Source organism: Hyla sarda, chromosome 7 (genome assembly GCF_029499605.1).
Source record: "Hyla sarda isolate aHylSar1 chromosome 7, aHylSar1.hap1, whole genome shotgun sequence".
NCBI lineage: Eukaryota > Metazoa > Chordata > Amphibia > Anura > Hylidae > Hyla > Hyla sarda.
Window position 1 is genome coordinate 103004517 of NC_079195.1, and position 72089 is coordinate 103076605.

General features: G+C 43.0%; 1 protein-coding gene and 2 long non-coding RNA genes across 3 annotated transcripts; 2 read left to right on the forward strand and 1 right to left on the reverse strand.

The window, feature by feature from the left end:
- Positions 1–14242: 14242 nt before the first annotated feature.
- On the reverse strand, positions 14243–38744 carry LOC130282225 (uncharacterized). Its single transcript, XR_008846289.1, has 3 exons — positions 38639–38744; positions 35091–35233; positions 14243–14370 (listed from the first exon to the last, which is right to left on the reverse strand). It is a non-coding gene; the product is annotated as an uncharacterized LOC130282225 (long non-coding RNA).
- On the forward strand, positions 38656–41918 carry LRRTM3 (leucine rich repeat transmembrane neuronal 3). The gene is made up of 2 exons (XM_056530246.1): positions 38656–39145; positions 39726–41918. Exons 1-2 carry the CDS (start codon positions 39142–39144, stop codon positions 41261–41263), a joined length of 1542 nt encoding a protein of 513 aa, XP_056386221.1. The 5' UTR covers positions 38656–39141; the 3' UTR covers positions 41264–41918.
- Positions 41919–51583: 9665 nt separating this feature from the next.
- LOC130282226 (uncharacterized) lies at positions 51584–58380 on the forward strand. Its single transcript, XR_008846290.1, has 3 exons — positions 51584–51603; positions 55442–55583; positions 58246–58380. It is a non-coding gene; the product is annotated as an uncharacterized LOC130282226 (long non-coding RNA).
- Positions 58381–72089: the final 13709 nt, after the last annotated feature.

Genomic DNA, 72089 nt, shown 5'->3' on the forward strand with positions numbered 1-72089 from the left:
AAGAACTCTCTGAGGATCTGGGGGGAAAAAAGAAATATTGTTCTACATAAAGATGGCCTAGGCTATAAAAAGATTGCCAAGCGGGCCCGGACTGGGTATAACAACCAGCCCTGGAAATTATTGCATACCAGCCCCTTAAATAAGGCAACATACACGACGGAAGCCTGACTGCAGGCTGCACATAGTTCTTTGACAGAACCCTGGAAAATCAAATACCAGGCTGGCAGATACTGGTTTCAGGTCGAATTCTACAAGTTTACTACCTGGTCCAGAAATGCTTGGCGTCGGATGGCCAAAGCTTAGGTGTGGGCGGCGGCAGGGTTGGATGTACATCTCAGAGACCTGTAAGCATAAAAAATTGAAGCGCCACGCACTAATAATGCAAGTGTAGAAGGAGGAATATTACCATACCTATTACTATCATACTGTTAGTGACCAAATCCAGTATACTGAGATCAATATTACCAATAATACCAGTATACAAGGAGGAATATTATGACCAAACATATCACCATCATACTGTTACTGACCAAATCCTGTATGTTGACCAATATTACCAATAATATCAGTGTAAAAGAAGGGAATATTATCACCAAACATATTACCATAATACTGTTATTGACCAAATCCTTTATACTGAGACCAATATTACAAATTATACCAGTATACTCCAAAAAACATCCTGCAGGGGCCACCCACTGCAAGGTAAGTGTACATAGAGTAGTGTCTCAACTAATAATGCTACACCAAAAGTAAGACACTAGCCAAAACCGTGTTACAAAAATATATCTTTATTAAGGAATGAACAAAAAATAAAATAAAACATAAATAAAATAAAATGGCACAGTGAGAAAATATCTATGGTAAGCACATACCAGGGAAGGATGTAAATAAATATACAACTGATAAGTATAAGCCACACTCATGCAAAGCCAATAGTATAAACAATATAGTAATGTAAGGTAATCAAGCAGAGTTGGGTAAAAAGCAGTATAACCAGTACCAAATGGAATAATGGAATATGTCGCGCTCCATCGAGCTTCCTCAGGGGGTGTGATTACCTTACCTTACTATATTGCTTATACTATTGGCTTTGCATGAGTGTGGCTTATACTTATCAGTTGTATATTTATTTACAGCCTTCCCTGGTATGTTTAGTAAAACAGAAAAAGATGCAGTCCTACTAGGAATAGGAGAAACAGGAAAAAATAGAAGGAATAAATAGAAGTGTCTAAAACATAAATAAATAAATTGTATTTATTGAATCATAGTCTCAATGATGTTCTAAAGTCTGGGCAGGGCCCTTGCCACAGACTGAACAAAATATATTAAAAGAATATTAAGACATATATTGTACATAACATATACATAAAATTTGCACTGTTGCGGGAAATAGATTGTTAAAATGTCTTGAGAATAAAATATATTCGGGCTAGTGGGTTAACAAGGTCAAATAGCAGTTTTGGGAGCGCTGGAGGCTCCTAAGTAAATGCCCACTGTAACAGTTTGCGCGCATATTGGCGCTGATGCAAGAAGAACAATAATCCTCTATCTCCGACAGCACGGAGACCGGGTAAATGAGGAACAAAGTTAGAAGATCAGGCACTTAGTGCCTCTTACCGGCTCCTGGCGGAGGATGATTGCTGACATACGACAGCGTTTGCAGAAGTATTTGTGGTACGTCCTCTTTGACCCGACGGCACGGGAAGATATAAGAGAGACGCACGGAGTCCGGTGGTGGTGATGTCCTGGATGCCTCTCAGTCCCGGTAGCACGGGAGCAGATGAGAGAGGGGTCCGGTGTTGAAAATGAGTTTAACAGTGTGTGGCAATGCTGTGAAGTGCCTCTCTGCCCCAACGGCACGGGGGTCAGATGTAGAGGTGAGGATAGCCCAATAGGTGTCCCGATCAAAGTGCAGATTATAGCAGTCTAAACTAGATGCGTTTCGGGGAGCTTGATCCCATTTTTCAATGGTAACAATGCAAAAGACTGAAGTCGTCTCTGAGTCGTTAACTTTTCCTTCTCTTTGCCATCCGGCCTGGGACATCTTAAAGACTTCTTAAGGCCCCGCCTTGTCTCCCCCGATTCTGCCAGACAAATATTTTAGACTCCTTTCTTCAGTACAGTACTAACCCCTAAACAAACTTCAAATGTATATTGCTACATACAGTAATAATGCCCACTTTGTGCCCCCATATAGTAGTTAGTGTTACGCCGAGCGCTCCGGGTTCCCGCTCCTCCCCGGAGCGCTCGCTTCTCCCCCTCCGCTGCAGCGCTCCGGTCACGTCCTCTGACCCGGGGCGCTGCGATCCTGCTGCCAGCCGGGATGCGATTCGCGATGCGGGTAGCGCCCGCTCGCGATGCGCACCCCGGCTCCCCTACCTGACTCGCTCCCCGTCTGTTCTGTCCCGGCGCGCGCGGCCCCGCTCCCTAGGGCGCGCGCGCGCCGGGTCTCTGCGATTTAAAGGGCCACTGCGCCGCTGATTGGCGCAGTGGTTCCAATTAGGATTATCACCTGTGCACTTCCCTATATTACCTCACTTCCCTTGCACTCCCTTGCCGGATCTTGTTGCCTTAGTGCCAGTGAAAGCGTTCCTTGTGTGTTCTTTGCCAGTGTTTCCAGACCTTCTGCCGTTGCCCCTGACTACGATCCTTGCTGCCTGCCCCGACCTTCTGCTACGTCCGACCTTGCTTCTGCCTACTCCCTTGTACCGCGCCTATCTTCAGCAGCCAGAGAGGTGAGCCGTTGCTAGTGGATACGACCTGGTCACTACCGCCGCAGCAAGACCATCCCGCTTTGCGGCGGGCTCTGGTGAAAACCAGTAGTGGCTTAGAACCGGTCCACTAGCACGGTCCACGCCATCCCTCTCTGGCACAGAGGGTCCACTACCTGCCAGCCGGCATCGTGACAGTAGATCCGGCCATGGATCCCGCTGAAGTTCCTCTGCCAGTTGTCGCTGACCTCACCACGGTGGTCGCCCAGCAGTCACAACAGATTGCGCAACAAGGCCAACAGCTGTCTCAACTGACCGTTATGCTACAACAGTTGCTACCACAGCTTCAGCAGTCATCTCCTCCGCCAGCTCCTGCACCTCCTCCGCAGCGAGTGGCCGCTCCTGGGATACGTTTATCCTTGCCGGATAAATTTGATGGGGACTCTAAGTTTTGCCGTGGCTTTCTTTCCCAATGTTCCCTGCATCTGGAGATGATGTCGGACCTGTTTCCCACTGAAAGGTCTAAGGTGGCTTTCGTAGTCAGTCTTCTGTCCGGAAAAGCCCTGTCATGGGCCACACCGCTCTGGGACCGCAATGACCCCGTCACTGCCTCTGTACACTCCTTCTTCTCGGAAATCCGAAGTGTCTTTGAGGAACCTGCCCGAGCCTCTTCTGCTGAGACTGCCCTGTTGAACCTGGTCCAGGGTAATTCTTCCGTTGGCGAGTATGCCGTACAATTCCGTACACTTGCTTCAGAACTGTCCTGGAATAATGAGGCCCTCTGCGCGACCTTCAAAAAAGGCCTATCCAGCAACATTAAAGATGTTCTGGCCGCACGAGAAATTCCTGCTAATCTACATGAACTTATTCACCTAGCCACTCGCATTGACATGCGTTTTTCTGAAAGGCGTCAGGAACTCCGCCAAGATATGGACTCTGTTCGCACGAGGCGTTTCGTCTCCTCGGCTCCTCTCTCCTCTGGTCCCCTGCAATCTGTTCCTGTGCCTCCCGCCGTGGAGGCTATGCAGGTCGACCGGTCTCGCCTGACACCTCAAGAGAGGACACGACGCCGTATGGAGAACCTCTGCCTGTACTGTGCTAGTACCGAACACTTCCTGAGGGATTGTCCTATCCGTCCTCCTCGCCTGGAAAGACGTACGCTGACTCCGCACAAAGGTGAGACAGTCCTTGATGTCTACTCTGCTTCTCCACGTCTTACTGTGCCTGTGCGGATGTCTGCCTCTGCCTTCTCCTTCTCTACAGTGGCCTTCTTGGACTCTGGATCTGCAGGAAATTTTATTTTGGCCTCTCTCGTCAACAGGTTCAACATCCCAGTGACCAGTCTCGCCAGACCCCTCTACATCAATTGTGTAAATAATGAAAGATTGGACTGTACCATACGTTTCCGTACGGAGCCCCTTCTTATGAGCATCGGATCTCATCATGAGAGGATTGAACTTTTGGTCCTCCCCAATTGCACCTCGGAGATTCTCCTTGGACTACCCTGGCTTCAACTTCATTCCCCAACCCTGGATTGGTCCACTGGGGAGATCAAGAGTTGGGGGTCCTCTTGTTCCAAGAACTGTCTAAAACCGGTTCCCAGTAACCCTTGCCGTAACTCTGTGGTTCCTCCAGTAACCGGTCTCCCTAAGGCCTATATGGACTTCGCGGATGTTTTCTGCAAAAAGCAAGCTGAGACTCTACCTCCCCACAGGCCTTATGATTGCCCTATCGACCTCCTCCCGGGTACTACTCCACCCCGGGGCAGAATTTATCCTCTCTCTGCCCCAGAGACTCTTGCCATGTCCGAATACGTCCAGGAGAATCTAAAAAAGGGCTTTATCCGTAAATCTTCCTCTCCTGCCGGAGCCGGATTTTTCTTCGTGTCCAAAAAAGATGGCTCCCTACGTCCTTGCATTGACTACCGCGGTCTTAATAAAATCACGGTTAAGAACCGCTACCCCTTACCCCTCATCTCTGAACTCTTTGATCGCCTCCAAGGTGCCCACATCTTCACTAAATTGGACTTAAGAGGCGCCTATAACCTCATCCGCATCAGAGAGGGGGACGAGTGGAAAACGGCATTTAACACCAGAGATGGACACTTTGAATATCTGGTCATGCCCTTTGGACTGTGCAATGCCCCTGCCGTCTTCCAAGACTTTGTCAATGAAATTTTTCGTGATCTGTTATACTCCTGTGTTGTGGTATATCTGGACGATATCCTAATTTTTTCTGCCAATCTAGAAGAACACCGCCAGCATGTCCGTATGGTTCTTCAGAGACTTCGTGACAACCAACTCTATGCCAAAATTGAGAAATGTCTGTTCGAATGCCAATCTCTTCCTTTTCTAGGATATTTGGTCTCTGGCCAGGGACTACAGATGGATCCTGACAAACTCTCTGCCGTCTTAAATTGGCCACGCCCCTCCGGACTCCGTGCTATCCAACGCTTTTTGGGGTTCGCCAATTATTACAGGCAATTTATTCCACATTTTTCTACCATTGTGGCTCCTATCGTGGCTTTAACCAAAAAAAATGCTGATCCCAAGTCCTGGCCTCCTCAAGCAGAAGACTCCTTTAAACGACTCAAGTCTGCCTTTTCTTCGGCTCCCGTGCTCTCCAGACCTGACCCTTCCAAACCCTTCCTATTGGAGGTTGATGCCTCCTCAGTAGGAGCTGGAGCTGTTCTTCTACAAAAAAATTCTTCCGGGCATGCTGTCACTTGTGGTTTTTTCTCTAGGACCTTCTCTCCAGCGGAGAGGAACTACTCCATCGGGGATCGAGAGCTTCTAGCCATTAAATTAGCACTTGAGGAATGGAGGCATCTGCTGGAGGGATCAAGATTTCCTGTTATCATCTACACCGACCACAAGAACCTCTCCTACCTCCAGTCGGCCCAACGGCTGAATCCTCGCCAGGCCCGGTGGTCTCTGTTCTTTGCCCGATTTAATTTTGAGATTCACTTTCGTCCTGCCGATAAGAACATTAGGGCCGATGCTCTCTCTCGTTCCTCGGATGCCTCAGAAGTTGATCTCCCTCCGCAACACATCATTCCACCTGACTGCCTGATCTCCACTTCTCCTGCCTCCATCAGGCAGACTCCTCCAGGAAAGACCTTTGTTTCTCCACGCCAACGCCTCGGAATCCTCAAATGGGGTCACTCCTCCCATCTCGCAGGTCATGCGGGCATCAAGAAATCTGTGCAACTCATCTCCCGCTTCTATTGGTGGCCGACTCTGGAGACGGATGTTGGGGACTTTGTGCGAGCCTGCACTATCTGTGCCCGGGATAAGACTCCCCGCCAGAAGCCCGCTGGTCTTCTTCATCCTCTGCCTGTCCCCGAACAGCCTTGGTCTCTGATTGGTATGGATTTTATTACTGATTTACCCCCTTCCCGTGGCAACACCGTTATTTGGGTGGTCGTTGATCGATTCTCCAAAATGGCACATTTCATCCCTCTTCCTGGTCTTCCTTCTGCGCCTCAGTTGGCTAAACAATTTTTTGTACACATTTTTCGTCTTCACGGGTTGCCTACGCAGATTGTCTCGGATAGAGGGGTCCAATTCGTGTCTAAATTCTGGAGAGCTCTCTGTAAACAACTCAAGATTAAATTAAATTTTTCCTCTGCATATCATCCCCAGTCCAATGGACAAGTAGAAAGAATTAACCAGATCCTGGGTGATTATTTGCGACATTTTGTTTCCTCCCGCCAGGATGACTGGGCAGATCTCCTTCCATGGGCCGAATTCTCGTATAACTTCAGGGTCTCTGAATCTTCCTCCAAATCCCCATTTTTCGTGGTGTACGGCCGTCACCCTCTTCCCCCCCTCCCTACCCCCTTGCCCTCTGGTCTGCCCGCTGTGGATGAAATTTCTCGTGACCTTTCCATTATATGGAGAGAGACCCAAAATTCTCTCTTACAGGCTTCTTCACGCATGAAGAGATTCGCGGATAAGAAAAGAAGAGCTCCCCCCGTTTTTTCCCCTGGAGACAAGGTATGGCTCTCCGCTAAATATGTCCGCTTCCGTGTCCCTAGCTACAAGTTGGGACCACGCTATCTTGGTCCTTTCAAAATTTTGTGTCAAATTAATCCTGTCTCTTATAAACTTCTTCTTCCTCCTTCTCTTCGTATCCCTAATGCCTTTCACGTCTCTCTTCTCAAACCACTCATCCTCAACCGTTTTTCTCCCAAATCTGTTCCTCCCACTCCTGTTTCCGGCTCCTCGGACGTCTTCTCGGTCAAGGAGATTTTGGCTGCCAAAAAGGTCAGAGGAAAAAATTTTTTTTTGGTAGACTGGGAGGGTTGTGGTCCTGAAGAGAGATCCTGGGAACCTGAGGACAACATCCTTGACAAAAGTCTGCTCCTCAGGTTCTCAGGCTCCAAGAAGAGGGGGAGACCCAAGGGGGGGGGTACTGTTACGCCGAGCGCTCCGGGTTCCCGCTCCTCCCCGGAGCGCTCGCTTCTCCCCCTCCGCTGCAGCGCTCCGGTCACGTCCTCTGACCCGGGGCGCTGCGATCCTGCTGCCAGCCGGGATGCGATTCGCGATGCGGGTAGCGCCCGCTCGCGATGCGCACCCCGGCTCCCCTACCTGACTCGCTCCCCGTCTGTTCTGTCCCGGCGCGCGCGGCCCCGCTCCCTAGGGCGCGCGCGCGCCGGGTCTCTGCGATTTAAAGGGCCACTGCGCCGCTGATTGGCGCAGTGGTTCCAATTAGGATTATCACCTGTGCACTTCCCTATATTACCTCACTTCCCTTGCACTCCCTTGCCGGATCTTGTTGCCTTAGTGCCAGTGAAAGCGTTCCTTGTGTGTTCTTTGCCAGTGTTTCCAGACCTTCTGCCGTTGCCCCTGACTACGATCCTTGCTGCCTGCCCCGACCTTCTGCTACGTCCGACCTTGCTTCTGCCTACTCCCTTGTACCGCGCCTATCTTCAGCAGCCAGAGAGGTGAGCCGTTGCTAGTGGATACGACCTGGTCACTACCGCCGCAGCAAGACCATCCCGCTTTGCGGCGGGCTCTGGTGAAAACCAGTAGTGGCTTAGAACCGGTCCACTAGCACGGTCCACGCCATCCCTCTCTGGCACAGAGGGTCCACTACCTGCCAGCCGGCATCGTGACAGTTAGGCCCAACTCTGTACCCTTATATAGCAGTTAGGACCCCTCTGAATACCCTACATAGTATAAGGGCCACCTCTGTGCCTCCATATAGTAGCTAGTCACACCTCTGTACCCCTGATATAATAGAAAAGTAAAAGTTATTAGGCCATATCTGTATCCCGATATAGTTCATATGCCCACCTATCTGCCCTCATACAGTTAATAGTTCCCCACTGTGCTCCCACATAGTTAATAGGCCCTTATTTGTGTCCCCATACACTTAATAGGCCTGCACCTGTGTCCTCATATAGTAAATAGAACAACCTTTGCCCCATATAGTTCATAGACCCATCTGTGTCCCCAGATAGTTAATAGGCCCACCTGTGTCCCCATATAGTTTGTAGGCCCACGTCTGTTTCCTATATAGTTAATATGGCCCACCTGTGTCCCCATATAGTTAATACTTTTATGGGGACATAGACGTGAGCCTATTAACTATATAGAGACACAGACGTGGGCCTATTTACTATATGGGGACCCAGATGTGGGCCTAATAACTATAAAGGTACATAGATGTGGGCCTATTAATTATATGGGGGCATAGAGGTGGGCCAATTAACTATATGGGGTCACAGATATGGGCCTCTTACCTTAAAAAGCCAACATCTCTGTCCCCATAAAGTTAATATGGCCCACCTGTGTCCCCATACAGTTAATACTTTTTACTATATGGGGACATAGACGTGAGCCTATTAACTATATGGGGACATAGATGTGGACTTATAAACTATATGCCCACTTGTGTCCCAATACAGTTAATAGCCCTCCTGTGCTCTCATATAGTTAATATACACCTATGCACAAATAGTTAATATGGACTCACTATAATAACTTTGCCCCCACTTGTAGTGAATGAAAGTGATATAAATGTAAGCAAATCTCCAGGGCCAGATGGATTGCACCCAAGAGTTCTTAGAGAGGTAAGTTCAGTAATATCTGTACCCCTGTTCATGATATTTAGAGATTCTCTGGTGTCTGGTATTGTGCCAAGGGACTGGTGCAAGGCGAATGTGGTGCCAATCTTCAAAAAGGGCTCTAGGTCTTCGCCAGGCAATTATAGACCGGTAAGTCTAACGTGCATTGTGGGTAAATTGTTTGAAGGACTTATAAGGGATTACATACAGGAATACATAGGGGATAATTGTATTATAAGTGATAGCCAGCATGGGTTTACTAAGGATAGAAGTTGTCAAACCAATCTAATTTGCTTTTATGAAGAGGTGAGTAGAAGCCTTGACAGAGGAATGGCTGTGGATATAGTGTTTCTGAATTTTGCTAACTGTCCCTCATAGACGTCTGACAGGTAAGTTAAGGTCTTTGGGTTTGGAAACTTCAGTTTGTAACTGGATTGAACACTGGCTCATGGATCGTACCCAGAGAGTGGTGGTCAATGATTCGTACTCTGATTGGTCCCCGGTTATTAGTGGTGTACCCCAAGGTTCAGTACTGGGCCCGCTGCTGTTTAATTTATTTATCAATGATATAGAGGATGGCATTAACAGCTCTGTTTCTATCTTTGCAGATGACACCAAGCTTTGTAGCACAGTACAGTCTATAGAGGATGTGTATAGGTTACAAGATGACTTGGATAGACTAAGTGTCTGGGCATCCACTTGGCAAATGAGGTTCAATGTAGATAAATGTAAAGTGGGTAAATGTAAAGATAAATGTTGGTACTAATAACCTGCATGCATCGCATGTCTTAGGGGGGATTAAAATGTCAGAGTCAATGGTAGAGAAGGATCTGGGTGTACTTGTAGATCACAGACTACAGAATAGCATGCAATGTCAGGCTGATGCTTCCAAAGCCGGCAGGATATTGTCATGTATCAAAAGAGGCATGGACTCAAGGGACAGGGACATAATACTCCCCCTTTATAAAGCATTGGTACGGCCTCACCTGGAATATGCTGTTCAGTTTTGGGCACCTGTCCATAAAAGGGACACTGCGGAGTTGGAAAGGGTGCAGAGACGCGCGACTAAACTAATATGGGGCATGGATCATCTTAGCTATGAGGAGCGATTAAAGGAGTTACAATTGTTTAGTCTTGAGAAGAGACGTTTAAGGGGGGATATGATAAACGTATATAAGTATATTAATGGCCCATACAAAAAATATGGAGAAAAACTGTTCCAGGTTAAACCCCCCCAAAGGACGAGGGGGCACTCCCTCCGTCTGGAGAAGAAAAAGTTTAGTCTCAAGGGGCGACACACCTTCTCTACCGTGAGGACTGTGAATTTATGGAACGGTCTACCTCAGGAACTGGTCACAGCAGGAACAATTAACAGCTTTAAAACAGGATTAGATACATTCCTGGAACAAAATAACATTAATGCTTATGAAGAAATATAAAATCCCATCCCTTCCCCAATATCGCGCCACACCCCTACCCCTTAATTCCCTGGTTGAACTTGATGGACATATGTCTTTTTTCGACCTTACTAACTATGTAACTATATGTAACTATGTAACTATGTAAAATTAACAACAAAACAAAAAGGCTTATACAAATTCCTCCAGTGTCTTCTCTGATGCCTTCACACAGCACCAGCTGGTCTATTTCGGAGGCCTATTTTACAGCGGGAGTGCGGCTGATTATGTCAGAGGTCAAAGGGCGCAATGAACTGCGTGCATCACGTCGCCTGTGCTGGATATCTGAAGTCATCAGCAGCGCTCCCGCCTTCCAATAGGCCTCCAGCATAGACCAGCCTATGCTGTAACATACACAGGCCGTAGCCTCCAACTCTATCTGCGTCCTAAGGACACGCAGCTGCTGTCGGGGGCCACGGCCCAGACAGCAGCCTTCAAGGTGGACGGCCTACTGGGAAATTTTCTGGTCAGTCCGGCCCTGTTGCCAAGACCCTGAAACTGAGTGGCAGCACAATTCGCAAGACTATACAGAGACTTTATAGGACAGGTTCCACTCAAAACAGGCCTCACCATGGTAGACAAAGAAGTGAAGACATGTCTATTCTGTATGTGCACGCTGGAAATGTTGCTGTTTGCGCAGTGAAGCAGAATCCCATTGAAATGCAATGTAATTTCTGAGCGGCAAAATCCTGCAGAAATTTCCATTCAGAAATTCCGCCTTGTGAACATAACCTAAGGAATATGTGTTTATGAGCATAGTTTACACGGGTGAGTTTAGGTGACAGATGCTCTGTAAGTAATCTAGGCAGAGAATTAAACATAGTACAGACAGCTGCGTCCTAAAGACACGCAGTTGCTGTCGGGGGCCACGGCCCAGACAGCAGCCTTTAAGGTGGACGGCCTACCGGGAAATTTACTGGTATCCCAGAAGGCCAGTCCGGCCCTGTTGCCAGGACCCTGAAACTGAGTGGCAGCACAATTCGCAAGAGTATACAGAGATTTTATAGGACAGGTTCCACTCAGAACAGGCCTCGCCATGGTCGACAAAGAAGTGAAGACATGTCTATTCTGTCTGTGAATGCTGGAAATGTTGCTGTTTGCACAGTGAAGCAGAATCCCATTGAAATGCAATGTAATTTCTGAGCGGAATATTCCTGCAGAAATTTCCGTTCAGAAATTCCGCCTTGTGAACATAGCCTAAGGAATATGTGTTTATGAGCATAGTTTACACGGGTGAGTTTAGGTGACAGATGCTCTGTAAGTAATCTAGGCAGAGAATTAAACATAGTACAGACAGAATTACAATCAAGTACAAAGCAAAGACACTGATAACATCACTTTACAAACAATAAAAGCAGCACAAGGCTGGAAGAATAACAAGAGCATACATGCCATTCTCTCCAAATGAGTCTCTAGTCTGCACTAGTGTTTCTAGGATAAGTAGAACTTTATTTGTTTTGCTTTTTTGCCTTATTATTTAGAAAACAGAAAACCAAACAATAAAAGCAATAGAGTGGATAGAGTTCTGTACAAAAATGGATGGAAAAACAGGTAAAATGGGGCAGAGGGACCACACACTGTGAGAAGTAGTCTGTTTCACCTTGTCTGTTAAAGGGGTACTCCGCCCCTAGACATCCTATCCCCTATCCAAAGGATAGGGGATAAGATGTCAGATCGCCGGGGTCCCGCTGCTTGGGACCCCAGGGATCTCGGCTGCGGCACCCCGCTATCATTACTGCACTGTGTGTAATGACAGGCTTTGGATAGGGGATAAGATGCTAGGGGCGGAGTACCCCTTTAACCTAGTAGTTCTTGTAAAGGTTCATAATACCTAGTAACAAATGTTTTTTGTTTTTTTTATAGGTATCTATGGAAGCATGTGGCCATGCATAAAACCAATCAGTGCGAGAATCTAGTAAATGCAATATTAGAAGGCAGCATTCCAATGTATTGTGTTAATGATTCATTTTATTAAGGCGTCATGTTCACCGGCATGACTTAGGTCCAGGATAAAAGAATGCTCTATAATGGCAACCTAGTAGTTTTTTTATTTTGTCTCCATGGTATGTACTCTCAAGCTTGTACTGACTAAGCCACTGTAGGCATGACTTCCTGTGCTAATGAACATGTCTGATCCAGAAATGTGCATTTAACCCATACACACACTGAACTTGGCTGAATTGAATATGTGGTTCCATAGAATGGACATCCTGCCACCATAATAGATTTTATTAATAGGCCCTATTGGAAGTAGAATATAATTCTGATGTCACATTCTGCATCAGATCCATATGTACAAGGCATAGCCAGATGTGCACTGTATTCAGCAATGGATAAAGTAGAAAAAAAAAAAAAGATCTCTCAATGGCACCTCACCTGCAGTAGATAGGCCATGTTCACATCATGATGGTACATATAAAGTTTCTGAAACTCGGATTGTGGTGGTCCCGTGTGGAACACACCTGTCTTCCTGACCTGTCAGGTGGATGTCACCAAGCGCGTCTGCTCCAGGCCCACTACTCAGATTTAAATGCATTATTAATTGCACTGTAATATATTGTCAATGCACTTTCATGCTATTGTGTCCTTAAGGTGTGGTGTCCAGCACCAATATCTGTCCTGTGGCTTTGGACTGCTTTGGGAAGCTTGGGCCCACCAGGAAACTGTTATTATATTAATAATGTTCCCATTCTATTGCCAAATGATATATTTTTCTAAATTGATTATATTAATGTCATATGTATATCTGTTATTCTGTGTTACTGTACCCTTAGGAGACAGCAGTGAACCCCAAGTGACCCTGCCTGCCAATGGGAACCCCTACATTCTCACCCTTATAGTGCAGTGGGGGAGGAGTTGCCCCAGTTTCACAGTAGTGTGGCTCCTGAGCAACAGTTTGATTCAGTTGTGCTGTGTGTGGAAGCCTCAAGAGAAGGCCCAGATCAAATTTATTCAAGCTGGTCATTCTGCAAGGATTACTAGCGTGGTGGAAGTTCATGCCCCAGCAGAGAAGGCTTCAGTATCTTGAGAGAACCCTACCTACCAGGATTCATCTACCAATCTTACATCTTCTACATCTTACATCTTACATCTACATCTACATCTTACAAGTCAGTATCAATCTGTTTGGTGAAAGCTCCATAAGTCCCAGCAAGGCAACAGGGCTCCCAAGGGGTTACGCGGCACTCTCTCATCTAAAACCTGCTGCATGTGTGATACTATCTGCACACAGCTCAGTAAAGACAGTTATCCGTAACCTGACATTGGGGTGTTCATTCACTCCCCGTGTCTGGTCCAGGAGAAACTGTCTCCAACCTCGGACCATTTATAGGATAACGGTACCCTGGCGTCACAAAGTGATTAGGTATTTCCACTAACACCACCCCGTGGCACCACAAAGAGGTCAACTTGTCTGTGCAGGAGGATGGTAATAGGATCACATGCTTGCTTCAGCCAATCAGGGAAGTGGCCCTGCTAGACTGGGAGGAGTTAGGATATGTTCACATTGAGTAATGTGAATGGAATCTCCGCTCGCAGAATTCTGTAAGCAGAGATTCCATCTAGTGCCCGCTGCCAAAGTACTTTGGCTGTAGGACCACACGGCCCTGTGTGATCACCAATCATGGCAATACAGGGCTCATGGACATCCATGCAAAGAATGAACATGTTCTTTCTTTGCATGGGTCAATTTCAGAGGTGAACTTGTCTGCTGCTGAAATTCCCCAGTGTGAACGGGTTTGTGGAAGACCCATTCACACAAATGTTCACATGTTTAAATGTTTACAGCACAAATTTTCATCGCGCAATTCCGCGCGGGGAATTTCTGCTCAGATAACCCATTGTAATAATACCCTTAGTTAGTTGTGTGAAGAGCTGTGTGGAGATCACCTCTAGACCTCTGCTGTGGAACTGTACCTCATCACCTGAGGACGGGTCTAAAAAAATCCAGTTGCAGCACTAATCCAGTCCAGAGACACCCTTCACAGGATCCTGATGACCAGACATTGTCCTGTCCAATTCACGTTCAAGCAAGTCAAGTTCCGAAAAGGATAGCAGTAGATAGAAAGTCTCGGGCAACTCCAGTCCCAATAGGTCCAGTCTGGCGGTAAGCCCTGATTCTGGATTCCTATGTGGAGAGCAGAGACATTGTTTATTAGCTCCTAAGTCTTATACAAGCTATACAATCAAATTCAAATCCGTCTAAACCTAAGACAGAAAGCAAGCAGCTAGTCAGTCAGTGATGACTACAAGTCTCAAAGGGCCCTGAAGCAAACTCCAGTGAACTTTGCACTAACTGTTGAACTATTCCTATGTACCTGAAAAATGTAGTAGTTTATGTAACCCGGCATCTATGGTTGTTATCACCCCAGCGCTTGGTCCAGGAAGCTATAACTCTTTGAGCATGGTGGTTAACCCTACCCTAGTGTCACAAACCTTTTTCCAGACACATCACCCCAGTTAGCCACCACAGGATCAGCTGTAATCTTATCTGTGCACAGACAGGCACTGACGCTATTCACTCCTATGGCCCGCATGAACCCCATCTTAGTCAGCTATGACTATGATTGGGTCATTTTCAAACATATCAAACTTTAAATGTGTACTGTAAAATGCGGCAGATCACAATTTTCCGGCCAAATCAGAAATCATATCTGTGCCATGGTCGCATAAATCATGATGTGAACGCAGCGTAAACTGGCCAAATAGAACAGAGGTTACTACTGTATATGACGGACTATACGTTTTTCCAGCTCTTTTTAGCGATTAAATCCAAAATAGCTATATACTTGTGTGTGTGTCTTATGACAATAAGAAAAGTAAGTACACAGAACAAATAAACACTTTCATCAGGTCTATTGGAAAGAAAACAGAAAACACTAAAATATCAGTATTAATGCCTACCACAATACTATAATTTACTGTATTGAGTACTAGAATATATAAAAAAGACTGATGCTTTGTCTATAATGAATAAAAAGTCACTGTTGGATAAATAAAGTGACTGTAAAAATCAATGTAGAAACACGGAAAGTCAAAATTAATGTATCAGCTAGAAATCACTAGGGATCCATTGCATGGATCACCCAAGCTGACAATATTGTCATTGCCAAAGTGTTCATCATTGATATAGAGCAAACAAAATGGGAGATTTTCCTTGGTCCTAATAAAAGCTCCCTATTCTCAGATACCCCTTGAATTGTCTAATAACAAGACCGTCACAAGAACAAATATATGAAAGCAAGTATCAATGCAAGCAGGTAGAAAATAACAAGAACAGGGACACATCAATAGATGACAGAATCGGAATGATAATGGAAAGAGATGATGGCACAAATGAATGATAATGACGGCAGTCAGGAATTTAAGCCGATGAACAGAAACAAACTACAAAAACTAACCCTAGCTAGCTTTTTCTAAAAAAAATTCTCTAAATCTATACCTGAACATTTAACACCAGACACTACTGCCCCTTACTGTACCCTAATAAAATAAAATAAAAATAAAAAAAATTGTCTTTAAAGGAAAAACTTAAACAGTAAGATTATAGTACCCAGGGACAAAAAAAAAGTGCAAAACTTTTAACCCCTTAATGACGCAGGACGTAAATTTACGTCCTGCGCCGGCTCCCGCGATATGAAGCGGGATCGCGCCGCGATCCCACATCATATCGCGTCGGTCCCGGCGCTAATCAACAGCCGGGACCCGCGGCTAATACCACACATCGCCGATCGCGGCGATGTGCGGTATTAACCCTTTAGAAGCGGCGGTCAAAGCTGACCGCCGCTTCTAAAGTGAAAGTGAAAGTGACCCGGCTGCTCAGTCGGGCTGTTCGGGACCGCCGCGGTGAAATCGCGGCGTCCCGAACAGCTGATCGGACACCGGGAGGGCTCTTACCTGCCTCCCTGGTGTCCGATCGACGAATGACTGCTCCGTGCCTGAGATCCAGGCAGGAGCAGTCAAGCGCCGATAATGCTGATCACAGGCGTGTTAATGCACGCCAGTGATCAGCATAGGAGATCAGTGTGTGCAGTGTTATAGGTCCCTATGGGACCTATAACACTGCAAAAAAAATGTTAAAAAAAAGTGTTAATAAAGGTCATTTAACCCCTTCCCTAATAAAAGTTTGAATCACCCCCCTTTTCCCATAAAAAAAATAAAACTGTGTAAAAAAAATAAAAAATAAACATATGTGGTATCGCCGCGTGCGTAAATGTCCGAACTATAAAAATAAATAATTAATTAAGCCGTACGGTCAATGGCGTACGCGCAAAAAAATTCCAAAGTCCAAAAAAGCGTATTTTGGTCACTTTTTATACCATTAAAAATGAATAAAAAGTGATCAAAAAGTCAGATCAAAACAAAAATCATACCGATAAAAACTTCAGATCACGGTGCAAAAAATGAGTCCTCATACCATCCATACGTGGAAAAATAAAAACGTTATAGGGGTCAGAAGATGACATTTTTAAACGTATAAATTTTCCTGCATGTAGTTATGATTTTTTCCAGAAGTGCGACAAAATCTAACCTATATAAGTAGGGTATCATTTTAACCGTATGGACCTACAGAACAATGATAAGGGGTAAATTTTACCGAAATATGCACTGCGTAGAAACGAAAGCCCCCAAAAGTTACAAAATGGCGTTTTTTTTTTCGATTTTGTCGCACAATGATTTTTTTTTCCGTTTCACCGTGCATTTTTGGGTAAAATGACTAATGTCACTGCAAATTAGAATTGGCGATGCAAAAAATAAGCCATAATATGGATTTTTAGGTGGAAAATTGAAAGGGTTATGATTTTTAAAAGGTAAGGAGGAAAAAACGAAAGTGCAAAAACGGAAAAACCCTGAGTCCTTAAGGGGTTAAAATATGAAAATTAAAAAGAAAAAAAAAACACATTTGGCATCAACGCATGTGAAATTGTCCAAACTATTATGTTATCACAATGCTTATCCTGCATGGTCAACAGTGTAAATGCACAAAAATGTCCACAATTGCTGATTTTTGGTCACATCACATCCCAGTAAAACAAAATGAATTAAAAGTGATCACAAAGAATGAGCGCCACATAGCCACATGAACTGAAAAATAAAAAGGCATAGGGGTCAGGTGTCAATTGTAAGCATTTTTAAAACAGTAAAAGAAAAAGAAAAAGCTAAATAAATTTGGTAATTGTACTGATCCACAGAACGAACATGGCAATTTTATGTAAAGTGCAATATGTTAAAACCCCCAAAAGTAGCAAAATTGCATTTTGTTATGCTTTTTTTTTTTAAATTCACCCACAAGGCCTGATCTGAGCACCATGGTAAGCTGATCCATCAGCAGTGAGGCAGTTGGATTGCAATGGCTCAGAACATAGTAATAGACAGATGAAGACGAAATAGCAGGAAGATCCCTGCTAGCCATAACATTAGGTGAAGATGTTAACCTCCTTCAATAGGGTTTGTTCGAATTTTGGTATTTTAAAAAATTTGGGCATTGGGGCATGCAGAAATGTATGAAATTTTACAAAATTTGAGTTGTGTCTTGTGTTTATTTACCTTTGGACACCATGTGCATATTGACTGTGTCTCCATAAAAAGATGAGTAGTTTTCCGCTAAAAATATTTTGCTCTGATCATCTATTATAATGTAGAGGTGCATTCATAACTCTACAGGCCTTACAGCTAAAATTTTCTATGCTGTTTTGAAGTCTGCGCAGAGTTGGGAGCCTTTCAGACCCCATCTTTCCCCTCCAGACTACTCTGTTTTCCATTAAGAACCCTCTGTCCTCCAAACTCCTCTATACCCTCCAGATCCTTCTGTCTCCTCCAGACCCTTCTGTTTCCCATTCAGACCCATCTATCCCCCATTCACACCCTTCTGTTCCACATTAAGACCCCTCTGTTTATTCCAGACAACTCTGCCCCCATTCAGACCCCTCTGCCCTCAGACCTCTCTGTTCCCTAGACCCATCTGTCCCCTCCAGACCCCTTTTCCCAAAACCCCTTTGTCTTCCAGACCCCTCTGTCTCCCAGTCTCGTCTGTCCCCCAGACCACTCTCCCAAACTCCTTTTGCCCTCCAAAGCACTGTGACCCCCGTAACCCTCTGTCCCCCAGACCACTCTGTCCTCCAGACCACACTATTCCACATATCCATCTGTCCTACAGACCACTCTGTTTCCCAGACCACTTTGTTTCCAACTGAGATCCAAGTATAATAACTCACTGCTCCCGTAATCGACAGCCGGAAGGATTTCGATATGCTGGTGCTGCCTGTCTCACTGATGCACATGTACCCCTCTGACAATGTAAACTTTCCGCATTTTTTACAGAATTTATGTGATCTCTGAAATGCACATTCATAGCTCTAGTAGTACATCCTACATAAAATCGTTTACACTCACAGATTATAGCATAGACCACATGTTTTCTCCTGCAACACATGCTATCTCTAAAGAATACTGTCTCACCCCCCCCAAGTTTAACCCTTTTATCTGTACAGATATAAGGGCACCAGTTGCAGGTTCCACACCTGTGATTACCTGGGCTCAAAGGTTAATTTGATCACATTTCTTTACGATTATCTGTTTCAAACTTGTTTTGTACTAGCACATCTTTAATATTTTTGCATTTTTAAAAGTTATTATGGGGTTACTATCAGCCATTATCGTTTTGTATTAGGAACAAGCTCTTTTGTATTGATTCATTTTATACTTTCTGCCATTGGGCTATATCTAAATGAAAAGCAAAATGGGAACTATATTTTTGCGCAGCACTATCTTTTTGCATGGCACTAGATATATTTCAATCTCTCATCTGCTTATTCGTTTTTTTCTTCTGTGTGGTTCCTCGCAACAGATCACTAGGCTAGGTTTCTCTTTTTTCATTGCCTCTTCTAACACTTTTAAGGGATAGCCTCTTGCTAATAAACATTGCTTCAATGCTTCTGCTTGTAGATGATAATCCCTTTCCCTACTATTGATTCTTTTTAACCTCAAGAACTGCCCCTAGAGGACAGTGGTTTTAATATGCTCAGGGTGATAACTTGTAAAGTGCAACAGTGCACTACAGGCTGTGGACTTTCAGAAGCCCTGACTCACAAGCGTCTCCCCATCAAGTAACACCACGACGTCCAAAAACTTCAAGCTTTTTTGGCCTACTTTCCAAGTGAATTTCAGGTTGATATTATTAGCAAAGTTCAAATGGGACACAAATTCAATGAAGGCTTTTTCCATGTCTGTCCACACTATAAAGAAGATATCTTCTACAAATTGACGATCGCAGTCAATATGCTTAAAAAAAATGTGTTTTCATGGATAAATATAAACCTTTTTTCAAGTGTGGCAGCATATAAGTTGGCAAGGGTGCACGCCACCGGTGTGCCCATTACCACCCCGTCTGTTTGAACAAACCAATCGTTCCTGTCACGATGCCGGCTGGCAGGAGGTGGATCCTCTGTGCCAGAGAGGGATAGCGAGGACCGTGCTAGTGGACCGGTTCTAAGACACTACTGGTTTTCACCAGAGCCCGCCGCAAAGCGGGATGGTCTTGCTGCGGCGGTAGTGACCAGGTCGTATCCACTAGCAACGGCTCACCTCTCTGGCTGCTGAAGATAGGCGAGGTACAAGGGAGTAGGCAGAAGCAAAGTCGGATGTAGCAGAAGGTCGGGGGCAGGCGGCAAGGTTCGTAGTCAGGGGAGATAGCAGAAGTTCTGGTACACAGGCTTTAAACACACAAAACGCTTTCACTAGGCACAAGGGCAACAAGATCCGGCAAGGAAGTGCATGGGAGGAGGATAGATATAGTCAGGGACCAGGTGGAAGCCAATTAAGCTAATTGGGCCAGGCACCAATCATTGGTGCACTGGCCCTTTAAGTCTCAGGGAGCTGGCGCGCGCGCGCCCTAGAGAGCGGAGCCGCGCGCGCCAGCACATGACAGCAGGGGACGGGAACGGGTAAGTGACCTGGGATGCGATTCGCGAGCGGGCGCGTCCCGCTGTGCGAATCGCATCCCCAACGGCCATGACAGAGCAGCGCTCCCGGTCAGCGGGACTGACCGGGGAGCTGCAGGGAGAAAGACGCCGTGAGCGCTCCGGGGAGGAGCGGGGACCCGGAGCGCTAGGCGTAACAGTTCCCAAACTTGAAGCAATTACCTGTCAAAATTTACTCCAAAGAATTTCAGATAAAACTAATAAACCCTTCACTCTTATATGACTTATGCAAGAAGTCCCTGATTACCTCCACACTCCCAGCTTGCGAGACACTCGTATAGAGGCTTTCTATGTCTATGGACACGACAATACAATCTTTCGGCCAGTTCAATCCTTCTAGTATCAGGAGAAACTTGTCCATGTCCTTAACTAACGAATGAATGAATGTATCCCTTCAAGCAGGGAGTGCAAAAGCCAATCAATACATTTTGATAGTGGCTCCACTAGTGTCCCCACTCTGGAGGCAAAAGGTCTCCCAGGTGAGGCCACCTATGTTTTATGAATCTTTGGTAAAAAATACCAGTGTGCTTCTCGCGGACTAGGGGGAAAATATTTTCTGTGATTCTTTTTGATAAGATGCCATTTTCAACGTTGTGTCTTAACAGGGTTTGTAATTTAGCTGTTAATTTGGGTAGGGGATTACATTTTAATTTCTGATAAGCACTGGTGTCTCCTAGCTGCCGATATGCTTCAGCCATGTAATAATCCTTTTTGGGTGACGAAAAGTAGATTTTACACCCCTGTAAATTCATGGACACACAAAGTATTTGAGGCATATGTAGGATAATTTCCCACTAACAAGTCCACCATGTCTTCGAGGCAATCTAATTCAGATTGTGAGGCTTCATTCATTACAGAAAAACCTAATGGTCCAATATTAACCGGGATCTCTCCTTCAGTTCTTATATGGAGGCTAGATTTATTGTGGAAAAATGTACACAAACTTAATTTTCGAAGGGCTTTGAAAAGAAACTTCATTAAAGTCTTCTGGTATACAGAAGTTTAGCCCTTTTTTAGGACAGAGATCGTATTATCGTCCAGGACCAAGTCTGTCAAATTGATTACAGCAAGAGTTTCCAAAAGAGGAAAAAAGCATGTCTGCACTCACCATGCAAGACGTAATAAATTCGGACTTTATTGAAGCATTGTCCATATACAAAGCATATTCGGACAAATATGAAGCAATGTCCATAAATAGAACAAGTTCACCCAGGTGCAGGGAGGGAAGGCAGCTTCCAGCCGGTAGCCGAAGTGTATCAGAAGGATGACAGCGCGGAACTGGATGATGCGTCACTGGCGCGAAACAGCGCTGTTCTTCTGATACGCTCCGGCTATCAGCTGGTAGCTGCCTTCCCTCCCTGCACCCGGCTGAACTTGTTCTGTTTATGGACATTGCTTCATATTTGTCCGAATATGCTTTGTATATGGACAATTATTAGATGAAAGAAGGTTGTCCAGCACTCGGGATATGCAGGTAAAATTCATTGCTTGCTTAATTGAAAATCTTTGGACAGGGATCAAAACAGAAATAACGTCTGACGCGTTTCTCACCTAGGTGCTTAATCGTAGACTAACAAATGTTACAGACCATACATGTTAAAGGGGTATTCCAGGAAAAAACTTTTTTTATATATATCAACTGGCTCCAGAAAGTTAAACAGATTTGTAAATTACTTGTTTTAAAAAATCTTAATCCTTTCAGTACTTGTGAGCTTCTGAAGTCAAGGTTGTTCTTTTCTGTCTAAGTGCTCTCTGATGACACGTGTCTCGGGAAGCGCCCAGTTTAGAAGCAAATCCCCATAGCAAACCTCTTCTAAACTGGGCGGTTCCCGAGACACGTGGCATCAGGGAGCACTTAGACAGAAAAGAACAACTTTAACTTCAGAAGCTCATAAGTACTGAAAGGATTAAGATTTTTTAATAGAAGTCATTTACAAATCTGTTTAACTTTCTGGAGCCAGTTGATATATAAAAAAAATTTTTTTTCCTTGATAACCCCTTTAAAATACTCAAAAAAATTATCACATGACCCATAACATAATTGATTGAAAAGCACATACACATGAGACAGATGTATAAAACCTAGGATGGATGTGTCCGTTGCAGGCTTGTGGGGGGCAACCTCAGGGTTCCACTCCTCTGTGAAAGAAACGTTATCATATATATTAAAGAAAAAAAAAACACAACCAGGGGTGCCTCCAGCTGTTGCAAACAAAAAGCCAAGTATAAGCGTGCAAAAACAAGTAAATCCTACTACGATAACAAATATCAAATCAAAACTAATCGAATGCTGGGTTAATGTTACATTTTTTTGCTTCATTGTTTCCATCTTTATATCAACACAGGTGGCCACATACACTACGAATCTAGTGTTGCAATTAATATAATCTCGTATATTGTGTGAGTTACCTGTGCAGCATGACCTGACTTCTTTTGAAACATCCATATAGTTACACGTGAGGCATCTAGTGTGTCCACATTTCAAGTTACCTGGGTTATCCAGCCAGGTGCGGCTTTTATCATTATTCACATTCTTTTTACTTTAAAAGAGACTGGGGGATACTATGGATCCTATGGATGGACCCCGTTTGGATATGGTCACTATACCTTCTGTTACTATTTCCTTCAGTATAGGATCCGTTTCCAATACTGGGGTGTATTTTTTTTTTTATAATTTGTTTGATTTAGTTTAATTGTGTACTGTACGGGGTAGTGAAAAAGAGTTTTCTATAGATTTTTCTATTGCTGTTATTCTTTGCTATTCTGTTAGTTTGCATTTGTATATTATTTCTATGTCTCCTAGAATATGACATGAGTTCTGTTCTGTCTATTTTCTCCACCTTTCTGGATGCCGTCATCAAGGTTTCTTGTGTGAACCCCCTATTTTTAAACCTTATAAAAAGATCGCTGTTTACTTTTTTCAAATTTTCGGGATCAGTGCAATTTCTTTTCAGATGGCACATTTCAACAAAAAGGGATATCATTAACCCCTTAAGGACCAGGCCAATTTTATTTTTGCGTTTTCGTTTTTTCCTCCTCGCCTTCTAAAATCCATAACTCCTTTATATTTCCATCTACAGACCCATATAAGGGCTTGTTTCTTGCATGACCAATTGTAATTTGTAATGAAACCTCTCATTTTACCATAAAATGTAAGGCGAATCCCCAAAAAAAATTTTGGGAGGAAATTTAAATGAAAACCACAATTTTGGAGGGTTTTGTTTTCTCACCGTACACTTATGGTAAAAAATGACATGTGTTCTTTATTCTGTGGGTCAATACGATTAAAATGATACCATGGCTAGATACTTTTATATTTTTGTACCGCTTAAAAAAAAATCTAAAACTTTTTGTACAAAATCAGTAATCTAAAATCGCCCTATTTTGACAACCTAAACTTTTTCATTTTTCCATATAAAAAAAAATGTAAAAAAATGTAAAAGTAAAAAAAAAGTGAAAAATCCCCTCCCCCAATAAAAAAGTAAAACGTCAGTTTTTTCCTATTTTACCCCCAAAAAGCGTAAAAAATAAATTTAATAGACATATTTGGTATCGCCGCGTGCGTAAATGTCCGAACTATTAAAATAAAATGTTAATGATCCCGTACGGGGAACGGCGTGAACGTAAAAAAAAGAAAAAGTCCAAAATTGCTACTTTTTTAATACTTTTTATTAAAAAAAATGTATAAAAATGTATTAAAAGTTTTTTATATGCAAATGTGGTATCAAAAAAAAGTAAAGATCATGGCGCAAAAAATGAGCCCTCATACCGCCGCTTATACGGAAAAATAAAAAAGTTAGAGGTCATCAAAATAAAGGGATTATAGACGTACTAATTTGGTTAAAAAGTTTGTGATTTTTTTTAAGCGCAACAATAATATAAAAGTATGTAATAATGGGTATCATTTTAATCGTATTGACCCTCAGAATAAAGAACACACGTCATTTTTACAGTAAATTGTACGGCGTGAAAACGAAACCTTCCAAAATTAGCAAAATTGCGTTTTTCTTTTTAATTTCCACACAAAAATAGTGTTTTTTGGTTGCGCCATACATTTGATGATATAATGAGTTATGTCATTACAAAGGACAACTGGTCGCGCAAAAAACAAGCCCACATACTAGTCTGTGGATGAAAATATAAAAGAGTTATGATTTTTAGAAGGCGAGGAGGAAAAAATGAAAACGTAAAAATTTAATTGTCTGAGTCCTTAAGGCCAAAATGGGCTGAGTCCTTAAGGGGTTAAGGAGTAGTCCAGATTAATTTTAGACCAGTCTGCGATAAACTCAGGGTCATCTGTATACTGTGATGGTTCCTCATAATTTCTTAGTCCTCACGGAACACGACCACAATGTGCATAAGATTTGAAGGATTTCAGAGTCCAGAAGAGTCTGGTTTCCTTTTCGGCAAGGTTCTGTACTTTAAACTCCAGATTTTTTTGCGCTCATCACTTGATATGCGTCTTTTACATTGCATGCTGCAAAAAACTGGTCTGCGTTCTGGCATCCTGCTGTGAAAGCGCTCTCTACCTCTTCCACCATATTACTGACCTAGTTGTCCAACTCCATTGCTGGCTTGTTGCTGCTGCTCCTTTTATTGTAGTTCACTGCACCATTCGCTCTGCCGTGCTCTGACTGAAAAGAAGCAACCCTGTATAACAACACATGGAAGGTATAGATGCCCACACTGGCAGGCTAGCCTGAATGGCAACATCCATGTCCTTCTATATGGTGGACATCAGGTAACTCTCCCCAGAGGAAAACTAGTGGTGCTTTTCCCATGTGATAATTGCAAGTTCATACACAGAAGAAATAAAGAAAAGACGGGGGCACTCACTCACATAAGTGTTCCTTCCATTGGGACTTTATTCAGTGCATAACACTCGGTGGAGTGCCAGGTAGGGATGTTATTCAGCTGAGACGCCGGAACAGCGCATGCCAGGAGCCATGATGGTAAGCCATGAGACGCTTCTCCAGACCACACCTCCTTGGTGATGCAGGCCAGGTAAAATACCTGCTGACCAGGTATGTCACGAAGTGAGGTAATTATTATACAAATGGTGCAAAAGCAAACATAGCAGGCACAACCTGGTAAAACAGCACACATAAGCATATTTCTTATACAATACATGGAGAACGTTAGTACAGTGTATACCCTACACAAACGCACTCATGTCTAAACGGTCATTCAGATTGAAACTATCTTGTGCTCTTGTCTTCATAATCGACTTGCCTTCTCGTTGCAATAATGCTTTTTTCTATCTATACCTCTTCTGGACCCTATTTTTTCTAGTCCTAGAAAGGACATAGCCTTAACATTCCCATTGTGCTCTTCTTTTATGTGGGTGATCAGCCTTGGAGAACCCTTTTCTGTTTTTACAGAATTAAGGTGTTAGAAAACACCCTTAAAGGTGTTAGAAAAAGCTATTAAAAAAGCAGAGAAACCTAGCCGTAGTGATCTGCTGTGAGGAACCAAAAAGAAGAAAAAACTAATAAGCAGGTGAGAGGTCTAAATATATCTAGTGCCATGCAAAAAGATAGTGCCATGCAAAAAATGTTTTCCCGTTTTTGCTTTTCCTTTAAATATAGTCCAATGGCAGAAAGTATAAAGGAATCAATAAAAAAGAGCTTGTTCCTAATACAAAACGATACAAAACTTAAGAGAATACACTGTTCGTAACCCCATGATGACTTTTAAAAAATGCAAAAATATTAAAGACGTGCTAGTACAAAGCAAGTTTAAAACAGAAACAATGTGCGTTTCAGAGAACACGTAAATTAAGTAGAAAATGGAAAATAGTACTACAAGGCTGATCACCCACATAGAGGTATAGATAGAAAAAAAGTATTATTGCAATGAGAAGGCAAGTGGATTATAAAGACAAGAGCGCAAGGTAGTTTCGGTCGGAATGACCGTTTAGACATGAGTGCGTTTGTGTAGGGTATACACTGTACTAATGTTCTCCATGTATTGTATATGAAATATGCTTATGTGTGCTGTTTTACCAGGTTGTGCCTATTATGTTTGCTTTTGCACCATTTGTATAATGAATACCTTTGTGACGTACCTGGTCAGCAGGTATTTTATCTGGTCTTAGTCACCAAGGAGGTGTGGTCTGGAGAAGCGCTGGGAGCGGTGCAAAATAGCTATTACCATCATGTCTCCTGGCATGCGCTGTTCCGGCGTCTCAGCTGAATGACATCTCTACCTGGCATCCCAGCGAGTGTTATGCACTGAATAAAGTCCCAATGGAAGAAACACTTATGTGAGTGCCCCTTCTTTTCTTTATTTCTTCTATGCACGAATAAATAAATATATAGCCTCATTTATATTCCTCATAGAAGCTCCTGTCAAATTTAGTACCGTTAGACATGGGTGGGGGGGGGGATGTTCATTCTGTATTCATCTTGGTATTATATTCTCTGTGAATTCTGTGATGTCATAGATTTGATTTGCTGACAGTGTGGTGACTGATGTGTGTACAACACAGTTACTTGTAGCTATTGTGATTCTGTAGCCTCTATATATCTGCATAAGCTTAGCATGCTTCTATATATGTTCTATACATTTCTTATTTTACACGCTTCATATATGTAATCATTGCACTTATATATTAAATAACCCTTAAATAATGTTCTATATGTGTCATATTGATTTAAGATACAGATATGTATAACCTTTGTCTTTATATACTCATTTTGTTTATTACTCATAACCAAGTTAATAATACCTGTGTGTTATTTCATGATATTGCAAAACATACCGCCATAGTGTAAATCAATGAGCTTTTAAATGTTCTGGGTAAATAATCAGGCCCAGACCCATGAATTGCATGGTTCACATATATTAAATTCCTGGTGACTGTAGGTCATAATGTCAGAATGAGATAATGACCGCCCACCATAGCGGGATAGACACAACATTCATATGGGAGTCATCTTGTGGGGGGAACTAATCCTATATTCAGGGAGTTTCCCACAGGGATGACTTACATATAAATAGTGGTCTCACTGTGCATAATCTCCTCCCACAAATTTAAGGAGGTCCGCACATGGGTCACCTTGTGTTATCAATAATACTGACATATTTGGTAGGTCCTACCGAGATCAGATAAGACTGGCATTATTTGGTAGGTCCCACCGTAGATCAGATCAATAATACTGACAGTCTGTACTTCTCCACACTTTGCTCCTGCAGAGTGATGGTTAATTCACCATGGGGGACATGTATCATTGCCTTTAGCATTGTCTTGACTATCTGTTGGTCTTCCTCCGGTTGGTGTTCTATAGGTACTGGTGGATCCCAGTGTTCTCGATGAGCGTAGCTTGCTGGGGACTGACTGGTGTTTACATTGTCTGTTCGACTCTCCGGCTCTGCTGTGGGTGACTGTATACCATGAGTCACCGAGTAAGTAGCCACACTCACTGATTCTTTTGGCTTCACTGGAGCTGGGTATGTCTTCTTTTGAGGCAACAAATCCTGGCCTGACTTGGTAATATCACGTCTTGCTTGGTGGTGTTCCAAACCGGGATGGATAGTTTGGAAAACTGTCCCCTTTTTAGTGACACTAACGTCTCCCCGTCCTCCTGGCATATAATGAGCCTCATCAGGGGTAAACAAGACCGTCTGATCTTGCAAGGTCGATTTGGCATGAGCCCTACATTTGATACACGTCACAGTGTTTTCTGGAATTCTTTAGCTCTTGGTACCAGTCTTTAGTGCAGAACCACCAGTTTCTCTCAGGCTGGCTTGTAGTTGACTCACCAGGACTTCTGCTTTGGGGGATGGCAATCCCAAGAAGGCTCCTAGTAAGTCCACGAACCATGTAATGGTTCTCCTTTCCTTGACAGCTGTCTCCATGAAGAGTTATTTTATGACATTATACCCGATGATTGGTTTCTCTCCGACTTTCTCATCTGCCGATACCACAAGTGGCACTACCAGCTGTTTGGTGTTACTTCCTGCTGTTAGTTGAAAAAATCCCTCAATCCCTCAAAATACCTCAATCCAAAATGGAATTTCAGTTGCATTGGCTGCCTTCCCAATGAGGGTTCCTGGCCCCAGCAATCCTTCAAAAGATCTGAGCACTGTATATGGCAGAAACCGCTGTCTTCAACTTTCATTGATGATGCTCACTTGAGAGCCCGTATCCAATAAGGCTTGGACAGGAGTATTATCTATTTCACAGTCCACAAAACACATTTTCCCAACAAGACTCAGTAACTTGCTATTTTGTCTCATGGCAACATCGTCCACATGAGTTAGTACTTGCTCCTCCATCTGGAGAGATCTTTGGTTATTACAGTTGAGCACTTCTTGAAAGGGGTGTGGGTTCACCCTGCCAGCTGTGGCACTGACGGTATTTTTGGAACTTGCTGATTTGCTGTTGACAAGAGTTTCTCTTCGGGACACAGAGTTGGTCCTAGGACAGGTTACTGTTGATCCCTTGACAGCAACCCTTTCCCGTTTAACTGATTTGGTCTGGGTGTTTGGCAATACCTTGCTTTATGTCCAGATCCACAGTTGAAGCAATGATCACAGGAACTTTTCTGACTGGTCCTTATACAGGATTGACAACATCCATTGCTTGTACCCACTGTTACCTGGGACCCTCGGAATTCACAGTCTCGTCAAGATCTCAAATCGTTGAGAAGTGTCTTCATCTCTATCCTCTCTTTTTGCATCTGTAGTATCAGCTTTTCCAGTTCAGAGTTGCTCTTAGACAGCTGTTGCATTGTTGGGCTACTTGCCTGTGGTGGGGATCAAGGGGTTGTGTCGGCAGTCGTTGCCAGGACCCTTGGTTCTTGAGGACATTGTAAGGTGTTAAACTGACATTCTTTCCCTTTTGTTGAACTGCTGTGCTGAGATTTCTTTTGCTTCTGTTCCCTTTCCATCTCCATATTAGCGTCTTTATTCGTTTTCTCTGTAAGCACCTCATCTGGAATGGAAGGGTTGTCTAAATACTGCTTCAATTGGAATTTGATGTGGTCAATGATAGTCCAATGATCTTAGGAATTTTTTCAGTAACAGCTTAGTCCCGAAATGTTCATCTGAGCCTTCCCCTTGGGAGACAAATAGCAACGGATCTTTCAACTCAATCGCTCTGAACAGGAAACTGTGGAGTTTCATTGCTCTTCTGGGAAATGTTTAGGAGTTTTTGGTACAGTTCGGAGGTGTTCTCCTCCTTGTATTGACTTTTTAAACCCTTAAGGATTGAGCCCTTTTATACCTTAAGGACTGAGCCCTTTTTTGCAATTCTGACAACTGTCACTTTATGCATTAGTAACTCTAGGATGCTTTTACTGATTATTCTGAATCCGAGACAGTTTTTTCATGACATATTCTACTTTAACAAAGTGGTATATTTTCTTTGTTACTTGCATCCTTTCTTGGTGAAAAATCCCAAAATGTCATGAACATTGAAAATTTAGCATTTTTCTAACTTTGAAACTCTCTGCTTGTAAGGCAAATGGATATTCCAAATAAATGATATATTGATTCATATATACAATATGTCTACTTTATGTGGGCATCATAAAGTTGACATGTTTTTACTTTTGGAAGACATTAGAGGGCTTCAAAATTCAGCAACAATTTTCTAATTTTTCACAAACATTTCTAAATCTGAATTTTTCAGGGACCAGTTCAGATTTGAAGTGGATTTGAGGGGCTTTCATGTTAGAAATACACCATAAATTACCCCATTATAAAAACTGCACCCCTCAAAGTATTCAAAATGACATTCTGAGAGTTTGTTAACCCTTTAGGTGTTTCACAGGAATAGTAGCAAAGTGAAGGAGAAAATTCACATGTTTTTGCAGCGCCATTTTTTAAATTTTTACAAGGGGTAAAAGGAGAGAAATACCCACAAAATTTGTAACCCCATTTCTCTCAAGTAAGGAAATACCTCATACATGGATGTAAAGTGCTCCGTGGGTGCACTAAAGGGCTCAGAAAGGAAGGAGCGAAAATGGGATTTTGGAGACTGAATTTTGCTGAAATGGTTTTGGGGGGGCGTGTCACATTTAGGAAGCTCCTATGGTGTCAGAACAGCAATAAAAGCCCCACATGGTGCATCATTTTGGAAATTACACCTCTCAAGGAAAGTAACAAGGGGTACAGTGAGCCTTAACACCCCACAGGTGTTTGACAACTTTTCGTTAAAGTCAGATGTGTAAATGAAAACATTTTTTTTCACTAAAATGCATCCCCCCCCCCCCCCCCCAAATTTCACATTTTTACATTGGGTAATAGGAGAAAATGCCCCCGAAAATTTGTAACCCCATTTCTTCTGACTATGGAAATACCCCATGTGTGGACATCAAGTGCTCTGCTGGCGCACTGCAATGCTCAGAAGAGTTACATTTTGGCTTTTGGAAAGCAAATTTTGCTGAAATGGTTTTTGGGGGGCATGTTGCATTTAGGAAGCCCCTATGGTGCCAGAACAGAAAAAAACCCACATGGAACACTATTTTGGAAACTACACCCCTCGAGGAATGTAACAAGGGGTACACTGAGCCTTAACACCCCACAGGTGTTTGACGACTTTACATTAAATTCGAATGTGTAAATGAAAAAAAAATGTCACTAAAATGCAGGTTTTATATTTTTACAAGGGGTAATAGGAGAAAATGCCCCCCAAAATTTGTAACTCCATTTCTTCTGAGTATGGAAATACCCCATGTGTGTACGTCAAGTGCTCTGCTGCCGCACTACAATGCTCAGAAGAGAAGGAGTGCCATTGGGCTTTCGGAGAAAGAATTTGTTTGGAATGGATGTCGGGGGCCATGAGCATTTACACCCCACTGGCGTTTGACAGATATTTGGAACAGTGGGCTGAGAAAATAAAAATTTACATTTTTCATTTTCACAGACCACTGTTCCAAACATCTGTCAGACACCTGTGGGGCGTAAATGCTCACTGCACCCCTTTTTAAATTCTGTGAGGGGCGTAGTTTCCAAAATGGGGTCACATGTGGGGGGGGGGGGTCCATTGTTCTGGCACTATGGGGGCTTTGTAAACACTCTCTCTAAAAGCCCAATGGCGCTCCTTCTGTTCTGAGCATTGTAGTTCGCCCACAGAGCACTTTACATCCACATATGGGGTATGTTCTTACTCAGAAGAAATGGGGTTATAAATTTTGTGGGGCTTTTTTTTCCCTATTTTCCCTTGTGAAAATAAAAAATTTATGGTAACACCAGCATTTTAGTTAAAAACATTTTTTTTTCATTTTCCTATCCAACTTTAATGAAAATTCTTCAAACACCTGTGGTGTGTTAAGGCTCACTATACCCCTTTTTACGTTACGTGAGGGGTATAGTTTAAAAAATGGGGTCACACATGGGTATTTATTTTTCCCTTTTATTCAGAACCGCTGTAAAATCAGCCACCCCTGTGCAAATCACCAATTTAGGCCTCAAATATACATGGTGCACGCTCACTCCTGAGCCTTGTTGTGCGTCCGCAGAGCATTTTACACCCACATATGGGGTATTTCCATACTTAGGAGAAATTTTGTTGGAAATTTGTAACTCAATTGCTCCTGAGTACGGAAATACCCCATATGTGGCCCTAAACTGTTTCCTTGAAATACGACAGGGCTCTGAAGTGAGAGAGCGCCATGCACATTTGAGGACTTAATTAGCGGTTGCATAGTGGTGGATATTGGGGTTTTCTACGCCAGTGAGTCCCAAACAGGGTGCCTCCAGTTGTTGCTAAACTCCCAGCATGCCTGGACAGTCAGTGTTTGTCCGGAAATGCTGGGAGTCGTTGTTTTGCAACAGCTGGAGGCTCTGTTTTGGAAACACTGCCGTACGATACATTTTTCATTTTTATTGGGGGGGGCCATGTAAGGGGGTGCATATGTTGTGTTTTACCCTTTATTATGTGTTAGTATAGTGAAGTGTAGTGTTTTTATGGTACATTCACACTGGCGGGGGTTACGGTGAGTTTCCCACTAGGAAATGTGTCACAGCTCAAACTTGAAGCAGGAAACTCACTGTAAACCTGCCCGTGTTGCAAAACTACAAATCCCAGCATGCCCAAACAGCAAACAGCTGTCTGGGCATGCTGGGAGTTGTAGTTTTGCAACATCTGGAGGGCTACAGTTTAGAGACCACTCATCGACTTTCGTAGTCTGCAGCACGCCTCACCAGGGAGCCAGCCGCACGTCATGCCCTCCTGCTGCTGCCGCCAATCGCCGGTTGCCGCCGCCGATGGTAAGTGGACCTCCGGTGCCGGTCACCCTCGGTTCACCCATTCTGCCTGGACTACTTCAACCCCCCCCATCCCCAATCTGCTTCTGACCGACCAATAGCAGGGATAGTAAGGGTGGACCCTTCAGGGGGACCGGGGTTGTCTTGGACACCCCCTATCCCCCTTATTTTATGGGTCACTGGGTCACCGGAGACCTATATGACCTGGAATTGAGACATGGGGGGGTCTCAGGACCCCCCTGGGCGATGTGCCAGGATGCCTGCTGAATGATTTCAGCAGGCATCCCAGTCCGATCCCCGACCGGCTAGCGGCGGGGACTGAAATTCCCACAGGTGTTCCCATACGCCCTCAGTCCTTAAGGACTTTAAAACGGTGGCACATGGCCTTAAGGGGTTAAGATTCGTCTAAGTTGCACTAGAGTCAGTCCATTTTTCATCTCCAACATACCTCTGAAGCTTAGACCAGGGCGAATAGCTTTGACCACTGATTCGATGATTTAATTCTTAGGATACCCTTTCTGTAGTCCCAGGTTGATTTGGTGCATCAGATTGGTGTAGGAGAGCTTATCCTTCTGTTCTTTCTCTCCAATCTGGCCTGTGAGCTTGAAGTCTATTCTGATTGTCACCTCTGGCAAGCTACCATGGTGTAGTCTCTGAGTAAGCAGAGCTGGCTCTGGTTTTGGCTGACTGTCACTCGAGTCTTTACTTTTGGTATTCCGTTCTTTAATCTGTTCCTCAATTATTCTGGCCATTTCCTGGAATTTCTCCTGCATAGTGTGATACTGTTGTTTCAAGTTGGCCTATTGCAGTTCTTGTTGGGGGTCTTTCTCCCTGAAGCTTGGGACCTCCGCATTGTCCCTCCTCTTGAATTTTTTTGTAGCTTGGAGATAGGGTACCACCGTCTCCTCACTTTCAGCTTCGACCAGTTCATCTATCACCTCATTAATGATCTGCATAAAATTGCGCCAGCTTTTTTCTTTCACCATGCTGGCATCGGGGGTTTTGATGAATTGGCAAATCTCAATGAGATCACCCGCTGACAAGTGGATCAGGTGTCCACTGATGTCATCCAGCAGCCTCTCTAAATCTATCTGCGTTCGCTTGTCGTGCTGCAAGGGTTAAGATCTTAGTCTCCTATGAATTTTGCGTAACCATTCTCCTTAATTCCAGGACCACGTCTTCTCCACCCGCTCCCAATACGGGCCAACAATTTTGTTGCACATATGCTGAAAGTATGGTCAATAATTCCAACGTGCAAAGGGAGCAGGCTGGGTGAAACCAGAAGGATCTTTATTGCAATAACAAATCATAGCCTTTCAGTTTGATGGACAGGATAGTAACAGCATATTTTGTCCGGCCAGGAACTAAAGGTTCATTATTTCAGTTCCCCCCTGCTATTTGCAGTACTATGTCATTCAGGCTTCAAACACTCTGCTGCCATCTACTGGCAATTTAGTAGAATTGTAATGGATTTAACTATCCTATTATGATAGCTATACTAGAAAGCTGGACATGTAATAAATATGCATTAGTTTATTTTTAGGGGGTGCCTATTTTTGACATACCTTACACAGGGAATTGTAGTTTCAAGCACAGTATGCATGGAAGTCTACCTGTGCTGCAATGGGTGGGGTGGCTGATGTGTGGGCGGGAGATAAGTTACCTCACACGTAGAAACAAGGGATCCTGGATATTGTATTTGGAGGGAGGCCACAGAAACAGAAAATAGCCAGTTCACACAAACGAAGCAGCAGCGTTGTGGGGGACTCAAGACACAGCCGGTTACTATGAACACAAGCACGAATCCTTGGTAAGCATGTCCATTACTGTCTGGCAGGTAAGTACTAAAGTCCCCTTATGTTGGATATCTACTTTAATCTTGGTTTATTCTTGACCTTTTTTTTTTGTTTCATCTCTGGCATTATTCCGCAGTTTCTATTGTCCTCTACTCTGGATTACTGACTTCATTTTCTCACATCTCTGTTTCTACTTCATTTGTCTGACGTCTCTGTTGTTGCACACTGATGCCAATCTGAAACTATACCAGGGTTTGCAAATCCCAGTATGGAATTTAATAGTCAATAGGGGACCTTTAGTATCTGCACTGTGGTTAGGGCAGAGTTAAGTGAACTGCAGTTTAGTGACTTCATTCCATTTTGATACTTGTCACCCACATGAAGAAGCTGGATTCACTCTGTATAACAGCCTCCTCCTCTGTGTTGTTGTGCTGTGTCCAGCCTATCCATACGTCTAACATCTAACTGGAACTAGGAGAGTACAGTACCTTTTGTAACATTGCAGATACATGATCAAGTCCAGCACCCAGGCCCCACAAAGGAGGAAGATAAAGCCCTTAGCAACATGTGCTGTATATAAATGACACTGCTGATCAGATGTGCAGTGATATCCATCTCATCCACTTATATCCTTTGATACTGCTTTAAATAGTGACCATGGCATTTAAGCAGCTGGGCAGGGAGCAGGGGCTCCATCTGTGCCTCATTTCCTCTCTCTTAAAGCAATTGTGTGTTGCCAAAAGGAAGTCATAACAGCTGGGGGCCTACTATCCTATCTTTGCCAAACTGATACAGAAGTATTGCAGTGTATTATACCAGTAATAATAACCTCCTATATATTACATGGTAGTACTCACCTGGGTATGCCTGATGAAGCAGTCTTACTGTGAAATGCGTTGCATCATGGCTGGATAAACTGGATCCTTTCCTTATACTGTGTGTCCAGCGCCCTTTTACTCGTGTTGCTGGTTTGTAATAAGTAATAAGATAATCGCAGTTCCTTAGATGGGTTAAGAAAGTTTAATAAAATGTTAAGAAATAAAGAAAAGAAAAAAAAATATTTGTTATTTAAACAAAAACAATAAGAAAAAAGGAGGCATATTATAATTAATATTGACTAACAAATTGAACTATAAAACTAGAACATTATTTAGCAAGTGTATTGAATTCCACACAAAAAAAAAAACTTAAAGGGGTACTCCGCCCCTAGACATTTTATCCCCTATCCTTTGGATGTCTGATCCCGGGGGTCACGCCCCTTCCCATAGACTTGCATTGAGGGGGCAAGGCATCACATCACAAGGGGGCAGAGCTGTGATGTCATGATCACTCTGTCCCCTGTATCGCCCGTCATCAGCCACATAGCAATCCTCGCACTGTGCAGCTGGGAAACAGAGGTGCTGCAGGAGAGATCGCAGAGGTCCCCAGCGACGGGACCCCCACGATCAGACATCTTATCCCCTATCCTTTGGATAGGGGATAAGATGTCGAGGGGCAGAGTACCACTTTAAGATATAATGCTATAATTGTTTATTGGTTTCCTAAAAAATTTAACAAAAAGCGAACACAAACACACATGCACCCCAAAATAGTACTAATAAGAATGTCAACTCCAAAAAAAAAAAAGTTACGGCTCTTAGAATGTAGTGACACAACAGTAAATATATAATTGTACACAGTTTTATTGGGCAAAAGTTGCTGCCACATTAGGGCCAAACATGTTCAACATTAAATATCACTGAAGGGCTGTTCAGTACAAGGACCTGCAGCAACTGGATGTGAAAAGGTCCTGGCAAGGAAAAGTAATACTAGAATCTAAATTTATTTTGGCTTCTCGTCTGAATCTGAAGTTATTTAGGAGTCTGATGTGATTTAATTTTGGGGTAAGGGAATAATTAATAGTGTTGCTCGCGAATATTCGCAATGCGAATTTTATTCGTGAAAATAGCACTATATATTCGTAATTATGAATATTGTTTTTTTTTCTGTTTTTTTTTTCACAGTGATCACCCCTCTCTGCTTCCAGCTTGTGTGGTGTAAAAAAGCTTATGCTAATTTTGGTTTATGCTAATTTTCGCATATGCGTAAATAAAACGCGAATATTACGAATATGCAAATTTAGCGGCCTATGCCGCTCAACACTAATAATTAATTTTGGGATCATTCTGGGACTGCATTAATTTTGAAGTCTGGACTTGAGGGTTGTTCAGGTTCATGATGGTGTGGAATAATAGCAAATGTGCACATACAATACAAGGCAGCAATCAAAACCTTTACTGTACAGCCAGAGAGTAAAGACATATTTGCAGAGTCCTCAGGAGGACATAGAGTCCCAACAAGTCAACCCGCAGGCGGTGATGATGAGTGATGCCTGCATGGGGCAGATCTCAAAATAAATTAAGCCAGACAATACATTCAGAGCCAGAACAGACCCCAAAATAAATACAGACTCAAGCCCCTTAATAATTTCAGACCCCAGTTGCCACCCCAAAATTTATGTAGATCCCATACCTGTTAAAGGGGTACTCCACTGGAAAAAAAAAATTTAATCAACTGGTGCCAGAAAGTTAAACATATTTGTAAATTACTTCTGTTTAAAAATTGTAATCCTTCCAGTACTTATCAGCTGCTGTATACTACAGAGGAAGTTCTTTTCTTTTTGAACTTTCTTTCTGTCTGTTCACAAGTGCGCTCTGCTGACACCTCTGTCCATGTCAGGAACTGTCCAGAGTAGGAGCAAATCCCCATAGAAAACCTCTTCTGCTCTGGAAAGTTCCTGACATGGACAGAGGTGTCAGCAGAGAGCACTATGGTCAGGCAGAAAGGAAGTTCATCAGGGGAGTGGGGGGGGCGTTTGGTCAAACAAATTCTGCGCATAGTGCCATGTAACCTGTTACCAGCCCTTTACTCTATAAATATAAATTATATGGCTGCGGTAAACCTTTAAAGGAGTAATATAATCCAAAGGATAAGGGATAAGTGTCTGCTCATGGGGGTTCAATCGCTATGACCCCATGATCTCCGCTCCATGCAAGGAGTCATGGGGAGAGTAGGGCACCTGGCAGGAGATCGCAGGATGTCCCAGTGGTCGGATATCCCTCCACCCACAATCAGACACTTATCCCTTTCCTTTGGATAGGGGAAAAATTGTTTAGTACCACAATACTTCTTTAAAGGTGTACTGCAGCCATAGAACACTTATCCCCTATCCGCAGAATCGCGGGGGCCCAACTTCAATCTACTGTACGGGGCTCCGCCTTGTCGCGGCTCTTCCCATGCAAGAGGCGTGTCAGCCGCAGCATGACGCTGTGGCCGCACACCCACTCCATATATCTCTATGGGATAAATGGAGATGCAGCGTTCATGCTTCCCTGCCTCTCCCATAGAGCTGAATGGAGGGGGTGTGTCTGTCAAGGTCGACCACACGGGCATTAGCCGCACAGAGCCACAGCAATGCCAGTCCCTGTACAGGAGGCCGGGGGGGGCTGGTCCTAGTGGTTGGACCCCCCACGATGAGACACTTACCCCCTATTCTAGGGGATAAGTGTTAAATGGTTGCAGTACTCCTTTAATGCAGCATCCCTTCACTCTGCATGATCTAATCCAGTGTTTTCTCAAAGGTGTGTGTGTGTGTGTGGGGGGGGGGGGTATTTGGCATTGCCTTCCTGATATTTTTTAGCTATAATTTCTATTTTAAAATGCTAAGCAATTTTAAAATATACAACTTTGCCAAAAGTGGCGAGAATTGCATTCAAAAAGTGACATCCTACACCAAGTTCTGAGGGGATTTGTCGTTTGTGCAAAATTTATCAAAGTCTGTGCACTGTTTTTTGAAAATTTGGCACACAGAAGCCAAAAACACAGCAGGAAAAAAAAACATTGAAATGGCTGCACACAAAGACATATTGATAATTCTTCTCTTGTGTCTCCAGATGTTGCAAAACTACAACTCCCGGCATAACCGTACAGCCTTTGGCTGTCTGGGCATGCTGGGAGTTGTAGTTTTGCGACAGCTGGAGACACAAGCGTTGGAAAACATGGAAAACACCGCCCTAGTCCATAAAACATGAAGTGCAAATCATCACCATAAATAACTAGGAATTCGCCATGTGTCTAAAATAAAAGCTCCCCATTTACATGAACACTGCTTCCTCATTTAGGCTGGAAGGTAAAGTTTATTCATGAAACTCTGGCGCCTTGTCGTTTGCTTTTGCTTAACATACATTAAATTGAATCCAAGGCAGGCAATAATAATATGCAGCACACGAAGAAGCAAAGCAGCATCCCAGCCATGCATGGAGATAGGGAATAATGCTCAGATTATCCAGGAGGGGGCACTGTGCTATGGAGGAGAATGCACGCAGAACACAATCTCAATGTAATAGGCTAATCAGCTCATACTTACAGAGAGCGCAGTTTTCACATCCTACATGCTTCTTACCCTGTGAGCTGCTCCGACAAACAATGCTGTGTGCACTGCTGCTGCTGCTGGACATGCTGGGGAGCTCCTGGGATACAATATAGAAGCCTGATCGGATGCAAAACTATATCTATTTCCTATTCAGAAAGAGAGAGAGTTCACTGGCATTGGGAATCCTTTAATCTTCATGGCGTTTTGATGCAAAATAGGTCTGTGCCAGGAGATCATGATCCAGAGGAGAGAGAGAGGGTGAACTGACCCCTTATCCCCAAAATATCTGGTGCTGGTGCTGTACACAAGTGTTGGAGAAGATCAGGGAGAAACCACATAATGATGGTGCAAAGTGCTCTTCTCTCCCAGGGAGCAAAGTCAGTGGATGTCTGGAAGCAGCCCTGAGTCACCACCACAATGCAGCTGGCAGAGGCTAAGTGCCCCTGGCCCCATAGGCAATAACTACACCTGAGGAACAGCTCTCACATGAATGAAGAATGGGTACGTGTACTGCTGGGACACACATTGCACGCACACACAGGCACCTGCATGTATGCACATGTGCAAATGTACATATACAACACTCACATAGACTTCTACGAACCCACAGACTCCTATATATAAGCTATATGTCCATATCAACAGGATTAGTCTATATCAACAGGATTAGAATATTGCTTCTTATGTTTTCTCCGTTCTATGATAGTGATCACATTTTCACTGTATTGGAATATTTATAGATATTAATCTATAATTTGTTATATTTTGAAATCGTTATTTATAAACATAGACACTCAGACTTGCAGATGATATTGTTGTCTGTTTATGTCATGATGGTCTTGAGTATTATTCTTACTCTCCTGATGGTATTGAATAACTATAGCACGTAGAATGAAATATTTGGAGATGCATGCTTTATTTATGATTGAATGCCTTCATTGCTCCATGTCTCCAATGAGCATTATATTTTGTCATAAATCACGTAAGAAAAAGAAAAAAAAAACTGTTCTGCTCTTACATGCTATGCCTGTAATCTAAACATTGTAAATCAGAAAAATCACTTCCAGGCTTTTGCTTGTAGGTTTCAACCCTTATCGGTTATTAAGAGGATCAGCTGTATTCCTGCTTCTAGCCCTGCTGGTTTTCATGGCTATGCTCTCCTCTGCTGAACGTGGGTGCCCTACAGGATGTAGGTGTGATGGAAAAATGTTTTATTGCGAGTCTCAGAAGCTGCAGGAAATCCCGTCATCAATATCGCCTGGATGTGTTGGGTTATCTCTTCGCTATAACAGCCTGTATGTCCTGAAATATAATCAATTCAAAGGTCTTAATCAGCTCACTTGGCTGTACGTGGACCATAACCATATTAGCAGCATTGATGAGAATGCATTCAATGGGATCCGCCGGTTAAAGGAGCTTGTTCTGAGTTCTAACAGGATTTCTCATCTCCTAAATAACACCTTCAGACCTGTCACTAACCTGAGAAACCTAGATCTGTCCTACAATACCCTACAAAAACTTGGACCAGGCCAGTTTAAAGGCTTGAGGAAACTGCAGAGCTTACACCTGAGGTCGAATTTATTAAGAACCATTCCCGTTCGAATATTTCAAGATTGTAGAAATCTAGAACTTCTGGATCTAGGTTATAACAGAATCCGGAGTTTAGCCAGAAATGTTTTCACAGGTATGATCAGACTAAAGGAGCTGCATTTAGAGCACAACCACTTCTCCAAACTCAACCTGGCTCTTTTTCCAAGGTTGGTTAGTCTACAGAACCTTTACCTACAGTGGAACAGGATCAGTCTCATAGGACAAACCATGTCTTGGACTTGGACCTCATTACAACGACTTGACTTATCTGGCAATGAGATTGAGGCGTTCAGCGGCCCAGGTGTATTTCAGTGTGTCCCAAACCTTCAGAGGCTTAATCTGGATTCCAATAAATTGACCTTTATAGGCCAGGAAATCCTGGACAGCTGGGGATCCCTGACAGATGTAGGCCTGGCAGGGAACATCTGGGAATGTAGCCGAAATATCTGTTCCCTGGTCAACTGGCTAAAAAGTTTTAAAGGCTTACGAGACAATACCATTATTTGTGCCAGCCCAAAGGATCTGCAGGGGGTCAATGTCATCCAGGCAGTGAAAAGCTACAATATTTGCAGTAAAAATGTCACGGAAAGCAGGGAGCTGAAAACCACGGGGCGGAATACAACACTGAAACACAAAATAGCAAGAACTAAACATGAAAGTAACCATTCAATGCCTCCAACTGTTGGAGTGACAGGACCTGGCTATGATATCAGTGGGGATACGGATAGTGTTTCTTTACATAAAATTATAGCCGGGACTATTGCACTGTTCCTGTCAGTATTAGTGATATCCTTAGTAATCTATGTGTCATGGAGAAGGTCTCCAGCAGGTGTAAGACATCTGCAGCAGGCGACTCTTATGAAAAATCACAGCCAAACAAAAAGATCATCTCTAACACAAATTAGCCTGACACCACAGGAATTTTATGTAGACTATAAGCCTACACCTAACAGAGAAACATGTGAATCCATAAGCAGCACTGCGCCCTGCACCTTTACCAAAACAGGTTCCAGGGAGTGTGAGGTATAAAGCCGGAGAGTACACTTTTTTTTTTTATTTTAGGATGACTTTTTTTTTTTTATGGGACTGCAGTAAATCCACATCTCATTTATCACTAATGTCACATATAGACGCCTGTATAAATATTAGTCTGTTCATTTCTGCTTCCAAATTCTGAAGAAAGACATTACAAGAATAGCTGCTGTAAACTCCCAGAGAGATGGTGTGGAATATATTGTAAGTTATGGTGCTGTTTCCTTTTTTTTTCTGGATTAAAGTATCACTTCTTTGGAGGTTGTGGAGAGTTCCACTAATATTTCTTTCAATCTTGTTGCACAGATCATACACTGTATTGTAAGAACAGTCTCATGAGGTAATATCACCCCAAGAAAAGAAAAAAACTTTACTAGCTGTTTTAACCTATCTTTAAATATAATGTTTTATTTATTTATTTTTATACAGAGCCCTGAATTCTCTATATAGACATAAATTCAAACCAAAATATTTAATCTGCCTGCAGCCACCAATAAGGAGCATTGGAGCTTACTGCACACTATGTTACTGAGTGAATGTATCAAGAGTATGCTGCAGGCTCTTTAGCCTCCCCTAGTTAATCCTTTCAGTACTTATGAACTGCTGTATGCTCCAGAGGAAGTCCTTTTTTTTTTTTTTTTGTCTGACTGTAGTGCTCTCTGCTGACAGCTCTGTCCGTTTCAATAACTGTCCAGAGCAGGAGAGGTTTGTTATGGGAATTTGCTCCTGCTAGGGACATTTCCTGAAATGGACAGAGGTGTCAGCAGAGAGCACTGTGGTCAGACAGAAAAGAAATGTAAAAAGAAAAGAACTTCATGTGGAGCATACAGCAGCTGATGAGTACTGGAAGAATGAAAATATTAAAGAAGGGCTTGTTCTTCTCCTTTCTACTGGATCCACTTGTGGCTTTGGCTAAAAAAACAAAAACTGCAGAGGCAGTTTTCCCAAAAAAATGTTGCAAACAGATATAGCAAATTTTGTATCAGGACCCCCATGTATTATAAAGCGCTGGTCTCCTTATATGGGACGGGGGCTTTTAGGCCCCCACGTGCTCCAGTGCACTAATGCATCTACAACATGAAGAGAAAATGTATTATCACAGTCATTAGGTGAATATTGTATATGATTGAATAAGAAAACTCTGCTTGCTTTAATGTGGGGAATTTAGGTTACATTGTTCTGTCAGACATAAATTCTATAAAAACATATCTAATGTTTGAAAATTTTGACAGATTTTGTCTTTGTATGGAATTTTATTTTCCTTCAGTTGTTGGATTCCCAATATACATATGAAGGGCTCTCTGGTAGAAATAGGTCTCAATAGCACATATAGTGCTGCTCTTGGCATTGTTCACTGCTTGAGGGCTTATCTTGAGGATTGGATGCAGAGAAGGAAGAACAAGGAGTCTTAATAATATGAGTCATATCTGTGACAGTCATTTTCAACCTGAACAGTCTGGGAATGTATAGTAAGCGATCCATCTGAATCAATAAGGATACTATTCTATCTTGATATATATATATACATAAATAGTTTTTTCTTGTTTCTAGGCAGAAATCTATATATGTCTATGACTATGCTTGGAGCTTTATGGCTTTACACAAGAGGACCTGTGGTCATCCCCCCCCAAAAAAAAAAAAAAAAAATTTGATTGTTATATAATTTTGTAGCCTCTGGTGCCCTGATGCCTATAGTTACATTCATGCTTCACCCCTTGTTCCTGAGATATAGTGGTTGACTATATGTACTTTTCACTAAAGGATTATTTGGGTGGGAATGTTATTGCAAAATTGGGCTTGATTCAGGGGACGATGATCAGGGCCGGTGGAAGGATTTTCGTCTACAGAGGCGAAGGTGCATTTTGGTGCCCCCACTCGCTAACCCCCACAGAACCCACTGCCCACATCACTGGCAAGGGATCTAAGAATGCCCTCACATTGGGTGAGGGTGTCCTTGGCCAGTGATGCAAGGAGTCTGGATTAAAAAACGTTTTATTTCCACTTTGTGAGGCTCTACACTTCATAAGGCCTTAGGCAAAACTGGAACATGAGGCACTCAGATGAAAAGTCACAGCATAGGGTTGGCAGCAACCAGGGCAAGGCAAACTATTGTCCCTTCACCACCACCTGTGTATGTAAGAGAATGGCGATGCACCAAGGGCACGTGCAGGATTTGCTCAAGAATTGGGGTTTAAAAGCATAAAATACTTCCACACTAAGACAAATAATTCTGTCACATCATGACCACTACCATAACCACTGCATAGTGACTGGATATACAGCCATACTGATACTGATTAAAAACCACTATAGGTAGACCAATATTCCCTCATACTGTGCCCATATAGTGGTGACCTCATGTCTTCACAGGCTTCAGACCATATAGTTACATAGTTAGTATTGTTGAAAAAAGACATACGTCCATCAAGTTCAAACAGGGAATTCAAGGGAAGGGGTGTGGTGGGATAAAGGCTAAAGGATGGGATTTTATATTTCTGTATAAGCATTAATGTTATTTTGTTCCAGGAATGTATCTAACCCTGTTTTAAAATTATCAATTGTTTCTGCTGTGACCAGTTCCTGAGGTAGACTGTTCCATAAGTTCACAGTTCTTATGGTAAAGAAGGAGTGTTGCCCCTTTCGACTAAACCTTTTCTTTTCCAAACGGAGGGAGTGCCCCCTCGTTCTTTGAGGGGGGTTTAACCTGGACTAGTTTTTCCCCATATTTTCTGTATGGGCCATTTATATACTTATATACGTTGATCGTATCCCCCTTAAATCAGACGTATACGAGGGACAGTATCACATGCTTTTGCAAAAACAGTATGAAGGAGATTTATCATTCTTTTCAAACGTATGGCTTTTATATGACAATTTTTTTTTACTTACTTTTGCTTACATGCGACTTATTTATCCAATAGTCGCACGACCTTGATAAATAAATTACACGTAAGCAAAACCCGGGAAACCCGCTTACAAAAGCATTTTTAAAAGCAGAAAAGTTTTCCCTTATCTTAATAGCCGAAGTTCTTTATCTACCCTTTATTACCAGTAGCGTTGCTATAGAGTGACGGGGAGGGGGGTGTACCGCATCGGGTGACACCCTAACTGGCCTGCCTGGCACTAAATAGCTGCACTCCAACTATCGTGCAACAACCCATCCACCCTCCTCAGAAATGAAAAAAAATTAAAAACATACTATGCCGCACCATGAATATTTGTACTCTGGAGGCTTTTTTGTTTCATTTTGAGACCGCATTTTGTGACATTGGTGGGCGGAGTCTTTAGTTGCTGCGCTGAGCCCGGAGTTTACATCAGGAAGGAAGACAGCGCAACAGCAACAGGCTCATAAACAATAGTTAAGCCACACAAAAAAAAACAGCTCGGTACGTTACCCACCGCAAAATGTGCATGAAGCTGTATCACTATGGATGTTTCTTTTTTTTAAAGGGGTATTCCAGGAAAAAAAAAAAATAATTTATATCAACTGGCTTCAGAAAGTAAAACAGATTTGTAAATTACTTCTATTAAAAAATCTTAACCCTTCCAAAAATTATCAGCTGCTGAATTTGAGTTGTTCATTTTTGTCTGACAACAGTGCTCTCTGCTGACATCTCTGCTTGTCTCGGGGACTGCACAGAGTAGAAGAGGTTTGCTATGGGGATTTGCTTCTACTCTGGACATTTCCCGAGACACGTGTCATCAGAGAGCACTTAGACAGAAAGGAACAACTCAACTTCAGTAGCTCAAAAGTACTGAAAGGATTAAGATTTTTTTAATAGAAGTAATTTACAAATCAGTTTAACTTTCTTGAGCCAATTGATATATACAAAAAAGTTTTTTTTTCCTGGATAACCCCTTTAAGAACTCTTGGGTGTAGTCCATCCGGTCCTGGGGATTTGCTTACATTTACTTTACTTAATTTACCTTGTACCATCTCTACATTAAGCCAGTTCAGTACATTACATGATGTGTTACCAGCACTGGTCCGGCCTACGTCAGCTGCTCCCTCTGCCTTCGTATATACAGAACTAAATAACCAATTCAGTAGCTCCGCCTTCTCTTGATCGCCTGTGAAAATCTCCCCATTATCATTATTAAGGGGTCCTACATGCTCTGTCCTTGTTTTTGTTTTTGTTTTTTTTATTTATATATATTAAAAAATATTTAGGATTAGTTTTGCTTTCTTTGGCCACTTGTCTCTTATTTAGAATTTTTGATGTTTTTATTACATTTTTACAGATTTTATTAAGCTCTTTGTACTGTTTAAATGCTATAGCTGACCCATCAGATTTGTATTTTTTTAAGGCAATTTTTGGGGTTATTGTTCTTTTGACATCATTTGTCAGCCATGTAGGATTTAGTTTTAATAGTTTATATTTGTTCCCCTTAGAAATAAATTTAGCTGTATAGTTATTCAGAGTTGATTTGAAAATGTCCCATTTACCATCTGTACCAGAATTTGAGAACACCTCCCCCCAGTCTATGTCCTGTAGTGCAGCTCTCAGCCCAGGGAAGTTTGCCTTTTTAAAGTTATATGTTTTTGTCTTCCCCGTCTGTCTTTGTTTTCTACATTTTAAGTGAAAAGTAACTATATTGTGGTCGCTATTCCCAAGGTTTTCCCTCACAGTTACATTACCAACCAGCTCTGCATTGTTGGAAATGACCAGATCCAACAGAACATCCCTTCTTGTTGGGTCCTCCACAAACTGGCCCATAAAATTATCCTGCAATAAATTTAGGAATTGTCTCCCCTTTGTAGTTTTAGCCAACCCCGGACCCCAATCTATATCTGGATAGTTAAAATCTCCCATTATTACGACTGTACCTGCCCGGGCGGCCCTCTCTATTTGTGTATGCAGCTGACCTTCTATCTCCTCAGTGGTGTTGGGGGGTCTATAGATTATACCAAAAATTATCTTTTCAGTGTTTCCTTCCTTTTTTAATTCTACCCACAGTGATTCCACATCCTCAGAATCATCACACGCTTTGGCATCGTTCACACTGACTTTCATACCCCTTCTAACATACAGACATACTCCACCACCTTTCCTGTTTACCCTATCCTTGCGAATAGGATAAAGTGATTACAGTGCAGTTACATCCTGTGACTAACAGGTGACAGGTGTCTTTATGGAGTTGTTCTATTTCATGTTATTCTCTTTCTTGTTCAGACCCCCTTAATGTCTTCCTTAAACCATGACTAGTCTCCACAGAATCTGCCAGAAAAACATCTTACGCTATACATTTTTCCAAAACATTCAGCTTAACTTTTCCCTACACTCAGTGCCCCAAATAATGCACCCCTGCATAGTAAGACTGAGTGGGTAAGTGTGGCGGGGAGAACAGTTGGGAGATTGAGTGCTGGTGGGTAGGTAGATCCCAGAGGGTAGGTAATTCTCCTGCAGGCAGCACATGATGAGATGTCATTGCTTGCAGAGTGAGTACTGAACCACTGTGGTAAAGTAGAAAAGCAGGGATACAATACAATGTATGTATTGCCACTCTTTTACTTTCTCAGGGGCAAATTAGAAGTGCACAATGCACCTGTGAGCGCAAGGCTTCAGGCCAGTGTTTACCAACCAGGGAGCCTCCAGCTGCTGCAAAACTACAAGTCCCAGAAATGCCCATGACAGTCTTTGGCTTTCTGGGCATGCTGGAAGTTGTAGTTTTGTAACAGCTGAAGGCACCCTGGCTGGGAACCACTGCCTTAATCGCCACCTAACTCATCTAATGCCACCTCTGAGGAGCAGGAGGAGCAGACTAAGCAGACTATGCCCCGCCCCTCTGTGAGCAGCTCAGTGGTGTTGTCTCCTCGCAGTTGTCTTGGTAACAGCTCATAGGTGACCATCCCGTCTGTGCAGCAGGTGAGATAAATCAGTCACATGACCAAGTAGCGCCTCCCCTGTGCTGCCCAGGGAATAATTATGCCTTATGTGACCGCAGCTCCGGCCCCAACAGGATTTGCTGTAGAACAGTGGAACTTCAAGGGTAGGAGAGGGCAAGGGTAGGAGAGAGATCTGTGCTGCAGGCTGGACACAACTGTAACAACCCCTCTACTGTAAGCAGTGGAGGAATTGTTATACTTGTGTCCAGTCTACAGCAAAGATTTCTCTCCTGTCTTGCCTCTGATCCAAATCCCCTGCTAGTGGCTAGGTATTTAGAATTTTCAGCCCCTCCACCTGGGTGCCCTAAGGCATCTGCCTAAGCTGCCTTATTGTTGTGCCCATAATCACATCCCTGAGCCTCGCATTCCCACCTAATTTTGCATTAAAGTTCCTGCTCGTCTGACTATTCAAAATATAGTCAAACAAATAGTAAAAACCATATATCTTGGGAAAGGGAGCCTAGTAAGAAAGTAAAAACACCACTAGAACCTGGACTATTAAATAATAAAAAAAAAAGATAAATGTGTTGATTGAACACAGGTTTTCCTTACGAATTGATGGAGTGATTTACCTACATATGTGATAAGCCTATAGTAATCCTCTTTTCCAGAACAAGGCATGGTTCCCCTTAGAGTACATTCACACAGGCAAAAGAAGCACTTTTTAAAGGGGTACTTCGTTACTAGACATCTTATTCTCTAACTAAAGGATAGGGGATAACATGTTTGATCGCAGGGTCCAGCCACTGGGAACCCCGCGATCTCTGTGCAGGCACCCACCTGCTGGGTTTGGGCGGCCGTGGTCATGATGTCACCCCACATTCCCTCCATTCATGTCTATGGGAGGGGGTGTGAAGACATGAATGGAGGGGACATGACTTCACGACCACGGTGGCCCGAACCCCAAACATTATGGTTGCCTGCACGGAAATCGCGGGGGGTTCCAGCGGCCGGACCCCCGCGTTCAGACATCTTATCTCTTGTCTTTTTGATAGGGAATAAGATGTCTAGCAACACAGTACCCTTTTAAACACCACTGCTGTTGATTTTAGTGGGAGCGGGGAAAAACCCAATAAAAAAAAGTGCTATTGTTTTCAGCAAGATTTAGCACCAAAGCTCCCATCAAAGTCAACGGGAGCTTCAGGGCTGGTTCCACCACCACCGTACTTCCCACAAGTACGAGCCACACCAGCACTTCTTTTCCTTATACATATTAAGTAGCCTCATCTCTCTGTTGCCACCTCTAGGGACTCATCTGTATCGGAGACCCCTACTTATTTGACCCTCACATTAATCATTTTTCTAGGCACTGTCTGTAGAAAGAGAAAAGATAGAAATGACAATGTTTATTACAGAAGCTAGCTAGTGTATTAAGGAGAATGTCACAAATCATTTACTAGGCTCTTAGAGAATTGGGAAGGGTAGTTATTCTTTTAGAAGTATTCTGCATGTTGCAGATCATTTCAAGAAATTCTCTTTCCCAAAAGTGAATATTTCCGTTCTCATGTCCTGCACATACAAATAAATCAGAATATCTGAATAATGACTCGTTCCAGTGGCAAACCTTGCCTAAAGGTGACACAATTATTAATCCTGTCGGCTTCATTCTTATAAGACCTCTGTCCCATTCCTTGTCAAATACAATCACCTTTTCATCGTATTTTTTGCTAATCCTCAATATAATCCGCAACCTAACAGTGGCACAGTCAAATCCTCATCTCATACACAGCCCAGTCAGTGGAGCAGAGAGACACTTGACTGAAGTCATACCCTCATGTTTGATCTCTAAAGGAGAACATATTTTTGCAAAGGAGAAATCCTGGATAATAGATACAGCCTCTAGGCAAATACATACTTTGTTCTTTGTTATTGCACTACATGCTTTGATTGCTCTTATATTGCTATTCTGCAGCAGGTTGTATGATGACATTTGACTACACTTATTATTTTGCTCAATAAACTTCCAGAAAGCAATAAATGTAATTCACCCAATGTTTCCTGTTCCGTGACGAAAAGAGTCAATGAAGATTATCAGTATATTGTATCATTTTAATGGTAATAGGTGGGTATGCACTTTTTACATCTACATTATGGAGGCATTTGATTGTGTAAAAAAAAAAAAATGGAAGCGATCAGTGTACAGGAGGGGAATTTTGACAACAGTCCCATCAAAACAGAATCATTGGAATTGGAATAAAAAGAATTGTGTTTGAAATATATTGTGCTGTTAAGTTATTAGAGCAATACTGGAAAGTTATCGTTCATTTCTGGTCATGTGGTTGCAAGAAATGCCAAGCAAATCGGATGACAATGCAGTAATGAGAATGATTGCTGCAGCATGAATATATTAAATATATATGATGATTTATGAAGAGTCCTTTCTCATGGTCCTCAAGAGCTCCTAAATCAATGAGGCCCATGTGGGGAAGTGGGTGTAGACACCAGCCGAGCACACATCTTTATATATATATATATATATATATATATATACACACACACACATATATTTATTTATTTAATATTTAAAGGGGTACTCCGGTGCTTAGACATCTTATCCCTAATCCAAATGATAGGGGATAAGATGCCTGACCGCGGGAGTCCCGCCGCTGGGGACCCCCGTGATCTTGCACACGGCACCCCGTTTGTAATCAGTCCCCGGAGCGTGTTCGCTCTGGGCGATCACAGGGCGGGCGGCGTGTGACGTCACGCCTGCGCCCCGTGTGACGTCATGCTCTGCCCCTCAATGCAAGCCTACAGGAGGGGGCGTGAAAGCTGTCACGCCCCCTCCAATAGGCTTGCATTAAGGGGCGGAGCGTGACGTCACATGGGGACGCAGGTGTGATGCCACACGCCGCCCACCATGTGATCGCCCAGAGCGAACACGCTCCGGGGACTGATTACAAACGGGGTGCCGCGTGCAAGATCACGGGGGTCCTTTGGATAGGGGATAAGATGTCTAAGCACCGGAGTACCCCTTTAACTGGTTTGAAAGGGGATCCTGATACTTTGGAGAACACACTTGATTTGGGCGTCAGTAAGGATATTTTTGACATATACAGTTAGCAAGTCAGCAAATGCACCCACTTGAGTTTGGGTGGCAGTGGGGGTTCTGAATTTATTTAGGGTGTGTTCACATATGTCAGATTTGTTTTAGAAATTACTGCAAAAAAAAACTATTTTCTATACATGTGATTGGGGCTGTTTTGGCAGCATGGTATGGATTCTCAGCAGCAACCGATGGCTGTCCGGGCATGCTGGGAGTTAAAGTTTTGCAACATCTGGAGAGCCACAGTTTGAGACCACTGCTGTATATTCTGAACTATCCAACCAAGCATTAAGGGGGTTGTCCTATCTTGTTATTTTGCTTTTACTGGCCACGTCCAGCCAATGGTCAGTAAAGCTAATTCTCTATAAATAAGAAATTGAATAATCAGATGGTGACATTCCAAAATTTGTCATATGGCCTCCAACTTACCATGTGCTATTTCTACTACTGTAATACCGATGCCTTCTTATGTATGGGGAGTGTTTTTTGGGCCTCCTCAGGTACCAAGGTCATGTAGAAACTACTTCTGCACCTCCTAGAGTTACGCCTCTGTATATAACTGTTTGTGACAGTGTAAGGCTGCATGCACACCACGTTTCTGCAATACAGTTCCCGTATCAGGTTTTTGATGAAAAACAATTCCTCAAAACCTGACTAAACTCTATCAAAACATGTGTACAAATTTCAACCCGTATACGGTTAAAAACCGTATATGGTTTGAAAAATGGTGTCCGGTTGCATCCGTTTTTTAAGAAACAAAAACGTGAAATTTTTTAACTTTTCACTCCATTTTGAATAAAGTTTCACTTGTTTGATTGAAATTCCAAGAAAAAAAACTGTGCAAAGTCAAAAACCTTATGGTGAAAACCGAATGGAACTGTACACACATACAGTTCTGTACGATTCCCATTGACTCCCTTGTTTAGAAAAAACATATACGGTTTAATACAGTTTTTCACCCGGACCAAAAAACGTGGTAGACTACAGTTTTGAGTACGGGTAAAAAATCGGACAAAACCGTATAAGACGCAAAAAGGACTAAACCGGATGATGCGTTTAACATATAGTTTACAATGTTAAGTCAATGCATACGGTTTTCTATACGGTTCCATACGGTTTTTAACTTGAAACCGTATATGGGAACTGTATAGCAAAAACGTGTGCATGCACCCTAAGGGGGTTAGGTACAATCTACCGTACAAGCAGTTTTCTCCCTGTTTCTCCATACACAGACAATATAATCATTGGGGGAGATTTATCAAAATCTGTTCAGAGGAAAAGATGTTGAGCTGCCCATAGCAACCAATCAGATTGCTGCTTTCATTTTTCACAGGCCTTTTAGAAAATGAAAGAAGTGATCTGATTGGTTGCTATGGGCAACTCAGCAACTCTTCCACTAGACAGGTTTTGATAAAGCTCCCCTAATAGAACTTATTTTACCTATGATCCTGAATATTGTCTTGTCCTGGGTAGACTTTTCTGTAACTCATTTTATACACAGCAGTCCCCAAAACAAGATTTTTTTTTTTTTAGAGTAGCATAGCCTGTCCAGGCATGCTGGGAGTTGTAGTTTTACAACAGCTGGAGGTCCACAGTTTGGAGACCACTTCTTTAGGAAAGTGGTGAAGTATAAAAATGAATTTTAGATGTAGATTTTTAAAAACCATATACCCGTATATACTTGAGTATAAGCCGTCACGAATATAAACCGAGACCCCTAATTTCACCTCAAAAACCCAAGAAAAGTTGTTGACTCGACTATAAGCCTAGGGTGGGAAATACATCATCCCCCCAAGTCATCATCCAGACCCCCGTCATTAACACCCCCATCATTAACACCCCGTCATCATCACCCTGTCATCATCACCCTGTCATCATCACCCTGTCATCATCACCCTGTCATCATCATCCCCCTCGTCATCATCCCCCTCGTCATCATCCCCCTCGTCATCATCCCCCCCCCCTTCATCATCACCGCTTGTCAATCCCTTCTCAGTGGTCTTCAACCTGCGGACCTCCAGATGTTGCAAAACTACAACTCCCAGCATGCCCGGACAGTCATTGGCTGTCCGGGCATGCTTGGAGTTGTAGTTTTGAAACATCTGGAGGTCCGCAGGTTGAAGACCACTGCGGCCTTCGTCATCATCCAGACCCCCCTTTTGTTTTCTACTCACCTTCCCTCGGTGGGAAGGAAGGGTGAGCTGGTCCGGGCCGTCCATATTTGGCCACCTATGCTGCAGGGACTGTCCGGTGGGGTGGGTTAGTCATTCTGGGCTGTCCATCTTCACCGGGAGGCCCTCTTCTCCGCTCTGGGCCGGCCCCGGACTAGTGACGTTGCCTTGACGACGACGCGCAGGAACGTCCGTGCGCAGCAGACGTCCGTAATGTCCCTGCGCATGAACGTCCCTGCGCGGTGGCATCAATGCAGCGTCACTAGATCGGGGATGGCCCGGAGCGGAGAAGAGTGCCTCCCGGTGATGATGGACAGCCCGGAACGACTAACCCTCCCCACCGGACGGTCCCCGCAACATAGGTGGTCGAATATGGACGGCCCGGACCAGCTCACCCTTCCTTCCCACCGAGGGGAGGTGAGTAGAAAACAAAAGGGGGGTCAGGATGATGACGAAGGCCGCAGTGGTCTTCAACCTGCGGACATCCAGATGTTTCAAAACTACAACTCCCAGCATGCCCGGACAGCAGATGGCTGTCTATGCATGCTGGGAGTTGTAGTTTTGCAACATCTGGAGGTCCACAGGTTGAAGACCACTGAGAAGGGATTGACAGGTGGAGATGGACGGCCGGGACCATCCCCTCACAGCTAAAGCCAGAAACATTTTTTATTCACTCGAGTATAAGCCGAGGGGGACGTTTTCAGCACGAAAAATCTGGCTGAAAAACTCGGCTTATACTCGAGTATATACGGTAGTTTTTAAAGCAGATTGTTTGGCTTTTCAAGTTCCTATTAACTTTAAAGGGAAAAAACATCAAGAATTGACTTGTCAAACCTTTTAACAGACTTAACATTTCCTATTGAAACCAAATCAAAATGGTGTGAATTACATATGGATTTTAATGCAGAATCCCTGTCGAAATCCACTTGGTATCCACACCAAAAAAACACTGTCACGCAGTCAGATGGGAGGTCCTACTTAAATAGATTGTAAGGGAGGACTGTCAGTCAGTTGACTCCTAAACCCAGAATGAACAGAGATTATAATGAAAAAATGGCAAGTTATACTAAAAATTTGCTCTACTCCTCCTGCTCGATGACAGAAAATTGGACTTCATTTTCAACATGACAGTTTGCCTTTAAAGAGCAAACACCCCCCCCCCCCCCCACACACACATTGCACCACAGAAGGAAGCCTTGATCTTCTAGTATTGTACAGTTTTATAGCAGACATAGCATTAAAGGGGTACTCACCTGGCTCCAGAAAGTTAAGCAGATTTGCAAATTTCTTCTATTAAAAAATCTTAACCCTTCCAGTACTTATCAGCTGCTGTATACTACAGAGGAAACTGAGTTTTTCTTTTCAGTCTGGCCACAGTGCTCTCTGGTGACACCTCTGTCCGTATCAGAAACTGTCCAGAACAGGAGCAAATCCCCATAGCAAACCTCTCCTGCTCTGGACAGTTCCTGACATGGACAGAGGTGGCAACATGGAACACTGTGGTCAGACTGAGAAGAACAACTCACCTTTCTCTGTAGCATACAGCAGCTGATAAGTACTGAAAGGGTTAAGATTTTTTTTATAGAAGTAATTTACAAATCTTATTAACTTTTTGGCACCAGTTGATTTGAAAAACAAAAAAACTAATGTTTTCCACCAGATTACCCCTGTAAGTGGGACAGAGTAGAAATAGGGGGACAGAGGTGACACTTAGTTCTCACAGAGGAGGTAATGTGAGGCCATGCTGAAGCTATTATGGTAGCAGGGTGTGATGAGGGCAGATGTTGTTACCCTAGGGGCAGATGGCATTAACCCCTTGTATTTATGATGCCAAGGTGTGGTTAATCCTCGATACCACCTGAAGGTATACCGCTAGATCCTTGCCTAGGCACAGGGGCCATAATGACTCCGACACCAAGTTACGGATAACGGTAGCTTTACTGAGGGTAGACAGATGGTAAAGTCTATACGGTTCAGCCAGGGCCCATGGAGGTGACCAGTGACGCAGAGACCTTAAGGGCTTGCTGGGACTTGTAGTAGGACTGGACAATTGAATGCAGACCACGTTGACTTGATAGATGACAGAGGCTGACTTGACTGAAGACTGACAAAGCTATGACTGTAGCGCACTTACATTTGATGGTGGCTGCAGGACTTGACTTTGAGGCCTCCTACACTCTGGGCACACACTAGGCACAACTGACCTCAGCAAAGACTTCTCTCCAAAGAGGAAAAAGACAGAGCTAGCTCCTCCCAGGGCTTATATGGGGGAGACTAGCAGGGAGCCCATAGGTCACTCTTGGGGTCACCTGGTCACTGATACCTCCTGGGTAACAATCACATGACATATGACATGGTACAACTCTTAAAGCAACAAGACATTTTATAATACAATACAATGCAGAACATATGTACAAAGGGAAACAAGTACAAGGGAGCCCAGGGTACACTGAAGGGAGGCTGCCTGATAGGGCAGCAAGGGTACGGGGTAACACCTCCCGTACTGGGCCACCACAACATTGTCCTGTTTTCCTGATTCATGATGCTTTTTAATCTCTTGAGCTAAAATTCATAGAGAAGCATAACGCTTAAATAGTACTGTTGAGAAATCTACATATGATTGTTTCTTTATCACTTTATCACTATGTGTGTTGCTTTTTTACCTCAATTTTATTTTTATTTCAAATGGACACACAGAAGCAATGCTGGATCTTTAAGTGTGCTTTAGGTTCACCTCTGTATATTCTCTGACATGCAAATTGGAAATGTAAGAATATATTATCCAGTGGGATCTGTGAAAATTACATGTGCATTACATGTCCATTTATTCAAATGGTAGCTCCATCAACACATATATCAGATCTAGAGACCTAAAATAGGCACTATGGGGGGGGGGGGGGTGTAGTTATGAAGCATTTTACATGTCTTTTGGCACATTGATGGTTTCATAGTTTTTTTGTGTGGGACTACTTGTCAAACTTGCTAACTTGAATGCTTTTGCCCTTTGATAATGAAATGGTAGGTGAATGGTAGGTAGGTGGTGAATTTATCATGTGCAACTTTTCTCCAAGTGTTTCAGATTTTGTTGAAGAAGGCTCCAAATGTCGCAAACCATGGCAGCAAAAATCCCACACATGTGCATGTTCAACAAAATGCTCATAGTCCACACAACTTTTTGATGAATTTAGCCCACGTACACAAAACCTCAGGATTGTAAGTATAGACAGATTGTGTATCAACAGAATCAATTTAACATCGGCTCCTATGGCTTTGTCCTCTTTGTGTTTTACAGACCTGTCAGCCAACCAAAGGCTTTTACTGTTGGTAGCCTAGTATCTGTAAATGGAGAAAAGAGTTAGGGCACATGTCATTGCTGCAGGCACAGACTCTTACGGTGCCCTCTTATGATGGGACATTCTCATTAAATGCAGACAATATCACCATAATATGGCATGCGATGAAGCATATCAGGGTAAAAGCAAAATCCATGTGTGTCTCTGTATAAAATTGGAGGTACAGTGTGCGCCAATAAAAATCTATGGGCACCCTAATCCTATATATTAGGATTGAAGTGTGGTGTGAAACGGACTGTAATCTGATGAAAGAAAAACAAGCTAAAGTAAAAGCTTATGATACATCCTTACTACATAATTTCTAAAGGTGGAGTATGACCAGAGATGTGAGTTGTGTTGAGGAGTTGTACTACATTATACTGTAATTGACCTTTCGCAGAGATTATGTAGGTCATTTAAGTGTAACAGATTTGGCTTTGCATTATGTTTGCCCATATAATTCCGACAAGGTTATCATTTAACCAGCGGTACAACTTACATAGCAGGGTCTCTTAATTTACGGGTTGGTGGATACATCCTGGAGCACTTTGTCAATTACGTTGATTTGGCGAGATGTTGTGTTTGCAAACCTGCTGTATAGGACTAATGTTTAATGTAATTATTAGCTATTAGTCCCCTGATTTCTTATTCATTACATATTTCCTATAACAGTAACATACTTAACTTCAAGACAAAAGCAAAGTAATTAAATGCAAAATGAAGGTAAATGAATAATTAAAAACTGAACTATGCACTCTAAAGCTAATTCATAGGCTTAATATGGGTTGGTTCCTATCCAAAAATGATTAGAATCTCTTGATATACACATAAAGCGAGCTAGGGGAATTTTTATTGATGTAAAGGGGAAGCTTAGGCCAGCCTTTTTAGTTCTAGACTGACTTTATGCAAAACATTTTTGTGAGAAACATGACATTTTAGGCAGGGAATAAATCATTGTGTCAGGGGTCTGACTACTGAGACAAGGAGCACATTAGAATGGGGATTCTGAGTCTCCTTTTAAATAGAGTGACAGTCACCTGTTTATATTGCAGCTTTATTCACTGTCTGTAGAACTACTAATACATTAAATAGAGCAACAGTGCACCTGTGGCCTCACGTCCACTCAAATGGGAGACCCCCCCATTCTCAACATCAATGGTAGTCCGAGAGGTTGAATCGGCAGTGATCATACATTCCTGTGGATTGGGGATAAGGTTTTTTGGAAGGACAACCCTATTAAGGTGCAAGACAGTTGCTTACATAAACTGCATTATTGCTGTATTTCCATTTATGAGTATTTTAGAAAACCTACTATGGGAGGTCATATAGGCAAATTTATTATGGAATTGCATTCAGCCATTCACCATTAAACAATTGAGTTGTCTGTATTCTGCAGACAGGTTGACAGCAGCATTGTCCAGATATCGTTCAATGGACACTGTAACTTAAAGGGGTACTCCACCCCTAAACATCTTATCCCCTATCCAAAGGAAGCAGGTACCCACCTGTTTCTGCTTCGGAAGCGCTGGAGGGTCTGGGTAACGACCACCGGAACTGAAGTCCATGACATAACGACTCTACCCCCGTGTGACGTCACACCCCATCCCCTCAATGCAAGTCTATGGGAGGGGGCATGACGGCCGTCACGCCCCCTCCCATAGACTTGCATTGAGGGGACACAGGGGCGGAGTCGTGACATCACGGACTTCCGTTCCGAAGGTCGGGACCCAGACCCTCCAGTGCTTCCGGAGCAGAAACAGGTGGGTGCCGCATGCTATATTGCGGGGGTCCCCAGCGGCAGGCCCCCTGCGATCAGACATCTTATCCCCTATCCTTTGGATATGGGATAAGATGTCTAGGGGTGGAGTACCCCTTAAAAAAATGTGACATGTTGTAGAATGTTCAGACTGCGACCAATAGCTAGAACTAGCTGGAAGAAGAGCACACCAAGCAAAGCAAACTCACAATGCAAGTCTATGGGATTGTCTCGGTCAGCTGCTTTTTTCTCTCCACTACACTTTAATGGTAGGGTCACATGTAACAAATTTTGCTGCATAAAATTCCTGCAGCTAATTTTGCTACTCATTGATTTCAATGGGTAGTGATAAATGCAGCAGAAAATAAACCCCAAAATACAATAACTTTATGCTTGGCTGCACAACCCCTTCAATCCCAGTATCTTGTTTCTTGGGGGGGGGGGGGGGGGGGTGCTGCTTCTACTTGCGGAGGCTGCCACCTGGTATATGGAGTCTTACAGGCCAAGGCAAAGCTCATTGGCCCATAAGAGTCCCAACACTAGCTGGTGGTCTTTGCAATGAGAGGCCTATGATCGGTCCAGTCAGCATCCAGCTGTGTATTAGGAGTGAGGAGCAACAACCCCTATAGCAACTGTCTACAGATTGTTAACTCTTCATTTTGGTGTAGTCCCTGGTCAGACTAATGTCCTTAGTCATGCTGCTCGGTTTATTAAAGGGTCAGACATTGACTTACAGGGAAGTTTCCTCCGATAGGTAGAGAGTAAGACAGTTTTCTTTCTTCTGCAGTAAAAGACTGTCTGAGAAATACAGATGTACTGGAGGAAGTGTGCTGTTTCCTGGGAGTAATTCTCCCATTCTTGGATCATTGTTTCCTTATTGATTTAGATAGCTCTGCTAATAATAAGGCAAGTAGATTATTATCTCTTTCCTATAAGTAAAAATCAGTAATTATCTGTGTCCCCTATTATGTCATTTGCTTCCCAGTCTATGCTGTACAGTCTCTATGCTTGTTCAGTCCTAATTGGTAATCACAGCCTCAGTCTCTTATTAACCTTTCTCTACAGGGGCTGCTGTTTCTCAATATACATTTGCAGGGGAAGCTAAGTAATAATATAGATAGTTGTGAAAGGGGAATGCTGACAATTCATAGAGATTCCACTTCTTTTATCTTTTTTTTTTTCCTTTCATAAATTGTGATAAGATTCAGGGAAACATATAATTTATATGAATAACATTTTACACTGTGTGAGAAAGATAAAAAAAAAATGGAATTTGTCATTTTCTGTTTTTCTAGGAAGTTCACATATAGAGAAACTAAAAAGGGAAGACTGCCATCTAGTGGCCATGTGTACTTATGTGCACCTTCATTTCATTCTTTAACAGTCCCATTTACCTGCACAACATGTAGGGACATTCTCCATCCTGTGACCTGATAGGATACGTGATACTCTATATTATCTCATCTTTTATTTATTATTGTTGTTGTTTCACATTTAGCAAGTTGCCACTGGCAGTAAATTTTTGCAGGATACATATGTATGCCTTAGTGTGGAGGGGGATTCTAGCTGTATTTATCTATCTATCTATCTATCTATCTACCTATCTATCGATACACAAAACCAAAGTGTATAGCAGCACTGCTCAGTCCAAGGAAAGAAAGGTAGATTGATCATGGTTTCCTTTAGATAGTAAAACAATGGTGCAGGACTCCTGCCCCGTACTAGTAACGCTGCATTGATGACACTGCGGAGAGAAAGTCCGTGCGCAGGGATGCCCCTGACGTCACGGACATCTGCTGCGCACATCAATGCAGCATCACTAGTCAGGGGCTGGCCCAGAGTGATGAAGAGGACCTTCCAGTCAAGATGGATGGCCTGGACTTGCTTACCCTCCCCACTGGAATTTGGATGGTCCCTGCAGCGTAGCCTGGCCCACCCCCCTCGCCACCCCCACCAGTATGCCTGCATTTTTTTTTCTCACTCGGCTTATACTCGAGTATATACGGTAGCTAAAATCCATGACTTTTGTCCTCCACAGAGACCAAATTTTGGTGTACCTGATAGATACAGATAGCTTATATATCTCTTTTCCACTGACACATCTTCAGAGGCTTCATCTTTCTCCAGTCAGCAAGACTTTAAAGGGGTATTCCAGGAATTTTTTTTATTTGACAATGCTGCAGGAGCTGTAAAGTTAGTATAGTTCATAATATAGTGTCTGTACCTGTGTGTGACGGTTTTCTCACAATTCTTCTGTGATTTTCACCCCACTATTTATTTTTACCAGCATACAAAATGACTGTTATCTAAGATTTTTCCCAGGTTGCACTGCGGCCGATACCTGACTCACTACTCAGCTGATGACAGGGAGCCTGTCTGCTTCAATGGGTGGAGCGATCGCTTGGTGGGAGAGAGATCAATCTGCAACTGATGCAACAGCTGTAGGCACCCTTATTGAAAACCACAGGTCTTTTGAATGGATGCAGCTAATTTATGTTTCATTGGGTGGGATGGCTGATGTGTGGGAGGGAGGAAGATGGAATTATGGGATTTGTAGTCTAAAAAAGGAAAGTCAAACAGAAAATAGCAGTTCACAAAAGGCTAGCCACAGTATTATGGTAATCTCACAACATAGCCATTTAGCCCCAAGACAAGCGTAGATCCTTCCTACGCATATCCATTACTGCCTGCCAGGTATGTACTTATATGACCTTGTGGTGGATAACCCCTTTAAGGGGTACTCCGTTGGAAAGCAATTGTTTTCATATCAACTGGCTCCAGAAAGTTAAACAGATTTGTAAATGACTACAAAGGAAGTTGAGTTTTTCTATCTGTACACAGTGCTCTCTGCTCACACCTCTGTCTGTCAAGAACTGTCCAGAATACAAGCAAATCCCCACCGCAAACTTTTCCTGTTTCGGACAGTTTCTGACAGTTCCTGACTCTCTGTCAGCAGAGAGCACTATGGTCAGACAGAAAAGAACAACTCAACTTCCTCTGTAGTATACAGCAGCCGATAAGTACTGGAAGAATGAAGATTTTTAAATCTGTTTAACTTTCTGGCACTAGTTGATTTGAAAAATTTTAAATTCCGCCAGAATACCCCTTTAACCCCTTAAGGATGCAGAGTGTCCAGGTACGCCCTGACGTCGTGGTACTAAACCCCTTAGGGACCAAGCCCATTGCGACCAGGCAAATTCTATTTTAGAATTTTCGTTTTTTCCTCTGCACCTTCTAAAAATCATAACTCTTTTATATTTTCATCCACAGACTAGTATGAGGGCTTGTTTTTTGCGCAACCAGTTGTCCTTTGTAATGACTTCACTCTTTTACCATAAAATGTATGGCGCAACCAAAAAAAAACACTATTTGTATGGGAAAATTTAAAAGAAAACCACAATTTAGCAAATTATGTAAGGTTTCGTTTTCACGGCGTACAATTTACAGTAAAAATGAAATGTGTTCTTTATTCTGTGGGTCAACACAACAAAATGATAGCCGTGATTATATACTTTTCTATTATTGTTGCGCTTAAAAAATGTAACCAAATTAGTACGTTTAAAATTCCTCTATTTAGACGACCTAGAATTTTTTCATTTTTCCGTATAAGCAGCAATATGAGGGCTCATTTTTTGCACCGTGATCTGTACTTTTTATTGATATCACATTTGTGTATATAAAACTTTTATACATTTTTTAATAATTTTTTTTTTAATAAAATGACAAAAAAGCTGCTGTTTTGGACCTTTTTTTTTTTTTTTTTACATTCACGCCGTTCAACGTACAGGATCATTAACATTATATTTTAATATTTCGGACATTTACACACGCAGCAATAACAAATTTGTGTATTAATAATTTGTTTTACACTTTTTGGGGGTAAAATGGGAAAAATTGACTTTTGAAATTTTTTATTGGGGGAGGGGATTTTTCAATTTTTTAAATCTTTTTTTTTAAACTTTTTTTTTTTAAACTTTTTTTTTTTTACACTTTAATATTCCCCATAGGGGACTATTTATAGCAATCAGTTGATTGCTAATACTGTTCAGTGCTATGCATAGGACATAGCACTAATCAGTGTTATTGGCTATCTTCTGCTTTGGTCTGTTCGATCTCAGACCAGAGCAGAAGAAGCTGGAAAGGTGGCAGAGGCAGGTGAGGGGACCTCTGTCCACCATGTTAGCTGATCTGATCAGCATGAAATGTGGCGGCACTGCTGCAGATGCCATGATCTCTCGGTCATTACCGGATGTCGGCCATTACTGGCAGGTACCTGGCTGCTATCAGTAGCTGGGGCCTGCCGCACATGACCCGATCATTGCTCCGATGCTCGCGGTCATATACAGGATGTTAATGTACGTCCTGTGCACAAAGTACAGCCACACCAGGACATACATTTACGTCCGTGGTCGTTAAGGGGTTAAGGACTCAAGGCGTACCTGAGTCTTGAGTCCCACTAACGGGGTTTAAACCATTTTCACGGGTGGAGAATGGGTTAAACCCCGTGGGTCCCGGTTGCTATGGGCAGCCAGGACTCATGACTAATGTCGGGCACCGCCGATCCCGTAAAACTATCCCGGCAGCTCAGCGGAGCTGAATGGGACTATCGTGACAGAATCACGATGTCCCAATCAGCTTACTAGATGACAGGAGCGTCCTCACCTGCCTCATGGTCGTCCGATTTGCAATCTACTGCTCCATGCCTGTTCAGCCTCCCCCCCCCCTCCTAATAAAAGTTTGAATCACCCCTTTTTTCCTATTTTTTAAATAAAATAATGTAATAAAAAAAATCATATGTGGTACCGCTGCGTGCATAAATGTCCGAACTATTAAAATATAAGGTTAGCTAAACCGCACGGTCGATGGCGTACACGTAAAAATATTAAATATTAATTAAAGCAATCAAAAAGTCCCATCAAAACAGAAATGGAACCGATAAAAACTATAGACCACTGCACAAAAAATTTGCCCTCATATTGCCCCGTAAGCGGAAAAATAAAAAAGTTATAGGGGTCAGAAGATGGCAATTTTTAAACGTACTAATTTTGGTGCTTGTAGTTATAATTTTTTTAACCCCTTAAGGACTCAGCCCATTTTGGCCTTAAGGACTCATACAATAAAATTTTTACGTTTTCATTTTTTATATTTTATATTTTATTATTTATATTTTCATCCACAGACTAGTATGAGGGCTTGTTTTTTGCGCGACCAGTTTTCCTTTGTAATGGCATTACTCATTATATCATAAAATGTATGGCACAACCAAAAAAACACTATTTTGGGGGGAAATTAAAAAGAAAAACGCAATTTTGCTAATTTTGGAAAGTTTCGTTTTCACGCCGTACAATTTACAGTAAAAATGACGTGTGTTCTTTATTCTGAGGGTCAATACGATTAAAATGATACCCATTATTACATACTTTTCTATTATTGTTGTGCTTAAAAAAAATCACAAACTTTTTAACCAAATTAGTACGTTTATGATCCCTTTATTTTGATGACCTCTAACTTTTTTATTTTTACGTATAAGCGGCGGTATGAGGGCTCATTTTTTGTGCCATGATTTGTACTTTTTTTTATACCACATTTGCATATAAAAAACTTTTAATAAATTTTTATATTTTTTTTAAATAAAATGTATTAAAAAAGTAGCAATTTTGGACTTTTTATTTTTACATTCACGCCGTTCACCGTACGGGATCATTAACATTTTATTTTAATATTTCGGACATTTACGCACGCGGCGATACTAACTATGTCTATTAAATTTATTTTTTACTCTTTTTGGGGGTAAAATAGGTTAAAAACGGAAGTTTAACTTTTTTATTGGGGGAGGGGATTTTTCACTTTTTTTTTACTTTTACATTTTTTTACATTTTTTTTTTTACACTTGAATAGTCCCCATAGGGGACTATTCATAGCAATACCATGATTTCTAATACTGATCTGTTCTATGTATAGGACATAGAACAGATCAGTGTTATCGGTCATCTTCTGCTCTGGTCTGCTCGATCACAGACCAGAGCAGGAGACGCCGGGAGTCGGAAGGTGAGAGGACCTCCGTGCGGCGTTGTGAATGATTGGATCCCCGCAGCAGCGCTGCGGGCGATCCGATCATTCATTGAAATCGCGTACTGCCGCAGATGCCGGGATCTGTATTGATCCCGGCACCTGAGGGGTTAATGGCGGACGCCCGCAAGATCGCGGGCGTCGGCCATTGCCGGCGGGTTCCTGGCTGCGATCAGCAGCCGGGATCAGCCGCGCATGACACGGGCATCGCTCCGATGCCCGCGGTTATGCACAGGACGTAAATGTACGTCCTGGTGCGTTAAGTACCACCGCACCAGGACGTACATTTATTTCCTGCGTCCCTAAGGGGTTAAAGTAGCAAAACAAATAAAACCTACATAAATTGGGTATCCCTGTAACTGTATGGACCTACATAATAAAGATAATGTGTCATTTTTACCGAAAAGTACACTGCGTAGAAATGGAAGCCCTAAAAAGTTAAAAAAACATGGGCCTTGGTATACTGGGTTTTGTTTAGTAGTAGCATTGAGATTATATTTGCTTGTAAAGTGTTATTATTTGTTAATTTTATGACTATATTATTTTTGGAGGGTGGGAGGGGGCAGAACAAATCTTTACATACCCTAGTAATATTCAGCCATGGAAAAGGGCAGACCAGCTTATACCAAACAAACCGGATCACTGAAATATCTAAAGGTTTCTACTCTCACAAAAAACATTTGGTAATAGGTTGTCTTAAAGGTTAAAGAAGCATAAGAGAAAGTGTAATGTTCTTTGTGCTGCAGCCAGGACCCTGGACAGCAGCAAAAGGGCCACCTTGTGATTTATTATGAGTCAAGAGCAAGTAAAACAGTATGACAGGATTATCACTTTAGCATCGTTCCAGAGGATGTTTTACTGCTGAATAGATTATTCACTGGATGTGGAATATTGTTGCCAGACATAGTGAGGGCCACTGAAAGCAGCACAGGTGCATCCATGGATGACTAACAAGATAAAATTTTATATTACAGAACTTTCTTGGTTGACAGTCTAATGGGACCCTAAAATGGTGTCTGCTACCATCTAAAATGTCCATGCTTTCTGACATGCTCAGAAATGTAATATTAATGTACAAAACCCGCAGCAACATTACAACATCTCTAGCTATGTCTCGTCCTCGGCGGGATAGTTGTACGTCACTTCAGATGAAGTCTTTAATGTGATTAAAATAAGAGAACATTTTCTTTGTAATTATAGTGGCAAACAAACAAGTCCCTGTAAGTTATGCAATGATTGGTGATTTATTTATTGTAAAGTTGGACACAAAGGGGTTTATTTAGAGTAGAGTTTTCCTTTGTGGGTTTTGATTCCCGATAGGTATTTTCCACGGTACTTACTAATTCACACCACCTCTGCCTTGCCTTAGAAATACGGCATCCTACAGCAAGTTCTGAGGTGACTTTTCATTTGGGAAAAATGTATCAAAGTCTGTGCGCCGTTTTGATAAATATGGGGCACATAAGCCAAAAACACAGCAAAAAATAAAAATAAAAAAAGATTGCAATGTGGCTGCACACAGACACATATTGATAAATCTCCCCCCTTTGAACTTGTGCAAAATTGGAACAAACTTCTGCTTTAACATGATGGGAAGAGAATGAAATTAATAGAACCTGAACCATTTTGTATTATTTTAAAAAGGTGTGGTGTATGAACCAATACATTAACAAGGTCCCTATCAATGGCATAGCTATAGAGGTCGCAAAGGTCCCCATTGCAACAGGGCCCCCGTCACGACACTATACTACAGCTGCAGGTCGGGCCCTCAGGAGCAGCCCGACCTGCAGCACCCGGTGCTTGCTTCAACATCCGCTCCCCCCAGGGCTAGCCTCAACGCACCCCCCCCCCAGCGCTAGCCTGAACCACAATCTATAAGCCCCATAACGCAACCAAGACCCCCCCCCCAGTGCCCCCGAGTGCACTCTGGCATGCAAGCAGGCTCCTAATGCCTGCAGAAATGGCCACACTGCGGTGCTGCGCTCCCTAGCCATGAGTGCAGTGCTGACTCTGCCGGGACCCGGACACCAGCAGTCCTCGGTGCTGATCTTAATGGTGGCCGCAGGTGAGGAGGTGGTGGAGCAGCTGGGGGGGGGGGGGTTGCTTGGGGGAGATTTGGAGTCCGGAGGAGCAGGGGGTTATAAGATTGGGGCCCGGGGGGGGGGGTAAGATGGGATATGAGATCTGGATCCAGAGGAGGAGAGGGTGTTGCGCTGTGGCTTTACGGGAGTTGGGGTCCATAGGATCAGGGGGGGGGGGTGCTTGATATGAGATTTTGGGTCCGGAGGAGCGGGTTGGGGGGGAGATTAGTGGTCTGAGGCGGCGTGTGTATGAATGATGTGTCTGTATGTACTGTATGTATGATATATGAATGATGTGTGTGTGTGTTTGAATGATAGATGTTGTGTAAGCAAGATGTATGTATGTATGTATGTATAATGTGTGTAAGCTAGAAGGATGTATGTATGATGTGTGGACATATATTATGTGGGGGGATCTGGAGACGGCGGTTGTATGTGTGATATGTGTTTATGTATGTATGATGTGTATGTATTATGCATGTGTGGGCGGTCCACAGGTGGCATGTGTATGAATGATGTGTGTGTATGTACTGTATCTACGATGTATAAATTATCTGTGTGTATAAATGATAGATGTGTGTAAGCAAGATGTATATGTATGATGTGTGGAGATGTGTGTAAGCTATAAGGATGTATGTATTATGTGTGGAGATGTATTATGCAGACGGATCTGGAGGCGGCGGGTGTATATATGATATGTATCAAGTGTGTAAGCGAGAAGGATGTATGTATGTATGTATGTATGATGTGTGGGAGGGTACAGCGTTTAGCATGGTTATTTTTGAGGGTTTACATTCCGGGGCTATTCAGGGATACAGTGTGTGGCAGTATTATATTCAGGGGTACAGTGTGTGGCAGTATTATATTCAGAAGGGAACAGTAGGTGGCAGTATTATATTCAGGGGTACAGTAGTTGTCAGTATTATATTCAGAAAGGAACAGTAGTTGTCAGCATTATATTCAGGGGGTGCAGTGGGTGGCAGTATTATATTCAAGGGGTACAGTGGATGGTAGTTTTATATACAGGGGAAACAGTGGGTGGCCGTTTTATCAGGTGGTACAGTATTTAGCAGAATAATAATAATTATTCTCTTCATACAGAGAATGAGGATCTACCGACAAATTGAGGAGCCTATGATGTCCGAGCGTCAGACTCTGCAGAGAAGATGGAGCTGGAAGACGTCCCGACGTCTGGACCAGATGGAGAAGAAAAGAAAAGACAACAGAGAAGACGTCACTCAGGTCATTCATATCATTGTGTTTCCTCCTGACTGTCCCATCAGAGCTGGAGTCACTTGTAAGTTCCAATGTGATGATGGGCGATGCTGTACCCTAATCTGTGGCTCTCCAGCTGTTGCAAAACTACAACTCCTATAATGCCTGAGGCTCTCCAGACATGATGGGAGTTATAGCTTTACAACAGCTGATTGGTGATTGGGTGATTGGTGGGGGTCCCAGCAGTTGGACCCCCATCAAATGGGCTGCCTATTCTTCAATGCCTGTTTTGTCTGTCTGGCCCTGCCTGTTAGTCCCTTATATAGTTGTGTATTCCCCTGATGGTGTCCCATCAGTGCTGTGTTCATTGATATCTTTGTACAGCCAAGTAAGGGGTTGTCTGGGATTGGGGAAGCGGGTCGTCAGGTGGTAGGGGGTCCCAGAGCAATTATTTGCACCGGGGCACTGTGGTTTCTAGCTACACCCTTGGTCCCTATTGATGCTTTCAGTAGGGGATACCGTTTAGATCCATGGAGGTATGACTGATGGGAACCCTTGCAAATTACCCAGAAGTCACTAAAAATGCAGCCCTGAATAAACAGAGCGGGCCTGCATACACAGCCACCACTATATTCATCCTCTATGGACCTTTGGAACATTGCCAAGCGCAGTGGACCCCCCACTGAGCTGAAAGTTATCCCCTATCTTGTGACTAGGGGATGATTTGTCGAGATGGGAAAAACCCTTTAATGAAATCCCCTATTAGCAATTGCCTAATCGAAACATCGAGCTAACAGAAGGTGTCACGATCTTCATCATGGTGTTCTAGAAGACCATTAGTGTCCATTGAAACTGGTTAATACATTATCTTTTCTGTATGAGCTCTGCTAAAAAATGGATATAGCAGTTGAGCCACTAAGATTGTCTCAGATAGGCTACAATTTATTCAAGGGTTAATGAAAATAATAGTATATCCCTATGTGAATATGCTGTAAACTGTGAAATATTGACTGAAGTCTGATATTTACTGTGATACAAAATACATGGTTTGACATTTGTGCATATGTGCGGTTACCCATTGCAATTAATTACCAATCCTGTAGCGACAATGAAGTATAGACTGAGATCTGCTGTAAAGGGCTGCCACATGCTCCAGCTTCACAGAATAACCTTCACTATGTTACACTATGATGTTTCATTCTTTTATATCCTTGGTGCTAGTTTAGTTTTACACAAAAAATGGATACTACCTATTATTATTTCCCTTAATAGGCATACATCAAAAGGAAAAGGAGAGATCCAAGATAGTGAAGAAAAAAAAAAAAGTATAATCTGTGCTAAAGGTAACTCTGTACAAGTTACAGCATATGGACATTCCCTTCGTGGGAGAATGTGCGGGAGCAATGTTTATGATTACTATCCTGATTTATGGTCATTTTGTGGCAACACAGAAACATGCATGCCAAACCTGGAGACAATCTTTGACCAATCTGTGAACAAGTGTAAATTGAGTACGAGGTATCCTATTTAGGTATTCAGTAAAGGGTATATACAGGAGTCAAAGGGACCAATGAAAAAAATAATCTGAATGGATTCCACCTGACAAATAATGTGCATGACTTGTGTTGTGGTCAACAAATATGGACAAATGGTCAAATTCATATTGCCCCTGACTGTACCTTCTCTGATCACCTGATACTACAGGTGGCCAATTATCAAAGTAGTGGCCTTATCAGTCATGAATTTGCCCCTCATCCCAATCTTTGCTGGAGGCATCCAAGCGTAGGGGGCATTCAGGGTACAGTACACCTGTATTAAGTATGCCAGCCCTGTGTAGGTACCACAGATTTGAAAATCCACTGGTATTCTTTGTTTCATGTAGATCCATTACACTTCCATTGTACTTTACAGTATTATATTGTGAATAACCATTAAATCAACAGCATAAATCAAAGGAAATTACAATGTATGTGCAGGCATAGCTAAATCCATCATTCAGTGCAAAGGCTCTCCATACAGTAAACCAACCCTCTTTTTCTGAAAGTATTTGTACATTATGGGGTATTGAGTTTAAGTTGTATCAGACTTTAATTGTGAAACTGCCACTGCCATATAGGGGAAATATATATATATATATATATATATATATATATATATATATACTAGCTGAGTACCCGGCGTTGCCCGGTTTTTCCTTCCTAATCCTTGTTGGGGAGGAAAATAAACAAAGGAGGAAGCTTTTGACTTCATATCCCATCCTCATATATTGTTGTCGTATCCCAACCTCCTATCCCGTCCTCCTATCCCGACCTCCTATCCCGACCTCCTATCCTGTCCTCCTATCCCGTCCTCCTATCTTGACCTCCTATCTCGACCTCCCATCCCATCCTCCTATCCCATCCTCCTATCTCAACCTCCTATCCCGACCTCCTATCCTGACCTCCTATCTCGACCTCCTATCCTGACCTCCTATCTCGACCTCCTATCCCGTCCTCCTATCTCAACCCCATATCCCGTCCTCCTATCTCCACCTCTTATCCCGACCTCCTATCCTGACCTCCTATCTCAACCTCCTATCCCATCCTCCTATCCCGTCCTCCTATCTCGACCTTCTATCCCGACCTCCTATCCCGACCTCCTATCTCGACCTCCTATCCCGTCCTCCTATCTCAACCTCATATCCGGTCCTCATATCCCGACCTCCTAACTCGACCTCCTATCCCGACCTCCTAACTCGACCTCCTATCCTGACCATCCCGTCCTCCTATCTCGACCTCCCATCCCGTCCTCATATTTCGACCTGTAATAAGTGTACCAGGTATTGAAATATCTCCAGCCGTACAGAAGTTATGTGAGACCATACATTTCCCATTGATTTGCATGTGACTTTAAACAAAAACCCCGACCCTCACAAATGGGGGTAGTTAAGGGTTAAATTAACTATCCTATATTTTAAGTGGACATATAAGTAACATGTGACTAAGTATTATCGAAATATCTCCAGCCGTTTGGAAGTTATGCAGTAACATATATTTCCCATAGACTTGTATAGGACTTTAAACATAAACCCCGCCCCTGGAAAATGGGGGTAAGTACGGGTTAAATCACCTATCCTATGTTTGTTGTTGACATATAAGTAGTGTTGAGCGGCATAGGCCATATTCGAATTCGCGATATTTTGCAAATATATGGATGAATATTCGTCATATATTCGCTAAATTCGCATATTCGTAACATTCGCTTTTTATTTTTGCATATGCGAAAATTCGCGTATGCGGAAATCAACATATGCAAAAATTAGCATATACAAAAATTAGCATAAGTGAAAATTTGCAAATGGGAAAATTAGCATATACAAATTTTCGCATATGCGGAAATTCGCGCACCAGTCTCACACAGTAGTATTAGAGCCTTCTTTACACCACACAAGCTGGAAGCAGAGAGGGATGATCACTGTGATGTGTACTGTGAAAAAAAAAAAAAAAGAATATTCGTAATTATGAATATATAGTGCTGTATTCGCGAATATTCGCAAATTCGCAAATATGTGATATTCGTGAATAAAATTCGCATTGCGAATATTCGCGAGCAACACTACATATAAGTAACATGTGTGCCAAGTTTGATGTTAATATCTTTAGCCGTTTGGAAGTTTTTGTGGAACATACACACATATATACATACACACACGTTGAGTTTTATATATATATAGATAAAACTCAATGGCCTCATTTACTAAGAGTGTCGGTTTAATCTCTGAGTGTTTTTCCTGAATTCTCTGAGTTAAAATCTCCATGTTTACTAATCTGTCGCCCGAAAAATTTTTTTTTTTTGGCGCACGGGTTTGGAAATGTGTTGCACGGGTTTCCTGAAAGTGTTGCATGTTCTCGGAGTAAAAAAAAAAAAGGTGAAACATCTCCCTGATTTACTAATGTGTCGCATGGGAAAAAAATTGTGTCCCACGGGTTGGAAATTGTGTCGCACGGTAAATTGTATATATGTCCCCCGCACAGCGCATGTATATATGCCCCGCACAGCGCGGTATATATGCTCCGCACAGCGCGTTATATATGCCCCGCACAGCGCATCTATATACACATGCCTCTGAAGCACTATAAATGACTAATGCAATTAACCTCCTGAGCGGTATTCCCGAGCGTGACTCGGGGTTAATTTTCCCTGCCAAAATCGGTAACCCCGAGTCACGCTCGGGGTAGAATTACAGAGTTCCCGGCCGGGCTGCACGATATATCGCAAAAGCAATGCGATATAGCGATGCGGCCCCCCGGGAAAACTTGCGATTATTTGCTCTGGTCGGCTCCCGTTGCGGGGGCCGGCCAGAGCAGGTAAAGAAAAATACTAAAAGTCAGTGTTTCCCTACCAGGGGGCCTCCAGCTGTTGCAAAACTACAACTCTCAGCATGCCCGAACAGCCAAAGGCTGTCCGGGCATGCTTGGAGTAGTAGTTTCACAACAGCTGGAGGTACCCTCTCAGAAAAACACTGAGCTAAATGTAAAAGGAAAAAGTAGTAAAATAAAAAAAACTTTTGCTCACCTAGTCCCGGTGCATTGCCGTGGAATGAGATTTGCCATAGAATGAGATGGTCCGCCTCCATCACATCCTATTGGCTCACTCTTGTCACGTGACATATTTAAACGTCATGCATCGATGCGCACAGTAGTGTCAGTTTGGCTATCACAGGGAGAGGGTCTCCTCTCCCTGTGATAGCTGAAGCTGCACGGAGCTCTCATGGTCTCTGTGGCCCGACAGAAGCTCACACATTTATGCAGCTCATACGGCTGGCTCATATACATTTACTCTATTATTACATGTACTGTTGATCCACAGCGCTATCGGGATCCCTATGCCCGATGGCGCTGTCATCAGTGTGCGTCCCCACGAGAGCCCCACGCCCGCAGCTGTACTCCCCGTCCCCCGCAGCTGTACTCCCCGTCCCCCGCAGCTGTACTCCCCGTCCCCCGCCCCCCGCAGCTCTACTCCCTGTCCCCCGCAGCTCTTCTCCCCGTCCTACGCAGCTCTACACCCCGTCCCCCGCATCTCTACTCCCCGTCCCCCACAGCTCTACTCCCCGTCCCCCGCAGCTCTTCTCCCCGTCCTACGCAGCTCTACACCCCGTCCCCCGCAGCTCTACTCCCCGTCCCCTGTGAACGCTCAGGGAGCGATCAACAGCGCTAGGGGGATTCCTACGCCCGATGGCGCTGTCATCAGTGTGCGTCCCCGCGAGCGCCCCACGCCCGCAGCTGTA